This window comes from Pseudopipra pipra, chromosome 3 (genome assembly GCF_036250125.1).
Source record: "Pseudopipra pipra isolate bDixPip1 chromosome 3, bDixPip1.hap1, whole genome shotgun sequence".
Lineage (NCBI taxonomy): Eukaryota > Metazoa > Chordata > Aves > Passeriformes > Pipridae > Pseudopipra > Pseudopipra pipra.
Genome location: NC_087551.1, coordinates 113,903,804 through 113,973,943, shown reverse-complemented (window position 1 = coordinate 113,973,943; position 70,140 = coordinate 113,903,804). Strand labels below are relative to the sequence as shown.

At 48.7% G+C, this 70,140-nt stretch overlaps 2 protein-coding genes and 1 long non-coding RNA gene across 4 annotated transcripts in view; 1 reads left to right on the top strand and 2 right to left on the bottom strand.

Annotated features, from left to right (window-relative positions):
* LOC135412422 (L-threonine 3-dehydrogenase, mitochondrial-like) overlaps positions 1–9,773 on the top strand; it is a 12,379-nt gene extending 2,606 nt beyond the window's left edge. Inside the window, exons 2-9 of one of the 2 annotated variants that reach the window (XM_064651227.1) lie at positions 2,018–2,216; positions 2,522–2,564; positions 3,690–3,760; positions 4,286–4,435; positions 4,756–4,928; positions 5,889–5,979; positions 6,431–6,700; positions 6,913–9,773. In XM_064651227.1, the coding sequence (XP_064507297.1) occupies positions 2,033–2,216; positions 2,522–2,564; positions 3,690–3,760; positions 4,286–4,435; positions 4,756–4,928; positions 5,889–5,979; positions 6,431–6,700; positions 6,913–7,052 (1,122 nt within the window). In that variant the 5' untranslated portion in view covers positions 2,018–2,032 and the 3' untranslated portion in view covers positions 7,053–9,773. Of the gene's footprint in view, positions 1–2,014; positions 2,217–2,521; positions 2,565–3,689; positions 3,761–4,285; positions 4,436–4,755; positions 4,929–5,888; positions 5,980–6,430; positions 6,701–6,912 lie in introns of both variants that reach the window. The other variant, XM_064651225.1, reaches the window with a different exon arrangement.
* A 4,044-nt stretch (positions 9,774–13,817) lies between these two features.
* LOC135412452 (uncharacterized) lies at positions 13,818–18,536 on the bottom strand. Its single transcript, XR_010429656.1, has 3 exons — positions 18,031–18,536; positions 14,886–14,988; positions 13,818–13,871 (listed from the first exon to the last, which is right to left on the bottom strand). It is a non-coding gene; the product is annotated as an uncharacterized LOC135412452 (long non-coding RNA).
* Positions 18,537–46,157: 27,621 nt separating this feature from the next.
* FAM167A (family with sequence similarity 167 member A) lies at positions 46,158–68,114 on the bottom strand. Its single transcript, XM_064650812.1, has 3 exons — positions 67,728–68,114; positions 59,056–59,579; positions 46,158–48,936 (listed from the first exon to the last, which is right to left on the bottom strand). The coding sequence occupies exons 2-3, from the start codon at positions 59,431–59,433 to the stop codon at positions 48,673–48,675; spliced, it is 642 nt and encodes a 213-aa protein (XP_064506882.1). The 5' UTR covers positions 59,434–59,579; positions 67,728–68,114; the 3' UTR covers positions 46,158–48,672.
* Between the last annotated feature and the right edge of the window lie 2,026 nt (positions 68,115–70,140).

Genomic DNA, 70,140 nt, shown 5'->3' with positions numbered 1-70,140 from the left:
GAATGGTTTGGGTTGGAAGGGACCTTAATGCTCATTCCATTCCAACCCCTTGTGCCATGGGCAGGGTCAGCTTCCACTATAAATGATGTTTATATTTTATATATATTTTTTTCTCTTCAGTTTGTAATGGAACAGAAGTTTTCCTCCTTAGGATAGTAAGAAAGAGAAGCCTATAAAAAAATAAATATTTTACATCAGTTAAATGAATATTTTTTGTGTTCAGAACTATTAATTAGTCCTAGAATTCATTTAAAACAGGAAACTTGGATTTAGCGGAATGGGCTTTTCTGTCTGAGTTGCTTTTGCAAGTTAATTACTGTGCTGCAGCTGACTTTACCTCTTTGGGCAAGTATTTTTAAGGCATAATGTTAATTTCTTTATGTATCTCTGCATTTATTGGCAAGTTTAAAATGTAATAATCACACCTCTTTTTCCCCACCTTCCTGTTTGAAATAGAAATAAATGCCATTGGTGGATTTTTTTCCACTTCTAGGGTGTTTCAGTGTCTGGTGTAAAATGAATTTACTGTTCTTTTGAGTCAGCCTAGACCTGTAATTCTCAGCTTGAGCCTTTGTGGCTTCACTCCAGGTGCATTTGGAAAAAACAGTCCAGTCGGTGAGGAACCAATTTGTCCCCAGCATGGCCCTTTTAGTAAAAACTAAAGTTAGTTTGTGCTTTGTTTATAGAGCTCAAAATGTCAAAATGACTTTTCAGGTACTTTTAGTGGGAATTTTCCATGACAGAGACCAGTGAGTCTCTGTCAGTGCTGTAGGATTTTATTTTCCCATTGTGAAGCAGGAAGGGATTATCATGAGATCCAGTTGTCCAGATGGATTTTGATCGTTTCCAAGGACGGAGACTCCCATCACCTCTCTGGACATCTCAGACTAAGTCTCCTTGATCAGTTTAATTGTATTTTTAATATGCCCTTTTTATGTGTCTGTGCTATTAGCCAATAGGTAGTTTAGCAAATTCTTTTGTATTTAAATAGCAAAACTCCCTCAAGTACCAGAAAATTCTCAGCCTGGTGAGCTCAGGAGTGAAAGGAACACCCACATTCATCGCTTGCTCGTTTTTCTCTGCATGGTAAATTTGGAATTAAATTAACTGCTGCAATTTCTGGTTGTGATCTTCCTGCTTCCTGATTCCCTCTTTTAGAATATCAGGAGTTCCCAAATAAAGGAATTGACAGGGTACTCTCATCAGGGTGGTCTGAAATGTACTTTAATCTGGGAATTTGCTTATTATTTGATATTTGGGAATGAGTTAAAAGCTGTTGAGAGGGGATAAGGAAGAATTTAAGTGATTATGCTTTGAGAATTGTATTTGAAAGAAGTAAACTGGGACCTCAGCAACCACCAGTTGTGGCTGCAAGTGTGATTTATTTGGGGTACTTTCCATTTCCTTCCCAAATGTGAAAGATTTGGAGAGGAAAAAAACCAAACTTAAGTGTAGCACAGAGTAACTTATTAATATGTGAAATAATTAGGATATTTTTGTGAGTCCTGGCTAAATAGTGCCACTCCTTTGTTTGCTTTCTGGGTCCCATCCATCAGGAGTGTTACGTTGGAGTAAATCTCTCTTTTTTAAAGGAGATTTCCTGCTGCCTCTGGCTCAGCAGCTCTTACTGATGCAATTTTGAGCAAGTTTGCTAATTCATGGCAGCCTGCAAACCCTTCACTCCAAAGTGGAATCACAGCAGCTTTGCTGAATTCTGTGTTTGTGCTTGAAATCACAGTTTATATGGATTTATTTTTTTTTTAAAAAGGCTTAAACTTGAACCGTGTTCTTACTGTTGATTTTCCTGAACTGTGCATATTTTCATGAGCTCCCTCCAGGGAATACATTACCTCTACTCATGTTACTTCCCAGGCAGCTTCTGGGACACGTGGCTCATCACCCAGCCCTTGGATTGCATCAAATTCCTCCCGAATCTCCCCGCGGGAGTTTTCTCAGGGAGCGTTTAAAAGCCTTTGGAGTCACCCGTGACTCATCTTTTCTCTTGTGCCCGCAGCAGGTTTGAAAGGGGAAGATGCCAATTGTCAGGAACCTGGGCAGGGCTGCCAGCCAGCTGCTCCAGAGCTCGGGCTGTGGGTGTGGGATCTCCATCGTGCCCGTTCGGTGCATCGGGGTCTCCCCGCGCCAAGTGGCCTCGGACGCGAGTTTCCACTCCGTTACCTTTTCCGAGTCGGATCATCCTCGGGTGCTCATCACAGGTAATTCCTGTCATAACTACTCCTGCTCCACTCCCCTCCTGCCTCCCCACTGGGCAGAATTCTGGCAGCAAAAATGCCCCAAGTACTCTGGAATTGGGATGATCTTTCCCACCGGAGTCCCGTTTGAACTGTCCTGCTATTTCGGCTCCGTAACTCTACTAAAACCAGTTAGTTTGGCTTTCCTCAAGAAAAATGATAAAAGCTTTCTGACTCACTGAGAAAACTAGTGCTGATTTCTGATGTCATACGTACAATAATAATGAAATTCTGTCTTTTAATAATCTCCTCTGATTTTTGTCTCCCAGGTGGTCTTGGCCAGCTCGGGGTGGGACTTGCAAAGCTGCTGAGGTATGTCCTGATTCCTTGATATGTCACGATTCCCTGGCTTGCTGTTAGTGAGGAATTCAAGCTTTAGCCATTAGTTTTAGAAGTGATAATTTTCTGGAGAGTTGTTTATAAAAGAATCCCACTGTTGATTGCAGGTTCTTTTTTTGCCTCTCAGCTTTGTAAACGACATTAATGATTGGACCTGATGATTTAAAGGTCTTTTCCAGCCTTAATGATGCTGTGATTCTTAATGATTCTATGATTAAATTTTCCCCATCATTTTATGTTCCACTCCTGTGCTTGTTTGAGGTTGCTGATGTCCTTTCTGTGTGTACATTGGTCACCATTCCCAAAATAACATAATTTTGTCCCGGGGGCTGGCTGCTGAGTTGTTTGCTTCCAGTTAAATGGAAGTATTGAGAGGCTAAATCCTCAGAGTTTTTCTTTTCTCTTTTTGCTTTTCCTGTTCCCCCACCCCACACACACAGTTACCTCGTGTTTTCCATGATATCTTTTCAAGAAGTGCTCCAAGAGCTCTCCCTAATCCATATCCATGTCCTTATCCACACCTGCTCAGCTCCAGGGAATCTGGACTAAGACCAAAAGTGAGCAGACTCACTGCCCTCAACACTGTTGCAGTTTGAATTTTTTCTGCCATTTCTATGGTATATTTAAAAATCATCCAACTAATGGGAGGCTGGAATGTGCTCCAGTGCCATCAGCTGTGACAGCCTTGGGTTAATTATCACAAAGTCACAGTTTCTCTGTTTTATTTACTTTGTTGATACAAAAGTAGCTGCAGTTACAGCAACCCAGTGGCTTTTTGTTATTTGCAGGGGAGTAAATTATCTCTGGGTAAAATTTTCTGTAAGGGAAGGGCAGGAGGGTCTTTTTCTTAACATATTTTCACTTCCTAAAAGACTTCTCTATCCTTGCACAGCCCTTCACTGCTAGTAGTTCACTCATCTTCTAAGATGTTATATTGACATTTAAAGGTTCAGTGGGGTTTCTTGAAGTGCAATAACTGATATAATTGCTGAAATTATTGTTCTTCTCACGTTGCTCCTGCAAAACAAAATAGCAGCAACTGATGGGTTATCTCAAAAGGCTGTGGACTCACTGTTCCGTGTGGGTATTTTTACACAGGAAACGCTTTGGAAAGAACAATGTGGTCTTGTCTGACATTAGAAAGCCTGCAGATAATGTTTTTTATAGTGGTAAGTGACGGGGAAGCACATGGAAAAAAAACATCTTGACTTTACCTCTGATGTTCATCGACTAATTACCAAACTGATAAGTGGATTGCACTAACAAGCTGCTGTTCTAAACTCCTGGATAATGCCTTCCTGCTTGGAAATCTTGCAATTGATTGATTTCTTCTGTTATTCCCTTTTCCTAAATACTTTTCTTTGCATTTTTGCACTGTTGCTTTGCCACTTCATTGAGCAGAATAACAACTCGAGTCAGGCTGTGCTCCTGCTGTAAAAAGAGATGCTTTTATTCTTTTGGAGGGACCAAGCTGGAAATTAAATGTGTGGTGTGTTATTCCATGCTCAGGGAATTTTTATGACGAGATGGATGTGCAGTAGGACTTTAGATGCTTTGATTTTCATTAGAAACTTGCATAAGTTGCTGTTTAGTGATGTATTTAGGTGGTAGAAGCAGCAGTCTGAGTTTCAGGCAGAACTTTTCCCGACATCCATTCCTGGCACTGAGTTTCCCACTGGTTCCACTCCCTCCAGGTCCCTTTATCTTCGCGGATATCTTGGACTACAAGAATTTGCGGGAGATCGTGGTGAACAACAGGATAACTTGGCTGTTCCACTACAGTGCTTTGCTCAGCGCTGTTGGAGAAGCAAATGTCCCTTTGGCCAGAGCTGTGAACATCACTGGTAGGTGACAGGGATTCCATGTCCCTGGAACTGTGTCAGGGGAGGTTTAGGTTGGATGTCAGGATATCTTCCCCCAGAAGGGTGGTTGAGCACTGAACAGACTTCCCAGGGAATGGTCATAACCTTAAACCTGCCAGAGCTCAAGGAGCGTTTGGATAACACTCTCAGGGGCAGGGTGGGATTGCTGGGGTGTTCTGGCATGGCCAGGAGTTGGACTTGATGATCCTTGTGGGTCCCTCCCAACTCAGGATATTCTATAATTCCTATAATGAAGAAGTGGGAGAGCATGTTCTGATAAATCCTGTTGGGTGTTTTTCCAGGTTTACACAATGTTCTGGATATTGCAGCTGAGCATAATCTGAGGCTCTTTATTCCAAGCACGATTGGGGCCTTTGGACCCACCTCTCCTCGAGACCCAGCTCCTGATCTCTGCATTCAGAGACCAAGGACAATCTATGGAGTCTCCAAGGTCCACGCTGAGCTCATGGGAGAAGTGAGAATTCTTTGTTTTATTCATTTCTTAAAAGTTCTGAGAGAACTTCACTGGCACAGGTTGCCCAGAGAAGCTGTGGCTGCCCCACCCCTGGAAGTGTCCAAGGCCAGGTTGGACAGGGCTTGGAGCAACCTGGGATAGGGGGAAGGTGTCCCTGCCTATGGCAAGGGGTTTAAGGTCTTTAAGGTCCCTTCCAAGCCAAACCATTCCCTGATTCTGTGATTCTAACTTCATTCCTTTCGTAAGATTCCTCACTGCAACATTATTTTCCCTATTCTTTCCTTCCTTCAGGTTTTAGTACTCAGCAATAGTCTGAGGCAGCTTTTAAGGTCAAATATCTTTTGAGTTTTGTTGGGAAAAGCCAAAAGAATTGGAAGCTGGGAAACATCTGACTTCCAGTATTATTTCTTTCCCTGGTTCTTTTGACTTTGGCCTCTCTGCCTCATATGGAATTGGATAAAGACAGTGTACAAAGCCTTGTGAAAGCAGGGGCAGTGAGGGCTTTTGCCCCTCCTCTCCAAAAAAAGACTTTAAAGTCAAAACCATTGATATCTGTACATGCACAACTTTTTTGACTTTGTAGCGACTTATAAATAACATTTTTAAAGCTGATATTTTTAGATACAGATTCCTCACATAGGTCTGAAGACTGAATTAGCCTGAAAAGTCTCACAAACTTAGGAGTTTTAAGTTTCTGAACACCAAATATAGACCCTGCATTAGCAGCTAATCCATATCAAGAACCCATATTTACTGATGTGGATGTAAAAAAAGGGCAGGAAGGGAGTTCAGCTGCCTGACAAGGAATGGGAGCTGTTTAGTCCCTTTTTTCTTTCATCCCCACCATGGAATGGTTACAGCGTGAGGGTTCATCCTGAGGCAGATTTTTCCTGTGAAATCAGTGAGTGTGTGGCCTGCTCTTGGTGTGTAAAACTGTTCCTCTCCTCCCTCCCTCCCCAGTACTACCATTACCGGTACGGCCTGGACTTCCGCTGCCTCAGGTATCCAGGGATCATATCTGCTGACTCCCAGCCTGGAGGGGGAACAACTGGTGAGTGAATTGTGCATTATGAGAAGGCTGGAAAGGGACTTTTCAAAAGGCGCTGCAGTGCCAGGAGGAGGGGGAATGGCTTCTCACTGCCAGAGGGCAGAATTAGATGGGATATTGGGAAGGAATTCTTCCCTGTGAGGGTGGTAAAGCCCTGGGACAGGTTGCCCAGAGAAGCTGTGGCTGCCCCTGGATCCCTGGAAGTGTCCAAGGCCAGGTTGGAGCAACCTAGTGTGGTGAGTGGCATCCCTTCCAATGGCAGGGGTTGAAACAAGATGATCTTTAAGCTCCTTTCCAACCCAACCCGTTCAATGATTTATGATAAATAACACACAGTCCTGCTGCCAGATTTTAGACAGGAGGCTTTGGGTGTGGTCTGAGGGTTGTTGCCTGTCATGACACACACAACAGATTGACCCACATGAACACACCCACCCATCATTCTCCTCCACAGATTATGCTGTCAAGATTTTCCATGATGCCATAAAGACTGGCAAGTTTAAGTGTTACCTCAAGCCAGACACCCGTCTACCTATGATGTACATCGATGACTGTCTGAAGGCAACGCTGGAGGTCATGGAGGCCCCCGCAGAATCACTGACCATGAGGACCTACAACATCAATGCCATGAGCTTCAGTCCCGAGGAGCTGGCACAGGAGGTGCAGAAGTATGTTCCTGAGCTCCAGGTGACCTACAACGTGGATCAAGTCAGGCAGGCCATAGGTTAGTATCTTCTCAGGCAGCAGGTAAGAAGAAACATCGAATCAAGGGCAAAATAAAGTTTCTTTAGGCACTTGCAAATTACCCCTGCGCAGTTCACGTCTTATAGTTTGAAATTCAGCTTCAGCAGTTCAAACCAGTGATGAAACACTTGAAAGTTTAAAGGAATTTTTCTTAAACTTCATGTTTCTTGGTTCTTTTCCTGTTCCCTGCAGCTGACAGCTGGCCCATGAACTTCGACGACAGCAACGCCCGGAGGGATTGGGGTTGGAAACACGATTATGATCTCCCTGAGCTGGTGACCACCATGTTTAGTTACCTTGGGTCTGACTCCAGGATTGCCCAAGCTAACTGAAAATACTTTCAGATGTTTCCAGATTTCCACAGAGGACCAGGAAGAAATGGCTAAGTTTAGGTTGTGATTTTCTGAGCCTTAGAGCACGTCAGTGATTAATTTTTGTGAGTAGCGACAGAGCTGGGCAGAAACATCCTGTAGCTGGAATGTACTTTAGATAAATTAACATCAGTGGGTGCTGACTCCAGACACAACACAGATGACAAACACAAAGTTATTGAACTTTCACACTTCAAAAAAACCACCAAAAAGAGCACTTACTCCTGGCTGGTGGCTCTCCAATCATTCCTGCCTCTTCTTTGGCAACCAGCGTGGGACAGTGTTGTCCAACCTGGTGTTTCAGGCATATCCCGCAAAGTCAGCGATAGGTGTTTCGTTTTCCTGGTGGAGGATGTTAGGGTGTAGCAAGATAAGATCCTTTCTACTCTTTGCTTGCAAAAGAGACTTCAGAAGAGCTACTTCATGTTTCCAAATTGCAGGGGCTCGTTGCAATTTTAGTTTGAAATCAAACTTTGTTCGATAGTTCCTATTTATATTTAGTGCTGTCTAAGCATACACTTTTCTATATGTAGGGCTTAAGAGCAGCATTATTCTTATAAAGCTGCTTACAAATGTGAAGTGGAATAGGACTTGAATTCTCATGATGCTTTAAAAAAAAAGCAGGTTTTATAAGCTAAGCTTCATCCTGTTCTTTGCAAGTGCCGCTGCCTCCGGTGTAACCTTGGAGGGAGATCTGAAATCCGGAGAGCTGTTCCATGGATGTGAGTCTGGGTGGTATTTCAGGAAGGCAAAGGGTTTATTAGCAGTACTTTGGGTTCTCCCAGTTGTTTGCAGGACACACTGCCTGGAGCAAGGTTTAAAGGTGGGCTGATGATGGAGCCTCAAGGTAGAGCCGGGTCAGCCTTTGAAATCTGTCATGTTCACCGCATTTTCCACGTGCACCGTGTCTGTAGATGCTGTTTGTGTGTTACTCATACCCTTTTGTTCTTCAGAGAGGGATCCAGAAGCTGAAACCATCTCCTAGCTACAGTTAAGGGCTGTTCTGCCCACTGAGTTTCATGCACAGGAGGTTCTGGGATGAACAAGGGAGTTTTTGTAGGTGCATACAAGGAAGAGGTGTCAGTTCAAAAGCTACTTAGGAGACTTTGGGAAGTGACAAGAAAGCCATTTTAGGTAAAACACCAGTTTCCATGGATGTGAGTCTGAGCTGTCAGCTACTCCAGCTGAAAAGCAGCCTCTGAGAGCTTTGGATTTTATTTTTTTTTTCAAAGAAAAATTATCTTTCATTTTCAAAATGACTGGAAATTCCCTATAGGAAGCTCTCCATCTTTTTTTTTTTTTTTTTTATTTTGCCTTGTATACTCCAGTAGTGTGTGTAGGTAAATACATTCAAGTATTTTTGTGGGTTTTTTTGCCTATGACTTGTTTGCTCTGTTTCCTGTGATGGTGCTTTGGTGGTTGCAAGTCTGTTCCATTCTCTGTAACCCTGTGGTGGTTCCTCAGTTAGTGGATTAATCAGGTTTTTGTCTGTGTGTGAAGGACTCTGCTGCAGGGAATATGTTTCCTCACAAAAGTAACCTTCAAATGAAGATTCTGTGGTGAAACCTAGTTATTTTAAACATTTGTTACACTTGTATTTTTTGCTTTTGTACTTATTATTTCACCTCTGTGGGCAAGGTATGTATTTCCCAGGTATTTAAACTCAAAGGTAGTGGCCTGTTATGGAGACATTTTTATATTGTTTACATTTCTGAAAAAAGACAAGTTTGTGAACTTTGGCTGCTGTTCAAGTGTAATATTTGGCCCAATGGGCCAGTGAAGTCCATTCACACCCTGCAAGGAGAGACTGGCTCAGGTTTGTCCTCTGCCCTGCCCAGACTGGGTTGGATGCAAACTGGATCTCCCAGTGAACTGGAGCCATCAGATGAGGGGCTTTAAAGGAGCTGAAGTGTCTTGTCCACTCCAGCCTCTCGTCATTCCCACCCTGGGGGCTCCTCATTGCCTCTGATCCATGAGATGTGTAAAATAAAGAGCTCTTGGTGGGTCTCACTCCATTTCCTTCCTTCACTCAAAGTCGTGGGGTCTTGTTCTAACTCCAGTATACCTGGGGTTAACAAGAGTGGGGAGTAGGAATGTTCTTTCTCTGAAACACACTGTCCTTGGTGGTGGCATTGCACCAAAGCCTTGGACAAGATGTTACAGCAAAGGTGAAATTCAAACCTATGGCATTTTGAACACAGTTTTTTTTTTTCCCCCCTGTCCAAAGTTTCTGACTTCATTTAGGAGCAGCCATTTAAGCAACTTAAATTCTTTAAAATCTGAAATAAACAGTGTTGCAATAGGGAATGGTCTGGAGGTAACTGGTGATAATCAGGGAATGTCATTAAATGTGTCTGTCCTGTTTGGAATACTGGTTTTCAGCCTGTGACCAATGATCCATGTATTTTTTTTCCATGTCTTTCCCATTAACCTCTGTTGTAACTATGTTACAATCTTTTCTGTATTAAACCAACTCGATGTGATACAAAATGTCTTACCTTTTGCTACCAGTTCGAAGTTTCACTTCTGGGCAGAGACTTCCTTCATGACACTTGAGCACTGTACCTGTTAAATTACCTGTTCAGGAAAAAAAAAAAAAAAGAAAAAAAAAGTTAAGAATATTTTTTCAAATATTGTAAGTTGTGGATGATGCCTACTTTAATAAAATCCTATGCAGATGTATCCTTGGTTTGTTATCCTTGCTCAGAGCAGGTAAGAGCAGTGATAAAGGATCCTGAGCAATGAAGGATCCTGGTCAGTGCTGAAGCCTTTTATGAGCCAGGTTGGGGCAATTCCAAGCACAAGCACAGGCTTGGAGGAGCATGGATTGAGGAAAAACCCTGGGGAGAAGAACTGGGGGGTGCTGGTGGGTGAGAGGCTGGACATGCCCCATCATGGGCACTCCCAGCCCAGAAACCCCCTGTGTCCTGGGCTCATCCCACAGCCTGGGCAGCAGGGGAGGGGGGGGATTCTGCCCCTCTGCCCCTTCAGGTGAGACCCCACCTGCAGAGCTGCCTCCAGCCCTGGGGAACAACAGCACAAGGACGTGGAGCTGCTGGAGCCAGTCCAGAGGAGGCCACGGAGATGCTCTGAGGGCTGGAGCCCCTCTGCTCTGGAGCCAGGCTGGGAGAGCTGGAGGTGTTCATCTGGAGAAGAGAAGGCTCCAGGGAGACCTTGGAGCCTCTTCCAGTGCCTAAAGGGGCTCCAGGAGATCTGGAGAAGGACTTGGGACAAGGGCCTGGAGGGACAGGATGCAGGGAATGGCTTCCCACTGCTAGAGGGCAGGGATAGGTTAGATATTGGGGAGAAATTGTTGGCTCTGAGGGTGGTGAGGCCCTGGCACAGGTTGCCCAGAGCAGCTGTGGCTGCTCCATCCCTGGAAGCATCCAAGGAAAGGTTGGACAGGGCTTGGAGCAACCTGGTCCGGTGAGTGGCATCCCTTCCCATGGCAGGGGCTGGAGATGATCTTTAAGGTCCCTTCCATCCCAAACCATTCTGAGATTCTTTGGTTAACTTTGTTCTGACTATCCCAGTTGCTCAGCAGAGCCACTCGCAGGGAGACACAGCATGGATACCCCTCAGTCTCCAGTGAGCCACAAGGCTGTGCTTGCAGGTGGCAACCATCCAAGAAATGATGGCTTTTAACTATTCCTCTGTCTCTGCTGCATTTCTCAGGGTGAGGAGCCTTTTGGTCCTTCCTCAGTCATGTGTCTGTCTCTCTTTACAGCTTGAAATAGAAAGAAAAGAGCAAGAGTGTTCTGAGGGAGGAGCTTTGAAAGCACACCCCAAGAATTGAAGGTTGTTGGGTCCTTGTTTCTGCAGGTCTTGTCTCCACCTGTTGCACAACCAGCAGGGTTGGTCAGCAGAAGGTGGTGCAGTGAGAATGAGCGGACTCACGCTGACTCATTAATCCATGGAGAAACCTTCCCTTCAGGTTAAACAAGGCCTTTCCCTCCTCCTACACCTCCACTTCCTAATGATGGGAACCTCTTGTGGAGAAAACATTCCTCTTGACCACATTTGATGACTAATGTGACTATCCTGCTGTGGAGGGTGTTGCGGCTTTGCCCTCTTCCCACGTACTTCCCTTTGATTTGTCTCTTGTCGAGTCCTGCTTGACACAGGCCCAGTCTGGCTTCCAGAAATGCCACAGGTGATCATAAGATTCAAAGATTCAACAGCTGGAGACAGGCTGGGAGAGCTGGGGATGTTCGGCCTGGAAAGGAGAAGGCTCCAGGGAGACCTCAGAGCCCCTTCCAGTACCTAAAGGGGCTCCAAGAGAGCTGGAGAGGGACTTCAGATAAGACCATGTTGACAGAACAAGAGTAATGGTCTTAAATTGAAAGAGGCTGGATTTAGATTGGATATTAGGGAAATATTCTTTACTATGAGGGTAATGAGGCCCTGGCACAGGTTGCCCAGAGAAGTTGTGGCTGCCCCATCCCTCGAAGTGTCCAAGACCAGGCTGGATGGTGTTTTGAGCTGATTTCTGCTCTTGGCTGCTTAAGATATAAGAGAAGTACAGAAGAGGTGGAACCTTCTTTCTGCAGTGAAAAGGTTGTGAGGAGTGTGGGTGATGAACTTTGTGACTTTGGAAAACCCCTCCTTTTGCTCCTCAGGATGGAGTCAGGCTCTAACACACTGTTGTTGGCAGCTCCTCATTCCTCCAGGGAAGCGAAGCTGAACCCAGGGAGGTGAAAAGAGGAGAGTCCCAGGGTCAGCCAGAGGGCAAGAATGTGGCTCCAGGGGCTGGGGTGCCCAGTTTGCAGCCCCCCCTCACCACTCTCCATGTTTCAGACTGGGTTGGTGTCTTCCCTGACACCCTCCAGGCAGGATGTTTCTATTTTAGGTGACCATCAGCTGGCATTTGCCCTTCTCCTGGAGGCTCAGGCCAGACAAATGCTCTGTGGGCTATTTTTGGCTTCATACCATAATTGTATGTGATCCTAAATTCCCTGTGGATCTGAGTGCCTGAGGGGCTGTGCAGGGAGAGGAAGGGGCAGCTTCTGGAATAAACCCAGGGATTTAAGGATGACCGAGACTCCACAGAGCAGTAAGAGAGTTGGCACTCACAGCTGCAGGGACAGGATTAAAAAGACATTTATGCTTCAGCAGCACCATTATGGAACTTAAATCCAGAGTGAGAGTTGCTCAGTCAGGGAAAAAAGTTGCTTCCTGCCCCGATTCTGCAGTTGGGATCAGTTTAGGATGTTTTCCTGCCCCTGATGCTGCAATTAGGAGCAGTTTAGGATGTTTTCCTTCAAGCTGGCAGTGGCTATCTGTGCAATTTTGAGGACTCAAGCCCACAGTTTGAGAAAACTGACTTCCAGTTTAGCACTGGAGTGGTTTCCCAGTACAACCACCACTCACCCTGACCCAGGGGTTGGTTGCTTCTATGCATTTGATACCTTTCAGTGGCTTTATTTTCTGTAATCCTTTGTGCAGCCTCCTGAAGTTCCTGAGAAGGTGCATTGCACAGGTTAGTGTTCAGTTTTGAGGGAATTTAAACCTTTGGACAAAAACTATAAAGAGCTGAGTGCCATCTGCACAGTCCTCTGCCTTTTCCCCCATCTCAGATGGGTACCAACAGTAGAAAAGGTCTTAAGTGCAGGATAACATTTCTTCTGACCTCAAGCAGAGCTCTGGTCTTTCAGCCTGGAGAAGAGAAGACTCCAGACCTTAGAGCCCCTTCCAGTGCCTAAAGGGGCTCCAAGAGAGCTGGAGAGGGACTTTGGACAAGGGCCTGGAGGGACAGCACAAGGGGGAATGGCCTTAAGCTGAAGGAGGGTAGATTTGGATTAGATATTGGGAAGGAATTTTTGTCTGTGAGGGTGGTGAGACCCTGGCACAGGTTGCCCAGAGAAGCTGTGGCTGCCCCATCCCTGGAAGTGTTCAAGGCCTGGTTGGAGCAACATGGGATAGTGGGAGGTGTCCCTGCCAATAGCAGGGGGGTGGAATGAGATGAGCTTTGAGGTGCTTTCCAACCCAATCCATTCCATGATTCTATGGTATTTTGCAAAGCCAAGTCCTACAAACAATTCCATATTTCCATTCTGCTTCCCTCACCCTTTGGCCATTCTGTTTGTGCCACCTCGTTTATCCCTTATCCTTCCAGCAGAGGTGTGAGATTCTCCAGACAGTCTGGGGGCTCAGGAAAAGCCTCCTGGGAGCTGCTGCAGGCACTCACTGCTAAATGTATTTCTAGCTCAAAGTGACAACTTTAAAAAAAGTGGAAAAGTGCTGGTAACAATGACATTTCATGTGGAAAATACATAATTTTCCTGTAAATTACTTTTTTGGAGTGAAGTCAGAAACTTCCCCTATAGAAGTAGAACAAGACATTAATTTTAAGTTTAATTTTTCCAGAGCAGCCTTTTATCTTGCAATGTGCTTCACCTCAGAGGATTTCAGGCAGTGAGAAATTCCACTCCTTTCCCAATCCAGAAGGCATTTCCACAGCACAGAAATGCCAATTTCTTTAGCTACCATGTCTTCCCAGGCTGCTTGATCTTATCTGAGCACCAGGAAAAGCAGGAACCCCTTACAGATGTCAATGCTTCAAGGTCTTCTTATTTTTCGTACTTTGTGGTCACTTTGGTCTTTAAATACAGAGTGATCCCCATGTCAGATCCAGGCTGGAAAGACTTTTCTGTCACAGAGTTTTAAAGTCGTGACAGGAGGTGGATATGGACATATGGAAGAAGAATGTGGGCTTGGAGTCGTGGTTGGAGGCAGACAGCTCTGTACATCTCCTCAGCTCTTCAGAAGATGAATATAAAGCTGAATGGAAAATGACCACAGGAGGGGTTATTTCTCAGCACAGATGGAAATAACTTTAGGTTTCTCTGCCAAAATTTCCCAGAGGAGAAAATGTGACCCTTCACGTGGGTGAGCTCCCAGCCTGTGCAGTGGTTGTGGATGTCCTTGGATCCATGGCTTTGTTTTCCACTGTCCTGAGGGGAAAAGCAGCTGAGAGTCCAAATCCCTGTCAGTTTGGGAGTGAGGTTTGGGGCAGGAAGGGATTTAGGGATGGGGAGGAACAGCACAGCTTTACCCAGATTACAGCTGTTGCCTGTTCTCCTTATTCTCTCTGGGAATAGGTCAGGGATTAGCCCAGGGCAAGAACCACATCCAGGAGGCAACTGGGAGGCAGGGATCCTATTCTGGATGGAAAATTAATTCAATATCTCGTTACAGCCAGACTGTGCCAGCCAGGGTGGACCCAGGCTCCAGGTTAACCCTAATCCTGACACCAACAGGCTTGACCATCTCCAGCCTGTCCTTTCCACCAAATTCCTGGGACTTGGACACCCAGGGACACTTGGGAAGAAGCACTAGGAGGCTCTTGGATATCTTCCCATAATCAAGTGATATGTCCCCTGTCCCTCTCCAGCCCAACAAGTGTGTCCTCCACCTTGCTGCTGGTTGCTCAGCACATCCCTGCCTTTGTTCTTTGTCAGGGGAGAAGGCTGGAACCATGTTCCTGGCAGGACAAACCCATGCCCAGGAATTTCCCTCCTGCAAGGAGGTCACAGCATGTTCCTGGATGTGTGGGATGACCTTTAGGCCAGGAGAGGAGGTTCTTGGCAGGGGATGTTCAGCTCCAAGGACACCAGCGAGCCCATAATTTTTTGGCCAGACAGGAGCATTGCTGCTGATGTCACTTTGCCCGTGTGGTGCAACAGGTCCTTCATCTCTCCAGCCTTTCCATAATTCCAGGTTAAAGATCCATCATCAGTTGCGAAAGGAGTGAGCCAGAGGAGAGGAAGCAAAGTCCAGGGTTCACCCACTGACCTTCCTCTGCCCCTTCAACCAGCACTGCCCAAAATCCATCACATTTGGGGCATTTTTGAGGCTCTTCCTCCTGGAGTCTTGTCATTTCATGCATGAAAAAAATCTGTGGTTTCAAGAATAAGAAATACAGATTCAGAAATATCACAAGTATTTACAAATAATGGCCTGGTTTGTCAGCTTCTCCTTAACTATGACAATGTAGCCAAAAATGTTTAATTTGTACACAGGACTGGCTGTGTAAAACATGTGCTAAATAAAATGGGGTGTGAGGGAAACTTCCAGCTCTTTCCTGAGTAAAACACATTTTATCAAAACAGAGAACACTAGTATTTGTGCAGTTAAAGCAGTTAAAAGTTCACAATTTGTGGAATGAAGTTCCCATTTGATTTATCAAGTTATCTTTTATCAAATCTTTTCATATAATCACATGTAAATCAGTTTGTTTTGAACAACTTCCTAATTTTATCACAGCTTTCATTCACTTGGAATTTTTTGTGATTCTGTGGTTCTCAGAGACTCCCAAATGAGGTTCAGGAACAATCTCTGCCTTTCCAATCTATATAATGTTAAGGAAAAATTAATCTTCTGGAAACGAATATGAACTGTATGAGCTCAAAAATCTGCAATTAATTATAACAAGTGTTGCATTTTAATATTTTGTTACTATTTTATTTATAATAATTTTTATTATATTTTTATTATCTGGCTCAATGTAGTGGGCTCACAGTTTTTCACCACATGGCCACAGAAAATTCCTACATTCCTCCAGTAAATACAGGAATTATATTGATAGTGCTCAGATATTGTTTACCAGCATCTTCTAAGTTGTGATAAAGTGCTAAAATGACATTTTTTTGGGATAGTTTTTTACAGGGAGTTCACTACAGAGTGTCTGAGTGTGTTTGGTCACACACAAACACCACTCCAAACATGCTGTTTCATGGGATAAGTGGTTTATTGAGCCCCAGCACCAGGAAAACTTGGTTTGTATGGATTTGTGTCTTGCAGCTGATTGATGGAGGTGTCTAATAATGAAATAAAATATGTTCTTTTTACAAGTAGGTGCCCCTTCCCTCTGCCTGAGTCCAGCCCCATCATGGGGGACACAAGTGTCCCTTCAAGTTGCCTTTGGGGAATGCCAAGGGAAGAAAGGTCAATAAATGAGCAATTTCCTTTTCTTCGTATTCTTCCTTTTCATGTCATCTCTCCTCCTTCCACATCCATGTGGTTTTTTTCCATGGTTCTGTGTGGATTAAGCAGGTCTAAAGTTGTTCCAGGGTCCAAAAGGTGTCCCACCTGGCCCCATTGAAGGCAAATTGTGCTTTAGGAAATGGGAATAACCCCAATTCCTCCTGCAATCTTTTCCCCGCTGGAAGGTGGTGTGAAACCCGACACATTTAACCAACAAATCCAATCTCCAATGGGATAACAGCAGTTTTTAGGGTGCTGATGGCAGGAGGATGAGGAGCCAGTGAGCTGCAGATCCTGCTCACCCAAGCCCAGGACAGCTGATCATATAATCATAGAATCATTAAGGTTGGAAAAGATCTCCAAGACCATCATGTCCAACCTTTGGCTGAATGCCATCATCCCCACCAAGCCATATCATGAAGGACCTTCTGGTTTCCTGCAGACCTTGCAGAAGCTTCCTGGGAGGAGCTGCTGCTGCTCGAGTGTGCTGATGGCAACCAGAGGGGTTCAGCATGTGGAAGTCTACTCTGGTGAAATCTGGAAGGATTTCTTTATGTAAAGGCTTGTTAAGCATTGGAAGGGGCTGCCCAGGGAGGTGGTGGAGTCCCCATCCCTGGAGGTGTCCAAGGAATGACTGGATATGGCACTCAGTGCTGTGGGCTGGGTGACAAGGTGGGGATCGGGCACAGGTTGGACTCGATGATCCTGGAGGTCTTTTCCAACCTAAATCATTCTGAGATTCTGTGAAATCTGAGCTCTTGCCAGGAGCAACAGGACCCCAGGGCTCACTAGGGATGCAGCATGGCCTCATCACCCCACTGCACTGCGTGTCCAGACTGCCCTGTGGACACCAGCTCCATGTGCTCCATGGCTGAGGTTCAGCCCTCGATCCACACCTTGATCCCACCACCTCTTCCATCACTTCTCCATGAATATTGCTGCCTCCTCCATCAAAGGCAGAGGCCTTGCAAAGCCCTAAGCATGGGACAGGCTCTGCCCAGTCGTTTGCTCAACTGTTTTCTCTGCTGTCTGGCTGATGATCTGCCAAGAAAACGGCAACACCTTCATTTCTCCATCCATCGGAACTTCAGCTTTGCCAGGTAGAAAAACTGCCCCATCCATTGCACAAGAGCAGCAGAGTCTCACTGGAGACACTCTGGAGGGGGCAGAGCAGATGTTTCTGTGCCAATGACCCTTGACTGTCCAGGGGTGTTTGCTCAGTTGGCGGCATGTCCTGGGATCAGTGCCAGGAGCAGATTTTCCACCTCCCCACCTGGCAACAGCAGCTGGCCCGATTGCCTGAGATAATGCTGAGCCTCTGGGGGACAGAGAGGGGACATTTCCCACCTGTCTCCAGGCACGTCTACCTTCCAGGAACCCCAGGTCCTCACTGGCAGGAGAATGGGAACATCGGGATCTACATTGCATGGGAATGGTGGCACCTCAGTCCCTGGGGACACATCATGGCCCTGTCCAGACAGTGTGTCTGTGCCAGATTCCTGAGGAGTTTGGAGGGGTTTTGGTTCTCTAGAGAGTCCAACAGATCTCCAGCCACTGTGCTGAAGGGGGTTGTGATGGGGAAGGGCAGTTTTGCTCTGCACAGGAGGAAGAAGGTGTGGCTGGGCTGGAACTCCAAAGAGGGACTCCAATCCACAGCCCCTGAGCTGTTTGCTGGAGGCAAGTAAACAAATTGTAATTTAACTAATAAACCCCCACAAAAATAATAGAATCATGGAATGGTTTGGGTTGGAAGAGACCTTAAAGACCATCTAGTTTCAACCCCCTGCTGTGGGCAGGGACACCTTCCACTAGCCCAGGTTGCTCCAAGCCCCATCCAACCTGGCCTTGGATGCTTCCAGGGATGAGGCAGCCACAGCTTCTCTGGAAAACCTGTGCCAGGGCCTCAGCACCCTCACAGGGAAGAATTCCTTCCTAAAATCTAATCTAACCCTACCCTCTGTCAGTTTAAAAGGTCCTATTTCAGCTTTCAGGCCCTATTTAAGCTCTGAATGCTGGGATAATGATGCAGTGAGAGCAGAGCTGCTCATGCTGGGAGCTCAGAGCCTGGGTGCTCTTCCAACACCTTGCTGTTGTTGCCAAGAAGATTCCACTCGTTCCTCTGGCTGATGCTTCTTCACAATGGCTTTTGTTCCATGGCTGGTGATCACATATTTGCTGAGCTCCAGGCATGTGCTGCTTGCCTGCCAGTTTCCAAATCCCTTCCCATCACAGCCACCTGCCAATGCCACCAGGAGCAGCGTCTCCATCTCTTCCAAGATACATGGAGCCAGTCACAGCTCTACTTGTCCTTTGGCCAGGACAGGGTTCTGATTCCTGCTGAGATGCCTGTTGAAGTGGAAAGTTTAATTTAAGGCTTAGCTTGTCCTCTCCCCAGAAGCCATAAATTAATTAGTGCTGTCTTGGGCTGGGATGTTGGAGAGAAGGGGCCAAATGCTGCTGTTGCTCTGGGCATGGAAGATAGTTGAATGTGCAGGAATTGCCCCAATTTGGGGTGTTCTTGGGGCAGGCAACACTGCTGGAGCAGGAGAAGGCTTTGGAAAGAAGATGCTCCAAGGGCTGGAGTCCCTCTGCTCTGGAGACAGACTGAGAGAGCTGGAGGTGTTCGCCTGGAGAAGAGAAGGCTCCAGGGAGACCTGAGAGCCCCTTCCAGTGCCTAAAGGGACTCCAGGAGAGCTTGGAGAGGTACCTGGGACAAGGGCCTGGTACAGGACAAGGGGGAACGGCATCCCACTGTGAGAGGGCAGGGAGAGATGGGATATTGGGAAAGAATTGTTCACTGTGAGGGTGGGGAGGCCCTGGTACAGGTTGCCCAGAGAAGCTGTGGCTGCCCCATCCCTGGAAGTGTCCAAGGCCAGGTTGGATGGGACTTGGAGCAATGTGGGATAGGGGGGAGGTGTCCCTGTCCATGGCAGGGGGTTGGAATTGTGTGATCTTAGAGGTCCCTTCCAACCCAAACCATTCTGGGATTCTATGAAAGGCTTTTTCCATAGCCAAGGTGTCAGAGGAACATCTGGCCCAGGTTTCTTCTGTGACCCCAAGAAGTGGCTCTAACAATGACTTTGGAAGAGTGGAAAGGTGGAGGATTCTCCATCCTTGTGCACTAAAGCCCCAAGTCAAAAAAGCTACTTTGCATTGGCACATCCTCCCTCCTCTTGTGTATCAGACCTTGTGCATGATGACATCAGTGGGGGCCGATGACTCAAAAGTTCCGAAATACTGGATTTTGTGAAGTTTTTGGATTGTTTTGTATTTTTAAGAGAAAATGTTGGTTATGCACGATCGATATACACATGCTTGTGTGAAACCAGCTCTTCCCTCCCCAGCTGCATCACTATTTTGATAGAATCATAGAATCATAGAATAATAGAATCATAGAATCAGCAGCAGGCCAGGATGGGAGGCTTATGGAGACAGAGGAAAATGCTCCATGAAATAAATCACCATGGGAAATGGGGAGATGGGAACAAAGTCTCTCCCAAGAAGGTCAAATTCAGGCAGGGAATACAACCAGGTGATCTGCCAGGATGTTTATGGGACCAGCACTGTTTGTTCAGTTATTTTCTGAAGGTCTTGAAATCCAACCATTCCAGCCTTGCTCTTCCCCAAGCTTCTGTGCCATAGGCATTTTTTATCCTTCTTCCCAAGGAAGTGAAGCATTATTATGCCTGAGTGTTATTCCCTTTGCCCACCACCCCTTCCCCAGCAATCACTGTATCCCATGACTGATTTCAGCCATGTGGCACCGAGAGCTGGAGAGACAAAAAATGCCAAGTCTGTAGAAAATCTGAGGCAGGAGCAGCTGGAAGGAGTGAGAGAGAGATGTCATGGGGTGAGTTGAACCCCACATTAGACACAAGAGAAGCCCCACCCTGGCACAGGTGGCTCCCAGGTCTCTCCCTGGGACTTGTGGACACTTTCACCCCAAAATGTGGGTTCGTCTTGCCATCTACTGGTGGATCCTCTCAGAGGAGCAGGACTGAGGGACAGAGGACATTCAGGAGAAGGAGAAGGGGAGGACTGAGCCCTGTGCTGCTGCTGGAGCCCCACAGGTGGACCAGTCTGGTCAGGAGGGGACCAAACCCAGTCTTGCAAGGTAATTTCTTGCTTTCCAGAGGGCTTTCCTTGCTCCTGGGCCTACTAATTCCTACTTAAACATGTTCATCCTTGTGATGGATCACCCCTCTCCTAAACTCCTTCAGGGTACCTTCCCTTTGGGCCTCCAGGGATGTTCCCTTCTCTGGTTTGTTGTTTCTGCTGCTCTCCTGGTTTCACCTTCCTCGACACAGAGGTCCCAGGGATGAACTGCAGGTGGCCTGGCATGGATTTTGATGGAGTTAAGGGGCTGTGAAACCCATCCCAGGAGAGATCTATGGACATCAGGGCTTAGAGAAACAAGGGGACCTCTCCCACCTGCAAACACAGATGCATTGGGAAGAGACGGACATGAAGGATCCTCACTGTAGGTCTGGGGGAATGTGTCCCAAATATGCCAGGCCATGCTTGGCACGGTGCTGGTGGTGCTTTAATTTGGTCCAACGTGGTTCACAGGGTTTCCTGGAAGAAGTTTGGAAGCACACTGCACCCCATTATTCCTTCAGAGGCTCCTGTGGGTGAAGCAGCACCACACCTGGATTTTGGGGACGCCTGAGCCACTCAGAGGTTTTGTTCGTGCCCGTGGCCCAGACCTGAGGGTCAAAAAGCAACGCCAGTGCCTTCCCCATGAGCTTTTGGGAGGATGGTTGGACCGGTAAAAGGTGTCAGGAGAGGGAGCCAGAGCCTCAGCTGAGAGTAGTGAGAGCTGCTGGGAAGGGCTGCTCAAAACCGATACAGGGACACCTCAAATGACACAATCACCCCTTTGCAGTCCGTCCCAGACACCTTCGAGGATGCCCAGAGCAAGTCAGGTCTGTCAGGACGCTAATTTTTGGAAGCTGTCCTAGTTTCACAGAATCGTAGAGTCGTTTAGGCTGGAAAAGCCCTCTAAGATCATCGAGTCCAACTGTTTTGGCCGGGATAGAGTTAATTCTCTTCCTGGAAACAGGGAAAGTGCTGCGTGGGTGGTTAAATCGGGATGGAGACATATCCCAGGGCATCAGCACCTCTGGGACAGCAGTTTGAAGCCCGGTGTGAGTTTTGCCTTGGATTTTAATTGCACTGAGAGCTGTGAGTGCCGTGGGTGGGATGTCTCCTGGTCCCCTCTCCTGCTGCATCCAGCCACATATTTCCATCAGTTTAAGGGATGCTCAGAAAGATGTGAGAGCCCCATCCCAACATGTCAAGAATGGGAAGAGAGAAGCATTTCTAGCTGTGTGGATACCTGTACCTCAACCTCATTAATAAAAAATGGTGTTCCAGCAAGCTCAAAATCTCACTCAGGGCAGAGAAAAGCACAAAGCTGAGTGTGGGAAGAGGTGATAAATCAGACTTGTGTCTTCCTTGGGAGGGAAAGCTGGAGCCTGGTGGCTTGAAGCCTGGAGAGAAGCAGGATCTCACCACCTTTATTTGTGGTAGGAGGATGGAGGCTGAATTTAGTGTCTGGCCCCAGAAATTCAGAGGTGAAAGTGCTGCATCCCACACATTCACCAGGATTTGGCCACCCTGACCCCAAGTGCTTCAGGCAAGCACTGCCCTGCCTCTGTCTCCAGCTCCATTTCAGAGCTTCCTGAATTATTGATGACTCTGATGCAGGAGCCTATAATTAGCTCCCCAGACCTTTTCCCTGTGGGCTGGAGCTGGGAACACTCTTTGTCTTTCAGTGGTTTTGCTCCGACTTGAGCAGATTGAGGAGGGAGGAGGGGATGGCCAGGGAGCTTGGGGAACATCAGGGGAGGACCAGGATGGCTTTGAATGCATGGGGTGGTTAAACAGTGGCCACCCTCATTACAGTCCATCACAGAAAGGGATCTGGGGAGAGCCTGGGCTGTCTGAGGGGTCTTAAACCCAGCTTGTGCAGGGTGGAGGTCATGCCAGGAGCCAGGAGAAGGCAAAGGGTCTTCATGTCACATTTTGGGGACTCTCAGCCCCAGTGCTGGGGTATTTACAGGTCAGGGGGAGAAAAACACTGAGCCTTGGCTGCTAAGAGAAAGCCAGACTTCATCTCAAGGGGTGAAGGGCTGTGTTTGTGTGTGTTTGGGTATAGAAAATGATGGGTTAGAGACACGGATGGGCAGCAAAGGGGCAGTTCAGTATCTTAAAGTTCTGCTTTAAGAGCCATTCATAGCCTAAAAATGGCTTTGGTGATTTCTACAAGCTCTGGGTGCATTAACACTCATTCCTTGAAACTGTAAGTCCCAACCAAAACAGGAGCACAAATTCCCTGGGGTCCTGAGCTCAGAGGCAAAACCAGCCCTCAGGTTTAACTCTAGGAATTGCTTTCTGAAGAACAGGCAGCTTGAGCTGCAGCAAACAGTGGTACCTGCAGGCTGCCCTGGCTCCTACAACCCTAATTCAGGGGCTCTGTAGTTAGGCTGGAGATGTTTTGCTTCTATACTTACAACACTTCTCTTGAAGCATTCAAGGCCAGATTGGACAGGGTTGGAGCAACCTGGGCTAGTGGAAGGTGTCCCTACCCATGGTAGGGGGTGGAATGAGATGATCTTTAAGGTCCCTTCCAACACAAACCATTCTGTGATTGTATGAGAGGCTTGGCCAGGGACTGTTTGAGGCCAAAAGTCCTCTCCACGCTGAGGTCTCCCCTTCAGCTGGTGGAAATTCCACTCCACGGTGCCGGGGGGAAAGACTGGCAGGTAAATAAGGGGAGGATATTTTTGGTTGCAAGATGAATTGTGAGATTGAAACTGAGGACAATAATCTCCCCTTTAAGCCCCAAAGACTCTGACCACCACATCTGAGCATGGCACAGACCTTCCTGCCAGCCCTTCCTGCAGAATCCTCCTGCATGGAGCAGAGATGAAGGCCGGGGCCAGCAGCAGCAACAACTCACAGTAAGATTTGTGCCAATGCTGCCACTGCTCGTTTGAGTGTGGGGATGATCAAAGGCCTGGCAGGAGAGCTCCCATTCCCACATCCTTGCTCCAAGATAGAATCATGGACTCACTGAACAGTTTGGGTTGGAAAAGACCTTAAAGACTGTCTAGTTCCAACTCCTGCTATGGCAGCGACACCTCCCACTCCGGCAGGTTGCTCCAAGCCAACTAAACCTGGCAAATATTTCTCTGGGCTACTTTAAAAAATGTCTGGAGAATAAGGAATTTCCCTTCCTGAATGAGACTCCTGGTGAGAAACCCTTTCCTAATCTCTAATCCTGCTGCAAGGCACTTGGCCTTTCAATGGGATTCTTCTTCCAGCAGGTGGAAGGGAGGAATGGCAAAGAAGTGGCTCATCAACAAGGAGTTGTCTTCAATCCCAGAAAATCTTGGGCATGGTGATTGGGGTTCTTCCTTGGAGAAGAGCTGGTCCTGGGTTCAGCCTGGACAACATAATTCCAAGGACCACTCTTGTTTGCTACAGCACATCCTCCACTCCCCTGGGCTTCATGGGGACTCTGCATCAAGGTTTGCCTCAGATACTTCAAGCACCACCACCACCCAGCCTCCAGCAGAAAACTGCATCTATTTATAGAGCATTTGCATAGTTTAGGGCAGGGCTGACCCATGGCTGACTCTTGTATCCCATTCAGGGGCAGGCTGAGCAAGGGGCAGATTTCCCAATGAGGGCTCATCCTGCCCTGGTCCCATCCCCTCAGGGACCCCTCACTTGGTGCTGGGAGGTCTCACTGTTCCCTGCCTTGTTGTAAGTTCTTGCTTCAAGATGTACATTAAATATATATATTTAAGCACATTCCCTAGAAATTGTCCCCCCTTTTTTTTTTTTTTTGAGAAACGTGGCATAATTAGAGAGTTGACTTAATTCCAGCTGTGTGGGAAGGGCTGCAGGCAGGGTTGGAGCTGTGCTCCTCCTCTGCACCAACTCATCAGTGAGCTGTGGGCAGAAGTTTGGCCAGGATGAGTCCCACTGGCAGAAACACGTACATGTGCATGTGGGGGTGGTGGACTAAAAAAATGGGGAAAAGGAGGATTTCCCAGAAGGCACCACCAGGGTTTGGATGGAGATGAAGGACCCTGCTACAATTTGTGGATGCTCCACCCCTGGAAGTGTCCCAGGCCAGGCTGGGCAGGGCTTGGAGCACCATGATCTAGTGAAAGGTGTCCCTGCCCATGGCAGGGAATGGAACTGGATGATCTTTAAGTTCCTTTCTGACCCAAACCATTCTTTGATCCTCTCTACACCTTGAGAATCACCCTGGGGTGAAAACACAAAATGAAGGGATGGAGGAGGTCACTGGGATAAGTGCAGCCATGGGACCAAGCAGGGATGAAGGGCATCATTCATTGTGTGGCAGAGGAAAGCCAGGGCAGATGGGGCAGAGGGTGCAGTACATGATGTAGGTGTGGTACTTGAGAGACGATCAGATAAATGCTGCCAGCGTTGGTTTATGTGCAGTTTCTGCTCCCTCAGGGCAGGGGAATGATCTGAACAACCTCTCAAGGCACTTTCCAGACCTATCAATCTGCATTTCCAAAGTGCCAAGCGAGCCTGTTAACCCACAGACTGACCTTCCCTCTCACCCAGTGATGCAAAGACCCGGAGCTGAGTGGATAAGGGAGCAGAGGGAGGTTTAAGGTCAGGACACGGGTCATGGGAGCCCATAATAAATAAACAAGACTTGTTTAGAAGATGACATATGCTGCACTAATATAGTTCCCAGTCTCCCACTCATCACTGCAAGCTAATTACCCTTCTTGGAGCCATTAGACTTCCCTTCTCATCTCGTGTGCACTGTGCAAGGACCTGGATATGACTGAGTAGCTTGGGCCTGGGCCTAGCCTTTCTGTTTTGGTTTTTTTTACCTTTCCTGCTGTAATTGGTCCTGCAATTCCACACTAACGAGCTGTATCCTGGCCTCTGAGGAGCTCTGGGTCCCTGCCTTGCTTCCTTGAAAGAACATGGGGTGGATATGAGGTGAAGTCCCACATAAATCTTATTTAAGGCTTTGTGCAAATGGATGCAGGTTGAGGTGGGTTTCACTGGGTGTATTTGTGCCAGCAAAGTGGGTCTCTGAAGGCTGGGAGATGGACTCACTCATTGGGCCATGGACATCTCCACTGGGCTGTCACATTTTCTCACATGGTTTTGGTCCATTCTGCATGAAATGAAGATTTTTTACCTCAAATCTGGAAGGGAAAGGGTTAGTGGTAAGATAGTGGAGAGACTGGAAATCAGGAATCCTTCCCCACTCTGTGTGATCTCTGAGAGATGGAGGCCTTTCTACCAAGGAGGACCTCATGGAATCACAGGGTGGTTTGGGTTGGAAGGGACCTTGAAGATCATCTTGTCCAACTCCCCTCCTGTGAGCAGAGACATCTTCAACTACGTCGGGACCTGACTGAGGACACATTTTGTGATGGAGAACATCAACTCTCGATCTTTGCTTTCTGTACCATTTAACTGGGACAAAGTCCAACTTGGGATCACCTTTGCCGTGTGGTGTCAGGGTGGGGAAGGTGTGTCCCTGAGCAGAAAAGGATCTACATCATGCCAGACTTACATCAGAGTGGTGGTATCAGTGGGCCAACCTCCCTCAGAAAGTCAGTCCCATTGGAAGTTACTGACCTTTTTTGACCTTAACACCACCCTATGGCTCCTGAGAGGGAGCTTTCAAGCACATCCTTGAGGACTCCAGGTCCTTAAGGCCAGTTCAGAGGTCCCCCGGATTTGGGTGGTGGGTGCTGTGAAGAGCCCCTGGACCTTCACCCAGGGTTCAGGACAGCTGCTGGGACTGGGAGTAGTTTTTAGGATCCCTCAGCTGCAGGGACATCCTACAAAGGGCATAGAGGACACCCAGGAAAGCTGGGGATGGATAAATTAGGGGCAAACCATTCTCTGAGAGGAGGGGAAGGTGCTGCCAACTAATTTACCAAAGGATGAGCCCCAAGCCAGGGTTGCCCTCAAGGGTTTTGCAGGTCTATGTGATGATGGAGCTCAGCCTTCCCTGCTGCTCCTCATCTCCTTCTGAAATGCCTGAGTGGCTCGTGCTGCAAAGCCCAGAAGTCTTTTTTCCTCCTCCTTCTCCTTCTCCCCTTCATGATTGATCACCCAGGCTAATTCTATCACCCCAAAACTGTCTCCAGGCAAAGTGAGATGAGTGTTAGGTAATAAATCTGCCTTTGCTCCCATCCACAGCATCAATGATGGACCGAAAACCAACTTGCTGTGTAGTAATTAGGATGCAGGAGCTGGGCACAAACAGATTAATTTCCACCTAGCCCCCCATGCTTCCAGTGCCAAAGACCCCTGAAAACCTGTAGAAAATACTTGATCCAAGGATTTTTGGGTGTCTGCATCTGAAAGGGGGGCCTGGGGTTGATTTTGGGTGCTGGAGGCTGAGACAGCCCTGACCCACATCACTGACTTGGCTGCAGGGTCTGACTGGAGGAGAGGAGTCTGCACCTGCCTGAGTGCAGGGAATATCCTTATTATCCAGAGGGATTTATTTAGCCATCAGTAGAGGACATTTTGGGACTGTAAATATAACCCAAGCTCAGTTTAGCTCCAGTGCAAACACCTGCTTAGAGCAGAGCACAGACATATGGAAATCAGGTGTATGGAGGCAGGATGGGGCTGTTTTCCTTTGTGGTGGGAAACCAGGAGCTGACGTGGGAGTCTCTGGAGTTGCTTGCACTGATCTCACCGTTCTTAGGAGAAAGTTGGAACCAAGCACAGCTGAGACCATTCAGATGCCTTGTTTGGAAGAAATAATCCCTACAAAGACAAACCATAATAATAAGAACAAACCAGACAAGGCACAAAGAACTGGAGTCTGGATTGCAGAGAATCATAGAATAGTTTGGATTTGAAGGAATGACCATTTTAAAGGTGATCTTGTCCCCCTGCAATGAGCAGGGACACCATCAACTATCCCAGGTTGCTCCAAGCCCTGTCCAACCTGACCTTAAACATTTCCAGAGATGGGGCAGCCACAGCTCCTCTGAGCAACCTATGCCAGGACCTCACCACTCTCACAGTCAAGAATTTCTTCCTAATATCTAATCTAAATCTTCCCTTTTTCAGTTTAAAGCCATCACCCCTTGTTCTGTCACAACAGGATAAGCCAAATCTAAAATATCCTTTCCCAAGGTGCTCTTTCAAATCCAGCTCAAAGTATTCCTGAACTGTGCCTCAAGGTATTCCTGAATTTGTCTGTTGTTTCCATCTGCTCCTTTACCAACACTGAATTCCACTGACATAAAATAATCTGGTGTCCCATTGATTTCATACCAACTTTTGGCAGGAACAGCTCCTTGCACGAAGGAGATCCACAGCTCTGTGAAATGAATCCATTTTTAAGCACTTTACCAATTGAATTGGGTGGAAAAGAGGGTAAGAGTCACTCTCTGGGAAATACCAACACCTCCTCCAGGCCCTGGGCACAGGCTTTGGCTTGTGTCCCTTGAAATTGCTGCTGCCTCTGAAGCAAAGACTGGGACAACAGATCCTTTCATACCTCAGAGGAGAAGGGAGCAGGACCACAATGCAAAACACTCAGATTTTCCATGGTTTTGGGCCAGATAGGTGGAAAACAGGACTGCCAGCAGAGTAAAGAGGGAAACCCAAACACCTTGGGTGCAGTGTTTCATGGTGCTCCAGCCAAATTTGAAATTCTTCCCCCCAAAGGTTTCGAAATTGCTCTTCCTGAGGCTGAAGATGGATGGCTTCATTCCTTCCTTTCCCAAGTGTAATTTCTCTTATTCTGACCTTATCCTAACAGCTCCAAGTGTTTAATGTCTGGGATATTTTCCAGACAGTTTAAACACCAACTTCAAGGGCTGACTTGATGGTTTCCTGCTGTGGGATACCCTGCAGTTGGATGCAGGAATGGATGCAGGTGATTTCTGGATGTTTTTCTCCACAGAACTACAGGTTTCCATGGAAAAACAGGAATTTGCCCCTCCTCAGAGTCTGGTTTACCCTTTCCACACGTAACACCTGCTTTGCTTTATGAAAATTGCTCCAGTATGCTGAATCTGGACCTTTGAAGAGCTTCTTGCAATGCTCTGCCCTGACCTTTCTGGATGAGCGGTTCCCATCTATTCCAGGGATTTGTGTCACTGATGCTCAAAAACTGTCTGGAAAAGTTTATTTAAAGAAAAACCAACCCCACCAGATGTAGCCCTCAAGGGATGAAATTTGTTCTTGGCCTGGTGAGTGGTAGCCGTGACTTTATTAACACAAAGCACAGCAGCCATTTAAAATCATGGAATAATTCAGGTTGGAAAAGACTCATGGAGCTCATTTTATGTCCTAATCAGTGCAGAACTAATTAAATCAGGTCACTTAGAGCCATGTCCAGTTGTGTCTTAAACAGCTCCAAGGATGAAGGAAGCAAAGAAAGGCCTGGCCATGCTGTGTAAGGTTTTGGGGAAGGATGAGAGCCTGTTTCCAAGGTCTGGCACAATCTCCATGGTCTAACACAGCTCTTCAGAGACAGGCAGGGGGAGTGATGGATAGTGCAGCTCTGCAGCCATGCTATTCCTAAATTTGGTAGGGAAATGGTCTTTGCCATGGTCTGCACAGGCCTGGAGGCTTGTGCTGAGAGAGCTGGGGGTGTTCACCTGGAGGAGAGAAGGATCTGGGGAGACCTTAGAGCCCCTTCCAGTGCCTAAAGGGGCTCCAAGAGAGCTGGAGAGGGACTTGGGACAAGGGCCTGAGGGACAGGAAAAGAGAGAATGGCTTCCCACTGCCAAAGAGCATGGTTAGATGGGAGATTGGGAAGGAATTGTTGGCTGTGAGGGTGGGGAGGCCCTGGCACAGATTATCCAGAGAAACTGTGGCTGCCCCTGGATGCCTGGAAGTGTCCAAGGCCAGGTTGGACAGGGCTTGGAGCAACCTGGGATAGTGGAAGGTGTCCCTGCCCATGGCAGCAGGGTGGGACAAGGTGAGCTTTAAGGTCTCTTCCAACTGAAACCATTCCATGATTCTGTCCTTCTGTGACCTACTGTGATTCCACGATTCTGTGATTCTATGACCTACATGATGGTTCCTCCAGGAACCATCATGGCCATGGCTGGAACTGCAGCTGTTAAGAAAGCCTTGAAGTTTTGCTGAATTTGGAATTGAGTTAAAGGAATCCTGAGTCTGAACAGGGACACTGGAAGGATAAAACCCAGCTTTGTGCTCATACCCATCCTGGTTTTGCAGTAGCCCCCCAAGGTGGTCCTGTGCTGGTTGGAAACTTGACAGCAGAGCAGACTAGAGCCCTTCCAGTCTTTGGGACATCTCGTGTTGGAGTCAGACCCCAAGACGCTCAGATCCTTCATGGACAACATCCTCTAGTGTTTAGCCATCCAGGAACCCTGGGGATGGACAACCTGTCCCAGAACTCTCTCCCAGCACGAGAGATTTCCAAGGGCTATGGCGGAGGAAGGGGTGTGAGTTGCATGTGTTGGATGGGAGCCACCAACCTCCAGCCAAAGGACACGTTCTGCTCCACCAATCTGTTCCCTGTTTTCCCTCGTTAATGGCACTTCCACGCTCGACAGTTGTGATTTGAATAATTTGGACTGATTAGTGTTTACATAGAAACATTGGGAGGAAATGAAACCACACCAGAGCCAACAGCCAGCTCAGGGCTCTGAAATGCTGGGTTTTGGGGGGTTTTCTAAAGAAAGGGGCTTACACGACCTGCGGACTTTTTTCACTTCTTGTCTGCAAGTTTAGTCACCTTGAAATAGGTGACAAATCTGATCTAGGGGTGCAGGTCTCAAAGATAGTTGGTTTTTGAAGGTTTTGAGCAAAACTGGCTGCTGGCTGGAGGACAGGAGATGCCTCACTGTTGGCACTGAAGGAAGGGCAAGGGTGGCGGTGCCTCAGATTGTTCATATCCCCCAGAGCTCAGCCAGACCAGCTGGGCAGTGCCTCTGCCCTCTTGCTCAGCTCCTGCATTGCTCCAAACATGGCCAAGACATGATGTATCCACAGCCAGGAGAGTAAGGATGGGCAGGAAACAGGGGGATGGAGGAGAGAGGGCAGTGAAAAATTACACCTGAGAGATGAAAAGGATTTAAGAAGAAAAAAATTAAGAATTATGGGATTATGTGGGAGTCTTGTGTAAAGGGGTAAAAGCAGCCTTGGAACTGTGGGACACAAATGTGAGTGCTGCAAAGATTCACCCATTGCATGGAGCTTCTTTGCCTTTTTTCCTGATCAAAGACCATTTTTCAAAGGTTGCTTAGGAGGCAGAAACCCTTTTAGTGTATTCCCTACCTCCCTTCATCTCTGCAGGCAGAGAGGCCTTATCAGATCTTTTCCTGGGAATGGATGTCCTGCCCCCTTCTTCAAAGGTGCTGGTGGAAATTATGATCCCTGAAAATTTTATGTGCAAAGCCAGGAAGGTTCCTCCTCCTCAGTCTACTTTTGGCACTGGCCACCTCTGCTTTTTTCTTGTCTCCCTGGGGCTCAGCAGTTGCTTGAGCTGGTTCAGACAGTCCCAGGATTGTCCTGGAACCTCAAATTGGGGGTTGTTCAGCCTGGAGAAGAGAAGGCTCCAGGGAGACCCTTCCAGTACCTCAGAGGTACAAGGGACCTGGAGACAGACTTTGCACAAGGAATGGAGAGACAGGACAAGGAGAATGGCTTCCCAGTGCCAGAGGGCAGGGTTAGATGGGAGATTGGGAAGGAATTGTTGGCTATGAGGGTGGGGAGGCCCTGGCCCAGGTTGCCCAGAGAAGCTGTGGCTGCCCCATCCCTGGAAGTGTCCAAGGCCAGGTTGGATGAAGCTTAGAGCAACAAGGGATAGTGGAAGGTGTCCCTGCCCATGGCAGGGAAGTGGAATGGGATAAGGTATAAGGTCCCTTCTCACACAAACCATTCTATGATTCTATGAAATTCCTTGGAGGAAGAGTTGAAGGGAAAATATCTCAATTCAGGGGAGGATCTGGATAACCTCAGTGGAGTTTTTCTGCTCTCCCAGTTCCCAGTGGAACTCTGAGTGCAGCAATACTGGTGAGACACAGGATTCTCCAGCAGAGAGGAACAGGGATGGGACCACCATGAAGCTTCAGGGATCCTTTTGTGCTTTGGTTTCTGTAGTATTTTCCCCTCTCTTCCTAATCCACCCTGCAGCTTCCCCCACTGGCATTTACTTGAGGGCATTTCCCACACTCCCCCCTCTCCTGTAAGCCCCAATCAACTGGGAAAACCAGGAGATTTAACAGAAACTGAAATAATCAAATCCCGAAGTCCTTCTCCAAAGCTGATCTTTCATCTGAGGAAGGGAGCAGCTCCCAAGCCCCTTCAGTGCCCATCAGGACTGTGAGCCAAGTACTGGTCCTATTCAGGGGCTATCTCTGATCTCCAGCAGCAAGTTGAGGGTAAAACTCTCAGAGGACTAAAGAAACCTTCCTGTGTTTACTTATTTATTTGGCACCGTGTGCGTGGGCATGTTTGTTTGTGTGTACAGGGATTTCTGAAAGAGCACAGGTTTGGATTTCCTTGCTGGCTGTTTGGTTTTTTCCCTGAAAATGTCAGACTTCAACCCTCTAATTTAGGTGGATCTGAGTGTTGGCAGTGCCCACACCCCCCCCAGGTGCTTCCTCAGTGTCTCTGTGGCTGGTTGAGCAGACCCTGGCTCTGCCTACGTGCCCATGTCCTCTCTAAAGGAGGGAAGAGCCAACATTTCTGCCTTTTCCCTTCCTGCCAGCAGATGATACTGCCAAGGAAATGCAAAATCATCTCTTCCTGGCTGCAAGAATTAATAACCAGCTTATTGAGACAAACGACACCAGGCTCTGCCTGTTCACGGCTCAGCAAACTCCAATTCTCCTCTCCCAGGGCTCCCAGCTCTGCATGTGATGCAGACAGAGATGGAATGCTGCTCCCAGGGGGGAATTATCTCCCCCGAGACTGCAGCTTCCTCTGTTTTCCAAGGTCTCTATCCCTGCAGGATTTCTGGGCACTGAGACACGCTGTCTCTGCCTTTCTCCGCCTCCTGCTCTGCTTCCCAGCCGGACTGTGGGCTCCCTCAGGATGTGTTTCCACAGCTCTTTGGGAGGAGGGGCATCAGTCTCAAGAGGAACTGTGAGGATCCAGGTGGCATAAGGAGGAGTGGACACAGGGAATCTCTCCAGGGGTCACAGCAAGGTCCCTTGCACCCGCTCTGCCCCCAGAGAGGCATTTTAGGGAGAAGTTGTGAATGCAGCACCTCTTGAGTGCTCCCTCAGCATCCTCACCCCCAGAGTCAGAGGCACCAGGGAGGACACCTCTGCCTAGTCTTTAACATCCATTTATGGCTTTGCTGCCATTCCTCACTCTCTTCCCAGCATCCTTTTACTTTCTGATGCCCACTGTGCCAAGAGCTGATTTGTGTTATTAGTTTTACACTGATTCCCTGATGGTTTCATCCTTTGCTCCCCAGGATTTGTGGAAAGACAGGTCTGCAGCTGTCATATCCACCTCCTTCAGGGCCACTTGATGCAGCCAGGGGTGCCTTGGGGCAGAAGACAAATCCAGGCACTGGTTAGTTCACAGGGGTGGATGTAATTACTCTCCAGCATGTGTTAGAATCCTAAAGATGTGGAATAATTCAGGATGGAAGGGACTTTATACCTCATCCCATTCCACACCCCTGCCATGGACACCTTCCACTATCCCACGTTGCTCCAAGCCCCATCCAACCTGGCTTTGGACATTTCCAGGGATGGGGCAGCCACAGCTTCTCTGGGTAACCTGTGCCAGGGCCTCCCCATCCTCACAGGGAACAATTCCTTCCCAATATCCCATCTAACCCTGCCCTCTGGCAGTGGGAAGCCATTCCCCCTTAGCCTGTCTCTCCAGGCCCTTGTCCAAAATCCCTCTCCAGCTTTCTTTTGGCACTGGAAGGGGCTCCAAGGTCTCCCTGGAATCTTCTTTTCTCCAGGCTGAACAACCCCAACCCTCTCAGTCTCCTCTGGATAAATAAACAGATGGAAAAGCACTTGAGAAACATTTGTGGGAATGTGACATATCTGAGGTTCACTGCTCTGTCCAATATGGATGAGGAAGTTCCAAAGTTGTTTGGAGGGAAGGGGAGTGGATGACAGTGGGATACACAATCAGTGTCATTCATAAGTATCATAGGAATAAAACAAACATTCCAGAAGCAGCTTGTGCATCAACAATCACAACTGATACCAGGAGAAGGGAAATCAGGATGAGTGGGGAAATTTTCCAAGGTGCAATTAATCAGATGCACCAAATAAATCATAGCTCTGCCTCCGAGGAAGCAGCAGAAGCAGAGAAGGAGAAAACCAGGCTGAGCCACTCTCCCTCCCCACACCCAACATGCAAATCCATCCTGAGCAATTTCTGGAGCAGCAGCAGGTCAGTACTTGATTTGGAGACCCGGGTTTCTGAGTACATCACGATGCTGATGTGCTTCCCAGCCCGGCACAGCTCCCACTGCAGCAAATGAGCTCAGAATACGAATGGAGAGGGGAAGGAGAACATTCTTCCCTTGACAGGGGAACAATGGGGAGACAAAAACCCCTTTGCACGCTGAATTAACCCACTTTTGTCCTGAGTTGCAACCCCCTTCCCTCCCCCCTTTCACTCCCCACAGCAAAATTGCCTTGCTGGGGTAAAAAGAGGCAGGAGAAGGAGGGGAAGGGATTTCCCCTTGATTTGGAAGCTGCTTGCTTTGGAAATGTTCCTGCAGTTTCAAAAATCATAGCAGTTCTGTTGCTCCTTATCTCATCCCCCCAACTCAGACATCTTTTGGGAAGGATGGAGAGTGAGATGAACCTCATCCCAGGGGTGAAACCACGATGGTGGAGTGGGGAATGGCTGTTCCTGGACATGGTGGCTGAGCACTGGCCCAAGCACAGCTTCCAGCCGAGATCTGAGCCTAAACCTTTGGGAACCCTTAACAACCTCCTGACTCTTGGTGGACTACTGCATCTTCCTCAGGAGTTCTGGAAATTAAAGGAGAGGATAAAAGAAGTTCAGGCAGGTTGGGTTGGTCTATCCATAGCAGTTGAATGAAACCTCACTCAGGAAAATCTTACACTGATTTTAGAAGCTGAAAAAGGAGGGTCCAGGGTGAAGATGAACAGTCAAAATGAGAACCTGAAGAGAACAGATTGGTTTCATCCTTTCCCACTGAAATCCTGTGCTCATTTGGCCCTTCCTATGATAAGGATTGGCCCAACTCATGGGCCAGCAAAGGCTTTTGGGATGACAACACCCATCCTTCAGGACCTGAATTGAGAGCCATGGCTTTGTGCAGGGTGATCTTGCTGATCCAAACCAGCTACATCTCTGGTTTATGGGCTTCGGTACCTGAAAACCACAACCTTTGGGTATAAAACAGCTGCCCACAGAAGTGACAGTGCTGGGAGCTTTTGTTGTAGTTTAAAAAAAAAGCTTGAGGTCCTCTAAGCCAGGTTTGCAGGTTTTAAGCCCAGCCTGCCTCCTTAGCAGCTCTGGATTTTTTGGTAGTGGAGTTGGATGAGTATCTCAGGAGTCATTTTGAAAAATTCAGGAAAAAAAAAAAAGGAATGTGGTGCCCAGAAGTGCTTTGGGTAGCTGGGTCTCCATCCCTCAGCACCCCTGCAGTGCAAAGATCACCTCCTGCCTGCTGCAGGCTTGAAGTTTCCATGTGTACAGTGCTCCAAGAGGAGGGATCCCCTGGGATCCAGCCAGTGCAGAATAAGCAGAGAAATATCTGGGAACGTGACTAAACAGTAGAGTAGGCCCAGCACAGTTATTCTGTATTTCTTCTTAATTATGTCCTCTCTTTTAATGAGATCTGCACTGATACAGAGGACAGATGGGCTGGGTGAGCTTAGACCATTTTCTTCTCCCCCTCCTCGTTATTTGTACAAAGAGGTGCTGCAGGGAAAGGCAAATATTTGACTGTTTGGGATGCAGGAAAAAGAGAAATTGAAACGTGAGCCAGCAAACAGATCCTGACTCAGGCAGGGCTTTCTGTGGCACTGACACAATCCTCCATCAGAGGGGCTGGAGTGGGAGGTTCTGGCAGCCAGCTGGAAGGGAAGACTGAATGAAGGACATCTGCATCCTTTTCAAGTGTGTGCCCTTATCTCAGTCCCACAACTGAGGGTGTTTCAGAGGAAAAAAGCTGTTGGAAGGGAGAGGAGCTGGGAAACAACAATGCGAGGAGTGGGCTTGAAAAAGTGGTGTAAAGGAGGAAAGAGGGATTTGAAAATGAAATATCTGAGGATCTGCCTTCTGACAGTGATGTTACGTTGGTACCGAAGAGAGGCATGTCATCTGCTGCCCCCAAGGACAGTCAGTACAGCTTTTCTCCACCCTTCAACCTGCCTGTGATGGGAAGGACCACCAGGACCCTGTCCCTGTGCACCTGCTGAGGTCACAGAAGCACCACATAGGTGTAGGGACGAGGTGGCTGGAGGTCACAGATGTGCTTGGCCCACCTGACAGCCCACATGGGACTTGTCCCCAGGGCTGGTTTACAACCCCACTCTGGAGTATGGACATAAAATCATAGCATCTTAGAATAATTTAGGTTGGAAAAGACCTTTAAAATCATCTGCTCAAACCATTCCTCCAGCACTGCCAAGCCCATGAGTAAGCAATGTCCCCATGTGCCACATGTACAAATCTTCTAAATCCCTCTGGGGATGGTGATTCCACCATTGCCCTGGGCAGCTGTGCCAGGGTTGGACAACCCTTTCCATGAAGAAATTGCTCTTAATATCCAGTCTAAACCTCTTCTGGTGCATGTTCAGCTCCAGAGCATGGCTGTGCCCCTCTGTCCTCTTCAATTATACCATTTATTTATCTATGAGGAAAGGCTGGGAGAGTTGGGGGTGTTCAGCCTGGAGAAGAGAAGGATCTGGGGAGATCTTAGAGTCCCTTGCAGTGCCTAAAGGGGCTCCAAGAGAGCTGGAGAGGGATTTTGGACAAGGGCCTGGAGGGACATGACAAGGGCAAAGGGTTTCCCAATGCCAGAGGGCAGGGTTAGGTGGGATACTGGGAAGGAATTGTTCCCTGTGAGGGTGGTGAGGCCCTGGCAAAGGTTTCCCAGAGAAGCTGTGGCTGCCCCATCCCTGGAAGTGTCCAAGGCCAGGTTGGATGGGGCTTGGAGCAACCTGGGCTAGTGGAAGGTGTCCCTGCCCATGGCAGGGGTTTGGAATGAGATGAGCTTTATTTTCACTTCCAACCCAATCCATTCTGTGATTCCACGTTTAGAACATGTTACCTGTACACACACACACACACTCATGCCAAGCACAATCCTGGGAGCTGATCCTCAGCCAGAGATCTCTTCACATGTCTGAGGCCAATTAATGGGTTTTGGCAGTCAGATTTATAAATTATATTCCCTCTATAACAGTGCATGGAGCTCTGAAACCCCCAGGCTCTTTGACATGCCATTGCCCTCCTGAATTCCTGATGTCAGCTCCGATTCCTTGTACTTCCCTGTGAGCATCCTTGCATGTTCTGATAAAGGCAGTCGTGCTTTCAGGGAAGCTGAATCACATTTGGCTTTCCAGGATGGCTTTTCTGATGCTCTCAAAACCAGGGTTTTACAAAAACTGATCACTCAGAGGAAGGGAGGTTTATCACAGATGTTATCCCATCCTCCCTGGTCCAGGTAAACAATGGCATCCTGGACATGTCAAGGTGAGAAATGTGCTCCTGGACATATGTCCTGGGACTTGGAGATGGGTGAAATTCTAGCAGGGACATTTTCATGCAGGGAGGAGTGTTAATGTCTGCATTTTAGGGGAGCAGGAAGGCTTTTGGGGTCTGGAGGTGTCCCACAGCTCATACAGGCACCCAAAAATCCCGTCCCTGCCATCTACTCCTGCAAATTTCCCCTTCCCATCACCCACATCCCAAATGTGGCACAATCCAGAGCACGTGGACAACCCTGCAGGAGAGCATGGACAGGTCCAAGCTGCAGCAGCTTGTCATGAGACAGGCTTCCCTGGCACAGTGACACCACTTCATTTCTCAAAATATCCTACACCAGTGAATTTTGGCCCTTGGAACTGGCACAGCCATTAGACAGATGGTGGCAGGACACAGTCCAGGTAGGAAGGCAGCTCCTCCATGCTCAAAGCCCTCCCTTTTCCCCCTGCTTCCAGCCAAGGAAGGGGCTGATTAGCACAAAATCCATGGCAACCCGGCCAGCAACATCCAAGCCAGCTCCTCTATCCCTCCCCTGCTCGGAATGCTTTGTTTGCTGTGGCACATTCCTCGCTTTTTGCCCTCCTCTTGGATTTCAGAGGGAGCAGCTTTGCTCTTCTCTCGCCCTCCAGGCAGTGCTGGCTGGGGACAGAAGATGCAGGTTTCCTCCTTACCTGTAAGGGACACCTTTACTCCTTTTCCTACTACTGGGGAACCTTTGTGTAAGAAGCTGGGCAAGGGATATGCCATCAGGATTCAGGCTTGCTCAGGAGGTGGGAAATGCCCTGGACTGCCACCCCCAAGGAGATGATTTCCACCTGCAAACAGCACAGTGGGAATAAAAAAAAAAAACAAACAGGCTGTGACTGCAAAAGTCTTCTCAACAACACCCTGGCAATTACCAATCAGGGTATTCCCCTTAGAAAAGACCCTGCAATAAGGAAAACACCCTACAATAAGAAAAAAAGACCCTACAATAACATTTAGCATGATCTCCTTTGAGGTTAAGGGCACTCCTAAAGCAGTGAAACTGTATTTTCCCTCTGGGACTCACAGTGGGGAGCAGAGTGAGCCCACACTTGGCTCTCTTCATGTGACCATCCCTGCTAAATCCAACCTGGAGTCTATGTCTTGTAGAGGTCTGCAAATGCGTCTTGCTGAGGACAAACCAACAGGAAGAAGGGAATTTTCCTTTCTAAGCAGAAACAGGCCAGAGGGAATCCCCAAAACCCCACTCTGATCCCTCTCACTGAGCCCACTCCAGACATGAAAACCATTTTAAGAGCAGCCCTTGAGTCCCCCCATCTCCCAGGGAAAGCTTCTTCCAGGGAAAAAGCCTCTGCAATGTATGAAACTCTCCAGGTACCTGGACACGATGAATGGAATCTTTGCATCCCAGGGGGTGAGTGTTGGCAGAGCCTCCTGCCATTCCCCTGCTTCCCTCGGCAATCACCCTGGGAGACTGGGGTGAGCCCCCGAGGAATCCTGCGCTGGCAAGAGTTTCCCAAAGCCTGGCCAAGCCTCCCAACATCCCTCTGGATGGTGCCAGTAAGTGATGGCAAACAACCACGGCAGCAGGAGCATCAACCCCTCTGCGTTGCCTCGCCTGGAGGCTTCGTGTTCAAGTGAAAACACAGGAAAAGGGGCGATTCTTGGCAGTGCAGGAATTTTTTGAGTGCTGCAGGAGGATCTCAGCTGCCTGGCACCATCCACTCGTCGTCTCAGCGTGCCAGTGGTCTTGCTAAAGCCTGCAACGCCGCCTCTGCCTAAAGATAAGCTGCGCCTGCAGCCCGGGCTGGCTGGAGCCCAACCCCGGCACAAAGAGGGCTTTGTGCGAGCGGGATGAACAAGGGGATGGGGCAGAGGATATTGGAGGCCCGGATTCAAAACAGGTCCCCGGGGGGAAGCTCAAAGGGGACGTTTCTTGGCGAGGCCGGAGGGAGCTGAACATCGCAATTAACGAGCCGCAGGTGATCAAACCCCCGCGGCCGCCGAGCAGCGAAAGGGGAACAAAGAGGCGCAGGGAGGGAGCCGGGAAGCGGAGTAAACACTCCACGGGGATCCGATGGGAAAGAAAGGCGAGCTAAGCTCGGAGGGGTGGGAGGCTGAGCCACGCTGGCACCTCTCGGGTCTGCCAGGCTTGAACTCATCAAAAGCTGCTGCCAGGCTTGAGCTCATCAAAAGCTGTGTCTCTGGGATGTGAGGCCAAGGGCCAGGCTTGAGCTGATGCTGACCCACCAGTGACAGGAAGGGGAAGGGGAGGCAGTGTGGTATCAGGGGAAAAGCATGGCCTTGTGCTCCTTCCAGGGCTTAAATCCTTGGGCAGGCTGGGCTGGATGTTTGGCCAAGCTGAGGGAACACAGGCTGGTCTGGTGTGTGGGCAGGGGGCATCTGCAAATCCCAGCACTGGCTTAAGAATTGCAGCTGAACTTTGGGCAAGTGCAAGACCTTGGATTCAGGTCCACAGAATCATGGAATCACAGAATGGATAAGGTTGGAAGGAACTGTGGGAGGTCATCTGGTCCAACTTCCCTGCTCAAGCAGGGTCCTGTGGAGCATGTTATTAAGGGTTGTGTCCAGATAGCTTTTGAATATCTCCAGGGAAGGATATATCCAGAACCATAGAATATTAGAATGGTTTGGGTTGGAAGAGATTTTAAAAATCTTGTTACAATGTCCTGCTGTGGTCACTTCCAGGGATGGGGCAGCCACAGCTTCTCTGGGCAACCTGTGCCAGGACCTCTCCACCCTCACAGCCAACAATTCCTTCCTTGTATCTAGTCTAAACCTCTCCTCTTTAAGTTTAAAACTGTTCCCCTTGTCCTATCACTATCTGCCCATGTAAAATGATGTTGTCCCTCTTTTTTATAAGCACCTTTTAGGCACTGGAAGGGGCTCTAACATCTCCCAGGAGCCTTCTCTTCTACAGGCAGGACATCCCCATCTTTCCCAGACTGTGTCCAGAGCAGAGAGGCTCCAGCCCTCAGAGCATCTTCATGTTCTTCTCTGGACCTCTGCTCCAACAAGTCCATGTCCTTATGCTGAGGACTTCAGACCTGGATGCAGCACTCCACGTGGGATCTCACAAGGGCAGAGTCCATAAGGAATTCTTGGTCAGTGCCTGTCCACATCCATCAGTGGGCTTGACCTGCTGCTCATAAAGGTGGAGGAGCAGAGGACAGTTGTGGTCAGGGGTGCCAGGTGGGTCTGAGATGACTGGACCTGCATCTGGAGAGAGGCTTGAGAACCCAAGCTGTGGACTGAGGGCTCTGGACCTCAGGAGAGCTGAATTCAGCTTATTTTGAGGAACTGGGAGGTTGCTGTGAGGGGAGAAGTTGTCCAAGACAGCTGGCTGATTTATTTTTAAAGAAAACTCATTCAGAGCTTGGGAACAAACCCTGCCTTTGCACATGAAAATCAGGAATTTCAGCACAAAGCCTCCTTGGCTAATTAAGACACTTCTTAGTGAGCTGAGCTGCTAAAAGGGAGCATAGAAGAAATGGAAATAAGGAGGGAAAATGAAAGAAGAGTGCAAATGCATGGCTGGGGTGCTTAGGGATGAAAGCTGAAGGGCTGAGGACCAGCTGGAGCAAAGATTGGCCAGGGATGCTGAGGGTAACAAAAAGGGTGTTTTACCAGCACACTTCAGGGAAAATGTGGGTTAATTGTTGGATGGGGGCAGAGCCTGACAATGGGTGATTATGGAAAAGGTTGAATGCCTTTCCTGCCTCAGTTTCTACAGGTCAGACTTGCTCCAAGCTTCTGCATAGAACAGCATTTGGGGAGGAGAACAGCCAGCAGTGGGGAAAGGAAAAGATGAGGGACTATTTAGTGGAACTAAATGTATTTACATCCCTGAGACTGGATGAGAGTCACCCTAGTGCTCTGATAGGGCTCTCTGATGTGTTGTGATGCTGCTGCTGTCTAAAGAAACCTCATGGTGTCTGGGCTCTGCCCACCCATCAGGTGTCTCCAAGAATTATACACGTCCTAAGAAAGGGGAAAAGGAGGTTGTGGAGAGCTATAGAGATCACCCTCACCTTGGGCCCTAGAAAGATCATGGAGCATGTCATCTGGGAATTGATTTCTGGATATATGAAGAGCAGGAAGATAAGGAGCCAGGGACTCCAGACCTGTTTCTGTGGAGACTGATGTACGAGCTGCTCTGCAGAAACAATTTTGAGAGAGTGAGAGAAAAGCACACACTGCTTTTCTTCTTCAGTGGCAATAACTTTGAAAAAGGGATTGCATTTTGGGGTACGAAGAAACTCCTTAGTACTGAAATCCTGGTACTCAATCCTTTCCTTCTCTTCCAGAAGTGGGAAGAAATCACAAACAATGAGGCAAATTTCACCTCACACAGTGGTATGTGGCAAATCTCAAGATTTGCCTGCACTAAGATCAGTCCCTGTCCTTGTTCATCCCAAAGCTGGGATAAGAAAATGGTGAAAAACCAAAGAAGGGCTTTTCCCAGGCAATATGGCTGGGAGTATAGACCCATATAGCCTTACTTGAAGCTTCTCCCTTTGCCCAGGGCAGGGGCTTAGCTTGGCATCATGGCTTATCCCACCCAGGGGATGCATTGAGAGAAATTTTGATGGATGGTTTTCCAGGAACACCACAACATGCCCTCCTTCAGAGAGGTGCTGGAGACAGCTGCTCCTCCCCATAGAGCCCTGGAGCTTCCTCCACCATCCTCCCCTCCTACATGGCAAGGAACTGTCTGATAAATAATTCCCTTTTTTTTTTTTTTGCTGATTACATGTTACTAGGAAACATCCTGGCATCCCTGGGACTACAGCTCAGAGCAGACTGGCAGCTAATGAAGATAATTAAAATTTTGTAGTCACCTTTCTAAACAAGCTGGCCAACCCTCCCCATGGGGATCTGAGGGGGGTTGGGGTCTTCTGTCTGTTGGAAGAGACCCAAGAAATGTAGCATAACTTCTTCAGGACGTTGTTGGTGTTTGTGCTGTGGTTATATTTGTGCTGAGGAGCAAACCAAAAGGCTGAGGGGCATCTCCAGGGCATGGATTTCAGCTGTTCAATGGTCACACAGCCCCTGGCATGGTATAGGCACAGGAAAACGACCCCCAGGAAAAGTTTGGGAGCGTTCACGGGTCAGGGATCATTCCTACTATGCAGTTTGGCCGTGATTGGTGTTTTGTAATTAATAATATGGACTTGATTAGATTGGTCACTTGGCCTTAGGTCAGAGAATGGGTCCTGGTTGCTCTGGCAACAGCTCTGGCTGTTCCTCTCCAAAGGAGTGATCCTATCACTGGGTGAGAGATTTGTGTGTCACGAGCCAAGGAAACTTTGTCTCTACAGCCTTGGCTTAAAAGTGCTCTGGGGAATTGTCCCTTCCCAGGATTTATGAGCCATTCATGGTTGCTGCTTTGTAAGAAAAGCTTATTGTACACTGGCCTGGCTGTGTTTCTTCAAGCAGTTGTTGCAACTCTGTGGGTGAACCGAACAGCACCAGGGTCCCTCCTGTGTCCAGGAGACCACCTGGTGCCGCCCAGCTCACGTGGTTAATCCCTCATACTCCAACGGGAGCAGCAGCAGCCAGATTGCTTATTTGGGGTGGCCCATGTCTTACACCAACTCCTGAGCCATAGCTCCTGGGTTTTTTGAGTCAGTTCTAGCTGGACTGGACCAACACCATGCCGGGAACTGCACAGACTGTGGATCAGGCAGAGCTCACCCTTGGCCAAAGCCACATTCCAAAGCCACTGATGCCTTGGCTGCAGTTGACAGCACAGGAAGGGGGACAGGGCACTCAAACAAGCTGCTGGTTCCACAGGATGAGTTTAAGAGCATTAAGAACTTGATCCCTCTGATCTGGTTAGAAGCTTTGCAGCAGGATTTCAATCCTAATTCACCTGCAGGACAAGATTTTGTCTGAAATCCCAGTCCCAGCAGCTTCCAGGGTGGTGAAGGACACGCTGAGCATGCCAAAGTGTTCACATCTGAGAGTCCAGAAGGCCCTCAGACTGAGCACCCACAACATGGGCATCCCACATCTCATTTTCCACCTTATAATCAGAGGATAATCATTCTAATTATCCTTTCTGGGGTGGTAGGAAGCAGCTGACCTTTGCAGATCTCCACGGAGCACTGTTAGCAGCATTCCTGCTTCCCACTGAGTTGCCTCCTTGGCTACCCAGGCTGAGAGCTAAAGTAGTTGGGGACAACTCCCTCTACCTCCCTGAGTAATCCCTATCCCAAAGAAATCCCCTTGTAGCACATGGCATTTTTTGAGCAGCTCCTTCCTACCCCCACATTGTTCCCAAGAAGGAGAGACAATGATCTAAGAATGCAAAACTCCTGAAACCCCTCCAGAAAGCTGCAATTTATGAGCAGCCTGTTCCAGCTGGCAGAGGGAACTTGTCAGTGGAACAAAAACATTGTGTAATAACCCCCTTCTCCCCTTTCTCCTCCTCTGGGTGGGTGTGGGGGAGCTGAAACAGCCGCCAGGGAAAAGGGAGTGTTGTGGAAGGAGCAGTGGTGAACCACTGAACATCTTCATAGGATTATAGGATAGTTTGAGTTGGAAGGGACGTTGAAAACCATCTTGTTCCAACCCCCTGCCATGGGCAGGGACACCTTCCACTATCCCAGGTGGAAGCCTTGTCCAACCTGACCTTGAACAATTCCAGGGATGAGGCAGCCACAGGTTCCCTGGGTTTGGGCATTGCAGAGCTCTCACAGTGCTGCCCCAGAGCATTTAAAAAGACATTTAAGTGCTGAAGGGAACAGTGACCAGGATGGTTTGTCTGCCCCAAGGATCAGACCACAAGGACTTTGTACTATCCACCTTTTGCAAGGATGGGTCAAGTGTGGGCCTTGGCTTCTCTCAATGATGGGTAAATGCAGGTCTTCCCTTGGTCCTTCTTCATAAAATAGTCTGAAAGGATGAGAGATGAAAGCCTAAAATCAAGAGTTTTCCCCAAACTCGATCAATGCTTACCTTGAATTCCACATCCAACCAATTGCAGCTGGGGGTTCAGCTTCACATGATCATCTGAGGCTCGGAGGTGTCTCCTGCCCAGAGAGGGGACGGAACTCCTGCTGCTGATCAGCTTTCCAGGTCACACAGAGATAAGTGAGGATTTTAGGAGTGGTTTGCACATCTTTTGGTTCTGCTGGTCCTTTGGGGTCTTGCACAGCTCCTCTGGACGCCATCTGGTTTATAAGTGATGCCAGAGGGGTGATTTCCCCCCTGGGATTTTGGGATATCTCTCTCCCTTGAGACTTTCCCTCAGACACAGCACTTGGTTGTAAAACGTGCAGCGAGGGAAGCGAGTCTGGGTCTGGTTTCAGTGTGTATCCTGCCACCTCCTCCTTGCAAGCCTTTATTTTCCTCCCCCTCCTTCTGTCTTCCTTGATGTAAAATAAAACCCACTCAGCAGACAGCGTCAGTCTGTGAAATAAACCCACAAGGTGCTACGAATACTCCAGCTGGGATTTTTTTTCCCCATATATATGTGTGTATATATATAAAAAAGAGGTTAAACTGTGATAGCTGAAGTACTGTGCACCACAGGCCATTTGAAAATGCAGTCTTTAAGTCCTTAAACTTGTCATTCCTTGTTTTTCCCGGTGTAAAATGTGGCGTTTCTGTGGTGGTGTCTCCACTGAATTTAATTAAGGTTCTATGGGAGATTTCAAAACACTCATTGATTATGTGATAGCACTTCCCAGTGCCAAAAGAGTGAGGAATGAGACACTTTCCTGGGAACAATGACCCTTTTCATCATTTCTGCACTGGGGCTGTGACAGAGGACCAAGGTCCTGCCCATTAGTAGGTCAGGGCAGACAGTGCCAGGGAGAGAGGCCAGTTGACCATGAGGTAAAATGTGTAAAATTGCTTTGTGCTCCCTCTTAATTGACCCAAAGTAAGTCAGAAATCAAGCTGGGCCAATTAATTTTCAACTATTTCCTTCGTGCTGAAAAATACAGACCTTTGGGCTGGCTAAAACTTCAGGGATTGGGTCTGGCTGGAAGAGTGGCTGATACTGCAAAAGAGGAGGTGGAAAAGTTTCATTTAGGCTATTTCAGGGAAAATTTTTTGGCTGTTCATTGCAAAGCACTGTTTGAATGAAAATGAAGTGTTAATGTCTCAGTTGTAATCTAAGATTTTTAGAACTATTTTTGCAGAATCACAGAAAGGTTTGGGTTGGAAGGGACTTTAAAGATCATCCAATCCCACTCCCTGCCATGGACAGGGACACCTTCCACTATCCCAGGTTGCTCCAAGCCCCATACAACCTGGCCTTGGACACTTCCAGGGATGCAGAGGCAGCCACAGCTTCTCTGGGCAACCTCTGCCAGGGCATCCTCACCCTCACAGGGAAGAATTTCCTCCTAAGTAAAGAATTTTAAGTGAAGTATTGAAGTTTTGATTAAAAGCAAAATGTATCCAATTAAAACGCTGGACTGACCCTCCCATCTAAAATTTGAATTGAGCTTTTTGGGGTACGAAAAAGAAAATTTGGAATTTTATCTTCTACTTAGCCTGGAGAAATCCATGGTTTTCCAGTCTGGCCATCTAAAATAAAAATGCAGGTAATTATTCCCACGGACTGGTCTCAAACCTGCTCTTTGTTTTCAGCAAGGAATGGGTCTCCCTGATGGGTGGCTGTGGACAACCCTTGAATCGATGTCCAGAAGATTCCTGCTTCAAGCTGATGGAGCAGCAACCAGTGGTGCTCCAGATGGAGGTACCACAGCTTTGATTTTTTGGTCCACATACTGGTAACATTGAAGGGCATTTTCAGGATGTACCCCAGAATTATCAACACTGATTTCCACCAGCCTTTCTCTACAGGCATTATAGATCATTCAGGAAAGGGAATGTGGCTCTGAGCCACTTGTACAAGGAGAGGAACCAGAACTCAAGGGGATGAATCATCTCATTGCAGACAGCTGAGACATGGAGGCTCCTTTCTGGGAATTCTGTGGTGGGAGCAGTGACCTGTACTCATGTTTCTTAAGGCTGGCCCCGCATGTGGATGACTTTTTTTTTTTTAAACAAAGTTCAGCAAAAATCAGACATATTTCTATTTATTTTTCCTCCCTAACCTGATATATTTTTTTAAGTGACTGGACCCACTTTTCACTCAGTGGCTGAATAACACAAAACGTAAAAGAATGAGATTTTTTTTTTTTTTGGCTTTTTTTCATGTACATTTTTGTCCAAATATGCCATAAGTGCTCCCACCTTTACTTCCTCCCACCTCCTCCATTTGCAAAGTGGAGCAAATGCTGATGGAGCCGTGTGTGGATACAAAAACCTGCTTGGAAACCTTCCACACCTGTAATCCTTGAACACACCTGGCTGGAGCTGGAGATACAGAACACAGTGAGAGACCAGAGGCAGAAATCAATACAGACAGAGTTTTATAATTAAAAAATTGTGCATTTCAACAAACAGCTGGCAGTTATAACCATCCCCCATCCCCCTCAATGCAGAAAATACATGTCTGGAACTCAGACATCTGATATTTCTAATGCCATATGTAATGACCTCCTCAGACTGTGCTTGTATTAACTCCTGCATTGGGCCACCAGACAAGAGCCCAGAGGCAGGTCCACCCTGTATCAACTCTATTTGACCCTATTTGACCCTAGAGAGAACCAATCCCCCTCTTCCAAGGCATTATTTTCACTAAAAACCCATCATTACTATATTTTGACTGAAAATGCCTCTGAAAATCAACGTGTGGGACACGAATGGATTTATTTTTATTAAAAAAGTAAACAAAGGAGAATTTTGATGAGGTGGTTTGTTTTCGTTTTTTCCAAGATGTCCATGGGGAAATAAGGCTATTTCTTTACTAGTAAACTAAATGGCACTGTGGCTGGCTGTCTTGTCCAGAGGCCAAGAACCCAAACAAACCTTCACTGCCTGGGCAGCATGAGGTTCAACACCCAGGCATGATGCTGATGGACTGACTGCTGTAGACAAAGCTCCAGTGCCTAAAATTCCTCCTTCCTTAGCAGAAAGAAAAGATACTCAATGAGCTTTGAAGCGGATGGAGAGGCATCATTGAGGGGTTGTGTACTATGGGGGATAAAGGACTGGATTCAGCTCCAGAGCCCCCAACCCCACATGGATATGAGCCCCTTCGTGGTGTTAATTTATCCCTCCCATGGAGACCCGTGGAGGCACATGAATTATTTGTCTTCTCTGCATTGCCCTGAACTCCCTGTGGAACCCCAAGCCTTCAAGCCTCGTTGCATCTTTCCAGGCACGTCGGAGCCTCATTGAATTCTGGTTCACGCCACATTTTGGGACAAAGGCATGAGCCCACCCCTCAGCCTCCTGAGGGAGGCGTCCTGTGGGCTCACATGCACACATACAACAACTTACACACACACAGAGCTTACAGACAGCCAGGTACAGGCACATCAACACAGCTTCCAGCTCAGCTGGGATTACACCTCCCGCTCCTCCCCAGGCCTCGGGCTGCTGCTGGGTGGGCACAGTCAGGTTTGCTCAGCCAAGAGCTCCCTGCCCAGGGAGCAGAGCTGGGCTGGAGTGATGAACAGAATGGTTTGGGTTGGAAGGGACCATAAAGATCATCTGGTTCCAACACCCTGCCGTGGGCAGGGACACCATGAGAGGGTTGAGAGACTGTACCGCTCTGACAGGAGCGGTGCCAGCTCCTAAAGCCACCCACACTTGGTCTAAACACACTGTCTTGGGTGCCAGGTGTCCCAAGATTGCCACAGCAAGACTTCTTGAGTCCCTGCCCTTGCTGGGCAGCACCACAGGTCTCTTCCCTCTGTTCCACATACAGGCAAGGTGTGCAGCTGTGTGCACTGAAAGGCAAGAAAATACAGCTTCCATCTTACACCCTGCTAAGCAGGGAGGGAACCCCATGGGTTTGCTGCAGGCCCAAAGCAATATTTCTCCCCTCAATTTTATAGTCACATTTTGAGTTCATTACCCAAAAAAAAAGTCCCTTTTCTCCTCTTGAAGTTCCTTTCTCTGATGGCTGTGTGTTGCTACAGAGGATCCAGGATTTGCTGGTGCTGCTGTTGGGGGAATTTCAGACTCGGGTGATTTCTCTGATAGGAGACGTCTTGGGTGCATCCCTTTGCATTGCTGCTTGTGGGGACAGCCACATAGTGTCTTGTGGACACTGCTGACAACAGGATCAGAAACCTGTTCTGCTCTGAGTATGACTTCCAGGGCACACAGGAGACTTCTGGACAGCTGGAGTCTATATAAATGTGTCCATGATCAGTCCATAATCTATACCACAGCAAAATTGAGTCCAAAATACCCTGGAGTCAATGGAGCAAGTCAACAGACACACTTTTCACCACTTCTTGGGGCTGCACACTGTTTAACCCACAGACCTTCTCCTGATGGGAGGGCTCCTCTCCACTGGAAATCAGCTTCTCACCTGAAATAGCCCCATGGACCCTGTGCTTGGGCCAGCAGAGGCTGAGGGTTGATGCCCAAGAAGACATCCATGGAGGACATTTGCTGAAGAGACAGATCCAGCCTGGGAGGAGGTACAGGGGAAAAGAAAAGGGTTTTGGCTCTGTGGCTGATCTTTGACCCCTCCTTTGATTTTTGAGTAACACCAGCCACACTGAGCTGTGTCTTAGTTACTGTGTGGGGAAGAGAAGGAGAAGGGACTTTGCCAAGGAGCAGGTTAAGTGCATGTGTTGGGCTCAGATGCTCTCCAGGCTTCTCCCATGCAGGTCCTGTCTCCTCAACGAGCGGCTCAGTGCCCAGGTCTGCTGCTCTATCCTGCCTCCAAGACCAGCTGTGGATTCCCTGTTTGCCCCTGCTCCTTCTGCTCCTCTTTGGCCTTATTTTTTCCCAGAAAGAGCCCTGTCCCCTCTCTTTCTCCCTCATCTTCTGCCCCCCCACACACACTTCAACACAGAGAGAACCGTCGGGAGTTGATGTTCATCTTGGTGACCCCGATGAGCTTGAGGGGCGTGGAGAGGCTGAAGGAGCTGACGAGGGGGAAGTCACAGAAGAGGTCAGCGAGCTCATCCCGCTCCTCCAGCTCGAAGGTGGCGTCGTTGAGCATCCGCTGGTGCAGGTGACACGTCTGCTCGATCTTCAGCTTGTTGATGTCCCCACGGAGCCTCATGAGCTGCCTGGCCAGCTGCTGGTCCTGCAGGCGCATCTCTGCCTGGAACACAAGATGGAGGGCGGGGAGGGAAGAGGGGGTTGGAAAGGGAACAGCAAATCTGCTCATTGTGCTGCTGTCCCTGTCAGAGGCTGCATGGAATCACTGGAAATGGGACTTGTCTAGATGCTGGAGCTGGGAGGGAGGATCTTCCAAGCCAGCAATGCATCCCAGACAAAACTCCAAATTTTTGACAATCAAGGAAGTGTCTGCCTGCTCAGGTTTTCAAAGGCACCAGGAATATAAGATATTAAGCTCTTAGAGTGTCCAAAGGAGGGCAACAAAGATGCTGAAGGGCCTTGAGGGGAAGCCGTGTGAGGAGCAGCTCAGGGCACTTGTGTTCAGCTGGAGAAGAGGAGACTGAGGGGAGACCTCACTGCAGTTACAACTTCCTTGGGAGGGGAAGAGGAGGGGCAGGCACTGAGCTCTGCTCTGTGTGACCAGGGAATGGACTCCAGAGAATGGCCTGAAGTTGGGTCAGGGGAGGGTTAGGTTGGATATTAGGAAAAAGCCCTTCCCCCAAAAAGTGGTTGGGCACTGAACAGGCTCCCCAGGGCAGTGGTCATGGCACCAAGGCTGCCAGAGCTAAAGAAGTGTTTGAATGATACACTGGGACACATGATGTGACTCTTGGGGATGGTCCTGTGTAGGGCTAAGGATTGGACTGGATGATCCTTGTGGGTCCCTTCCAATCAGCACGTTCTGTGACTCTGTGAAACTGGAATTAAAGCCATGCCAAGGCTGTTGGCTTGGTTATCCCTCAGCTCAGGCTTCAGAGCCTCCATCTCAACATCAAACAAAGCCCAAATTAATTTTGCTCATAAGGCAGCAGCCACAGTGAGAGGGAGCAATTAGAGGTGGAAAGGACCAATTAAAAGAATACCAAAGAACTGATCCCCAAATACTCAGCCTGAGTTTCTGGCCTGCATAAATCAGAGCTGGTTCACCACAGTCAGGAACAGGGGCCACCACACCCCCCATGGCTTATCTTATCGTGGAGATCTGAAGTGTCTCTCAGGACAGGACCCCCATGGTTTCCCACAGGAGAGAGAACAACTACCCCTGGGCTAATGATCTGAGTGTTTTGGAGACATTTTTCTCCCCTGGCACCTAACTCTGCAAGGTGGAAGATTCAGAAGTGATGAAAGAGGTTTTTTATTAAAAAAAAAAAACAAACAACAAAACAACTTATAATTAAGCAGAAGATTTGTTGCCACAGGATGCTGTGGGTGGTGAAGGAAGGAGGTGAACACTTGGTGCAAGCATCAGCCTTTGTCTGGGGAGCAGAAGCAGGCAGAGCTGGAACAGAGATAATGAGAAGACAATCCCCACTTCTCACCCCGCTTCCCTCCTCACAGAAAAGCAACAAACCACAAAAGTTGCAAAGAAAAGAAGGTGATGGGAGAGAAACTGAATAGCTCTTAGCAAACCTTGTGGCTTAAATCTGTGTGACTTCTGGGAACAAGGAGGAAACAAAACTGGAAAAACAGCCCTATATTTGCCCCAGTGCAACATTCTGCCTCTTTCCCTGGTGTTGCCTCCACCACAGGATACAAACTGGCACTGGAAGGATCTCCTTGGCAACAAGACCCTTGATTTTGTTTTGTTTGGGTTTTTTTACCTCCCAGTAGCTCCCTGGGTAAATCCTTTCCTCACTGATTTCTCAGTGCACGAGGAGATGCCATGAGCTCTCTTGCAGCTGCACCGTGGAGCTGCCCTGACCCCAAATCCATCCTTTACCTCACTCTTTGGTAGGATTCATCCTCGTCAGGCATTTAGGATGAAGTTCTTCCCTGTGAAGGTGGTGAGGCATTGGCAGAGGTTGCCCTGAGAAGCTGTGGCTGCTCCATCCCTGGAAGTGTTCCAGGCCAGGTTGGATGGGGCTTGGAGCAACCTGGGCTAGTGGAAGGTGTCCCTGCCCATTTTATGATTCTATGATTCTGTGTTTCTATGATTTGGGATGCATTCCCCTTTTCTGGATTCTAACAGCATGGATGTGGCCAGAACATCCCAGTTTGCCTCCAGACCTAAAACTGAGCTGTTTAATTTATGGGTACAGATGTAGCTCTAAGGGTAGGGAATAAATTATTCTGGGTCTGGTGGCTTATGCATGAAGATGGAGAAGTGAAGGGAGGAGGGAAAATTCCCCTCAGGAGACTCCACAGGTGGCCCTGATATTTCTATGTGAGACTTTTCTGTGCCTGGTGCCTGGGCTACTGCAAGAAGGGTGGGAATCAAAGCAGCCACAGGGTTGCTTTAGCTTGTGTCATAATCCCTCCTCCTCCAGGCAGTTGTAGAATGGTTTGGATTGGAAAGGAGCTTAAAGATCATATCATTCCACCCTCCTGCCAGGGCAGAGACACCTTCCACTATCCCAGGTTGCTCCAAGCCCCATCCAACCTGCCCTGGAAGACTTCCAGGGACTGGGCAGCCACAGCTTCTCTGGGCAACCTGTGCCAGGGTCTCACCACCCTCACAGGGATGAATTACTTCCCAGTACGTAATGTAAATCCCTTCAAATCCAAACCATTCTATGATTCTCTATCTGACACTACAGGGACATCCTGGAGGACCTTGCCTGATGCTCCCAACCAGTAACTGGACTCCAGCTCAGCTGATTGAAGTCACCTTTCTACCAGTCTCTGAGTGAGTCCCTCTCTCTCTCTCAGCAAATCTCTCTGAAATTATTGGCAGGGTTGTGGCCATTCACCTTCTTCAAAAAACCCCACTATTTCCTCGCAGACCTCGTAGCCTGTGTCCCCAGCAGAGCAGTGCTACTCAGCAGGTTTTTCTCCTCCCACCTGGCTTACAATGAAAGAAAGAATAATTTTATTGATATTTTTCCCTGTCTCACAACAAATGCTGTGACTTGAGGTTTTATCAGGAAAGCGATCGTGAGTGTTATTGAACTGACCCCGGGTCACTCTTTCTTGTTGGTTTATTAAGTTACGTAAGAAATGTCAACAAATGCTTTCATTGAATGTTTTGAAGAATGTGGAATTAAAAAAGCCACTACTGCCAAAAAAAAAAAAAATGGTTTAAAAGAGAATTGTTGAGGCCATTGCAGAGAGGGGTGTGAGCTGGAGTTGCTGTTTTCCCTTGCAAACCAGCTTTACACTTTCTGTCCAGTTCTTGCTTTCCCTGTCTCCTGAAGAAGTTGCCTTGATTTCATGTAAGCTAGAAGACAAAGCCTTCCTGAAAATAAGGATCAGGAACAAAGCCTGACAGTGTTTGACTAAAGACATGTGGATGTGGCACTTGGGGACATGGTTTAATGGTGGGTTTGGCAGTGCTTGAGGAACGTTGGACTTGATGGTCTTAGAGGGCTTTTCCAACCTGAATGATTCCATGAGTCTATTGAAAGAATAAGCTGTGCTTCTTGGGAGCCTGTCTTGTCTTCCCAAGGGCTTGGAAGCTCCTTACACTGTGACAGGTTCTGTGGAGGCAGGTCCATGGGGTGACAACTGGGTACAGCACAAAAAGTGGGCTACTCTGCAGGATGTGGTTTCTCTCTTCTCACTCATCACTGGGGCTTGGCTTGAGATGCAAATATCCTGTCCTGCATTCATGGAGTTGTCCTATTAAGTCCTGCTTTGTTCAAACCCACCCAGGATATCAGCAGAATTTCATCCAGAACCCAGAAATCCTCATTCTTCTTCCCTTTCCCAGAGACTCTGCACAAACACTAAAATCATCCCATCCATCCCATGCTGAGGACCAAACAATCGCCAGAGATTATGAATGATGCCTCTTTAAAAGGAGCAGTGTCAGGTCAGCAGAGCTCCACAAAGCTTCCTGGAAATGAATAATGGAATTACAGGGGTCACATCACGGGAAACCATGGGGTTTTGGTTTACACAGTTCAGCCACAGGGCCAGTCACCACACGGTGACTCAACACACCAGTTCATCCACGTGGGACAACATGACCCCACACACTCTGCACAGTGTCCTGCAGAAACCCATGGGGAGCATCAGCAGAAGCCAGACATTTTGCTTCCTTCCAGTCTCTCATGCCAAGGGTAGGAACAGGGTTAGGTTTGTCTTGCTCATAAAAAAACAGTTTCTTAACGAAATGTGCCTCTTTCTGCAGACCCAGCTCCAGCTCCTGGTGGGATGGACAGGATGCTGGTTTGAACTTCCCCAGGTGGGAGAGGGAAACAAACTCAGGTCCTTCCTGGCACAGAAACAACTGCCAGGCTGAAATGCAAAGCTGGACCACAGGATGTTATGAACCCAGGAAGGGTTTTCTGTTTGGATTGAGCCTCAGAGTCTCCTAGGGCTGTTTAATATGGGGGAGGGAGAGAAAGCTTTGTATGCATCCTTGCCTGTTTTCCAGCCCAAATAGCTACGAGGAGTTGCCTTCAATTTTGCCTTACTCATATGGTTACAGAAGGGAAGACCAATAATCTTCCCATTTCCAGCGGTTCATTTTCTCCCTGCGTTGCTATGGGGGGATGTTTCAGCAGCAAGCACCTCATGGCATTGACATGTGGAGCTCCTTGGGACCTCTTCCCAAAAGAGAAGAGCCCTCTGGATGCAGCCTCAGCCTGTGGTCCATGAAGCTCAGGGTGATGGTCTGTGGAGAAGCAGCTGCTCCCATGGGTCCAACCCTTTTAATTTCCAAAGGATCAAAAGAAACTGAAATCTGAACTGGTCCTTTCCTGGGAGCAGCCTCTTGGATTCAAGCACAGAGAAGCACAGGCCAGTTATTAGACCCTTGCCAAGCACTTCTGAGAAGTCCAGATTGCCTGTGTTTTGGTTTGAGGCTTCTTCAAAGGTGCTCAGATGCAACCCTGTCATGGCTAATTTCAGATGCTCACACCCTTGTGGTGCAACCCACAGCCCCAAGTGAGGTGTCCCAGCTCCTTCTGCAGTGCCTGGGAGTCACACACCCTCAAAGCCCAGGAGATCTTTGCCAGCTGGCACACGCAGAGCCCGTCATGGGCCCCAAATCTCACTCTTCTTCAGTGTTGTTTACTCTGTGTTGGCTCCCTCAGAATTAATCTTCATAATACCTTTCCTGAGGGAGTTAATTACCTCTGGATTTTGTTAAATTAGGGGGTGTTAAAATGCATTCAGTACTGGGAATTTCCCCATTGCCAGGGGAAAAACCTGGAAGTTCAGCATCTGAGAGGGACATCTCAGTGGGGTTACATGTAGGGTTACACAGGAGAATTTCACGTGATTTCTCAGAGCTGCAGTTACATCTCTGCTGTGCACATAAATCACAGCCACTCCACAGAACTCACTCTCCCTCCCAAACAGGGTGGCTGGGCCCAAGCTGGCCCCTTGGGGATGGTCCTGTTCCAGGATAACTCCCAAACTCTTCCCTGGTTTTAGCAATTTAACAATAGAGGTCGTAGAATCATAGAAGGGTTTGGGTTGGAAGAGACCTTAAAGACCATCTCATTCCAACGTCCTGCCATGGGCAGGGACACTTTTTGCTATCCCAGGTTGCTCCAAGTCCCATCCAACCTGGCCTTGAACACTTCCAGGGATGGGGCAGCCACAGCTACTCTGGGCAACCTGTGCCAGGGCCTCCCCACCCTCATAGCCAAGAATTCCTTCCCAATATCCCATCTGACCTTGCCCTCCTTCAGCTTAAGGCCAGCACTGATTCAATAATAATTAGCCAACTGATTTTCCACCAAAAGCATCAGATATTCATGTCCCTTTTTGAGTCTTTCCAGCATTCTGTCACACACACATCAGATTTCTGTGCCAAACTGGTGAATTTGAGACAGGAAACTCATTTTCCTACTGGGACAAAGTTAGAAGTGTTCTAAGATGTTGCTGTTCACAGGTTTGTTCTTTAGCCATATTTAAGAGGGAAAGGATTTTGAGTGCTTAATTTTATAACTTGCAAAACCTGACAAATTTCAAAGAGGAAAGTACAGTCTGACCCCTCAGGTCCTAGAGTCTGTCACCATTCCCCTGCTAGTAATGGCTTTGCTCTCAATACTGATGAAGAACAGCCACACTTGACAGGCCAAAGGCAAACACAAGGGCAAAAAAAGAGGCAGGAGGAGCTGGGGAGGGAAGTGCTGCAGCCCTGGGGCTGTTCAGCATGCTCTGAGAGCTGCAATTTGCTCCTGCACCTCGACAGAGCCTCTCAGCACAACAACAAGAGCAGTTTGCATGTCTGGATAAATCAGCTTCCCCGAGAAGGATTCTCAGCAGGTCCCAGCTGACGTGGCTGGATGGGGCTCTGTGGGCATATGTCAGTCCTACAAACCTGGGCCAGGACCTGACGTGCATGGCCTGGGACAGGCCATGTGAGGTGAAACACCAGGAAAAGCAGGTGGACAGTAAGACCTTGGTTTTGTCCTTTGCTTCACTTTTGAATGCCTGAACCTGGCTGAAACCAAACCAGAGCAGACTCTGGAAACACAGAGGCAAATTCCTCTTCCAGTGTTAGATGATGCCTTCTGTGTGGATCGGGAGTAACAAGAGATCGGGCACAAGGAAATGGCCTCAAGCTGTGCCAGGGGAGGTTTACATTGGGTATTAGGAAAAATTTCTTCACCAGAAGAGTTGTCCAGCCGTGGCACAGCTGCCCAGGGTAAAGGTGGAGTCCCCATCCCTGGAGGGATTTAAAAGCTGTGTGGATGTGGCACCTGGGGACATGGGTTAGTGGTGGCCTTGGCAGTGCTGGAGGAATGGTTGGATTGGATGATCTCAGAGGGCTTTTCCAACCTTAATGATTCTGTGATTCTGGTGCTTCAGATTTAACAGACAGTACTAATTTTAAAGCTGGGGACTCCTGGTCTATCAATTCAGCAGGCAACTCACCCATGTCATGGCCCTTTCTGTAGAACAATGGCCAAGGGCAAGTTTGGGTATACATATCTATCATTTTAGTATACATATTAAAATCACTTTCCTGCCTCTACTGCTTTTGGCTGGGATGGAGTTAAATCTAAAACTGGGTGGTCCCATACCAATTGCCTGTTGGGAACAGTCTCCAGCATGTGCAGACTCCTGAAGCTCAAACTGCTTGGCAGGATGCTCCCTGACACATGCCAAAACCATGCTGGGGCAACGCTGCTGAAATAACCCAGCCTGAACATGCTGTAGTTGTGCTGAGGGTTGTGGGTGATGGGGCTGCACACCCTCCATCATTGCATTTCCTTCAGTGAGGCCACGGGTTGCTGCACTTCCTTCTAGGGTAGGAAGAATCTCCACATTTACCAGCTTTTGCCCTTTCATTGGATGGATGAATCCTACAGACCTTAAATTGATTTCTCATGAAGGACTGTGTAGAGTGGGGGAGAACTCATCCTGAGGCAGAGGCAAATTTCACCTCAAATATGACCACTGGGTCATTTTTGGATCATCTTCAGAAAGATGCCTGGGATACTCAACATTTGCTTGAAGCAAGGCTGGGTTGTGTGGTGCCCCCAAGACTATGTTCTCATGTGTTAAATCACACCAGGAGGATTAATTGCCCCCTCAGGGTGACCTTACCCAAGGTGTGGGGGTGCTGGTGACCTTCCTGGCAGCCCCAAGCAGAGGGACTGCGTGGTCTTGGCTTCTGACTTAGAGAAATATGTAAACATAGAGATAACTATGTCACAGAATCATAGAATCATGGAATGGTTTGGGTTGGAAGAGACATTAAAGACCATCTCATTCCAACGTCCTGCCGTGGGCAGGGACACCTTTTGCTATCCCAGGTTGCTCCAAGGCCTGTCCAACCTGGCCTTGAACACTTCCAGGGATTGGGCAGCCACAGCTTCTCTGGGCAACCTGTGCCAGGGCCTCCCTATCCTCAGAGTCAAGAATTTCTATCCAATATCCAATTTAACTACTCTCTCTCAGTCTGAAGCCATTCCGCCTTGTCCTCTCACTCCAGGCCTTCAGAAATAGTCTCTCTCCATCTTTCTTGTGGGCTCCCTTCCAGTACTGGAAAGCTGCATTTAGGTTGCCTCAAATTCTTCTCTTCTCCAGGCCGAACAATCCCATCTCTCCCAGGCTTTCCTCATAGCTGAGCTGCTCCATCCCTTTGATCATCTTTGTGCCTCCTCTGAACTCGCTCCAACAGCTCCATGTCCTTCCTGTGCTGTTGTTCCCCAGGGCTGGAGGCAGCTCTGCAGATGGGATGTCACCTGAGGGGGCAGAGGGGCAGAATCCCCCCCCTCCCCTGCTGCCCACACCATGGGATGAGCCCAGGACATGGTTGGGTTCCTGCTATGAAACCTTCCTGATTATTTTACTATCACAACCTGGGAATAAATGAAGAAAAATCCTGTCTGTGTTGGGATGTGTGGAAGCTTGTTCTTTTATTTGAAAATAAGCTGGATTTCACCCTTGAAATGTAATGTGAAATTCATCTTTTCATTCCAGCACCCTGGGATGTGATGGCCTGGTTGTGCTTTCACTGCTGGCTGGCAGCTCTTACCCACAACAGTGCCTCCAACACAGCTATTCCAGTGTGTGGTCAGGCAAATCCCTGCTCTCTCTTTTGGGGAAATTGTTCTAAATGACATGAGTCATGTCCAGATCCAGCAAAGACCAGTATAATTAAATGGTAAGAAAATGGAAAGTGAGGAACAATTAGGGTTTGCTTTGTCCTTTTTTCTTCTTTAATTTAAACTTTCAGTTTTTGACAGATGGTGGTTTAGATACCACACCCCAGTCTAAAGGGTAGAATCAGGCTCTGAGACAATTTATACTTCCAACATGGGCAGAAATTGAAAGAAAAACCCAAATCTTTTACAATCAGGGCTCTGAGAAGGAAAATATGCTCCTTACTCTTTTTAGGCATCATAAGATTTGGGGTTTATATGAAGTGCACTGTGCATTTAAGGTGGTATGCAAGGGATGCAAGCACAGACTCAGATTCAGGGCTCTGGAGCTGAGGTTCTCCAGAGCACCGAGTGGTTGTAGGAGATCATCTCAAAGCTCTTCCTAACAGTCCTGGGGTCCTGAAAGCACATCATTCACCTTCTGAAAGCCACAACCCTGAGAAACAACTCAACCACCAAACTGCAACATCCAGAACCACCTCTGTAAATAACCCCTCTAGACATCAATCCAGCTGGGAGAACGCAACAGAAAGTTGACAAATAAATATAACCTGAAGCAAAAGTTGCAGAGAAATTTTTTAAACTCCTTATTCATTGTTGTCAGGAGTTTTTCTCAAAGACTTTCAGTGCTTTTCAAAAGCAAAGTGAACATTTTCACAAGTGTTGACCACAAGTAATGTCCCAGCCCCTGTTGCAAATATTCCTGCTGAGACTCCCAGGCAAAATTCCAATCAGGCAACAGAAACAAAGCCACGTGTCATGAGTCACTTCCAGTAATTTGAGCCAAATAATAAAGATATTTCATGCTGGGGAGGAGAAGGGAAGGATCACTGAGAAGTGTATTCTTGGTGTCTGGTGGTTCCTACACTTGCAAAGAGGATTGGAACTTTCTCCAGGCCTAAAAGCAGGTGCTCTGATAGGGCCCTGTCCATCTTACTGAGCTCCAGTGGCCTCCAGAAAATGATAACATCATGGAATATCCTGAGTTGGAGGGGACCCACAGGGATCATTGAGTCCAGCTCCTGGCCCTGCACAGGACAACCCCAAAATCACACTGTGTGCCTGAGAGCATTGTCCAGATGCTTCTTGAACTCTAGCAGGCTTGGTGCCTCCATGCTTCCTCCTGGGAATTACTCCTAGGCTGTGCTGACTCCTGAGCTGGGTTGGGAACTGCCTGAGTCAGCACTAGTTGGTCCAGGATAAGTTGGTGCCAAAGACCATGAGAGCAACGTGACATATAAAAGATGAATTCCAGCCCCCACGTCCTGGCTCTGTGAATCCTCCTAGCACAGGTTCCTGGACAAGACAAAGTATTTTTGTCTTGTCTTTCTCTGTGAAACCACTGGTTCATAAGTACCAGAAATAAACAGGGGCCAAGGCTGGGATGGGAGAATGTCCAGAATGTGCTTCTAATGAAGCAGAAGACAATGGATGATGAGCCTGGAAGAGCCGGACACAGAAAATTCAATGACTGATTTTTGTTTTTTCACCTGGGGCTGAAGGCAGGTAGGAACAAAGAGCTTCCTCATTCTTTTAAATTTCTCCCCTCTTGAAAAAGTGTCCTGTCTAACAGGGAACAGGAAATCACTTACCAGTTCCTTCCTGAGCCACGTCAAAGCTTCGTCGATGCTCTCAAAGCCGCCTATTCTCCCTGAGGAAAGAGTCCCCTTGTCCTGGGCAGGGCTCCCATTGAGATGCAGCTGCACCTTCCTCAAGGGGACAGTCTCCCCCGTGGTCTTTTTGGCCTCAGTTCCCTCCTCCTCTCCCTCTCCTGCTGGCTGGGGACTCTTCCATGCCTGCTCCTCCAGCTTCGCCTTCCACTCCAAGTAGGAAGGGCGCCTGGTCTCCAGCCTCAGCTTCTCTGTCAGTGCCTTGAGGGTCCTCAGGTGGTCATCAGGAGGAGGAACACCTCCAGGGCCAGCATCCTTGCTGTCCAGCGCCTCCTCTATTTGAATTTTGGGTACAGACATCCTCTCTGGGAGTCACAAGGCATATGGGTGGGCTGGAAAGGATCAGGGGCAGGGATGGGAAACGCTCAAGGTTTGACCAGGTGTCACAGGGTGCCAAACACAGCTCCTCCTCCTGCTCAAGGACCACATCAACCTTGGATGAACACCTGGAAGAAAAACAGAGGATTGGTTTCCAGTTTGAGAAGGAAAAGGGAGTGAGGAAAGAGAGGCAGCTCTTGCTGTAGCAGAGGGAGTGAGGGTTTTGGGAGAGGCACCCTGCCAAGGTGCTGCTGGGGAGCGTTACCTCACCTCAGCCATCTGACTGCTTTTGGGGCAGGAACAGACAGGCTCTGGCTTTTGGCAAAGCTCTGGTTACCTACATCTCTAATCTTAACTCAGGGGGCCATGAAAGGGTTGCCAAGGGGGCCAGGGCACATTCCCAGACCCCTGTGGGTCTGTATGATACAACCCCACATCCTCTGGAGAAAGCAGTGGACGTTGGGGTGTCTGTGCACAGGGTTTTGCTGATTTTCTGGCTGGCAAACCCACATCTTCCCACTTGGGCAAATCAGGTCCCGGCAAAGCAAGATAATCTGAAAGAGTGGAAGTTTAGATTAGATATTGGGAAGAAATTCTTCCCTGGGAGGGTGGTGAGGCCCTGGCACAGGTTGCCCAGAGAATCTGTGGCTGCCCCATCCCTGAACGTGTTCCAGGCCAGGTTGGGTGGGGCTTGGAGCAACCTGGGATAGCAAAAGGTGTCCCTGCCCATGGCAAGGGCGTGAAATGAGATGGTCTTTAATGTCCCTTCCAATCCAAACTATTCCAGGATTTTATGAACCCAAATGTCTCTCCTGAGAATTTTAGTCAAAAGGAGAACTATTAAAAGGGACTTATTCTTTTTTCTACCTTCAGTTTTACAGATTTATGTTTAGGTCTGGGTTTGTTAAAGATGCCAATCTGCAGCCATAGCATTCATCTCCCTCCTGACCTGCAGGCTCCAATCAGGAGCATTATCCCAGCCAGGAGTGGGAGTAAGTGGGGTGCCTGTGCTCATGGAGACTTGTGGTTTCCATCACTGGCCATGTCCAATGTGCCTACTGGGAGTGGTCTCTTGAAAACACCCCAGTGGAAGACTAGCACAGAGGAGCCAGGAGCTTCCTCTCCACTTTTCCTCCTCATGCATGGACTCAGGGAAGCTGTGTCCAAAGCCAGTCTATCTGGAGGAACCTGGAGGGACACAGGACTTAACAACTCTGCAAGAGTTGAGCTCAGGCAGCTTCCTCCTTCGTTTGCCAGCAGGATCAGATGCGGGACTTTCTCAAGGTTGTATGCTCATCTAAAGCTGAGCTAGGAATAGATCCAGAGCTCTCCTTTACACCTCAAACACAAAACAAAATACTTTTTTGCCTGCCTGGTATGATGCCCGGGAAAACCAGGATATAGGCAGCTTTCTAGAGTTACTCAGCCATTCTTTCCACTGCTATTGCCACAATGACATGTGTAACTCTGAAAGCCAGACCATAATTACACCTCTCCAACCTTTTCAGTTAGAAGATTCAATTTAAAAAAAAAAAAAAAACAAACCAAAACTAAACACCAACAGAGAGCAAGATTTATCCCACAATTGTGTGGAGGCACACGAGCTGAACGAGGAGTTGATAATATACACACAGACAGTCTGGGGGTGGAGAATTAGTCATGTTGTGGTCTCATTCCTGCTCCTATTTATGCTAATGAGAGTTTTACGGTGAGCAGGAGCACACACAGACACTCTGTCAGGTTGAAGCCAACAGCCCTCATGCCTGGAACAGTAAAGATTTTCCTTCTTCCATTGAAAAATAGATTGTAAGGAGGGGAAAACAGTGAGCTGCCTTTGTTGGAGAGGCAGGTCTTGCACCAGCTTCTCTGCAGGGCTAAGAGCATGTCGACGAATTTACCTTGCTTCCCACTCCATCCTACCAAAATCAATAAAGGAAAACACTTAATGACTTTAAAGATCTCACTTCTGAGCTTTTTATTCTGTCCATTGAGGTGGAGATTGCTAAGGGTGGCCAAAACCAGCAGCCCAACAGTCTGATGCTGTTCCACACTACTGGGCTACTGGATTTGTTAATCCCCAGCAAACATAACATTTTTACAATAAAGCTGAGTTTTCTGAATGCCACAGCTGCAAAGCAGAGCCTCCACAAACTCTTTTGTCCTGTGTTTTCAGCATGTGTGGAATCCTCAGGGCGGAAAGGGCCCTTGGTGTTGGAGCCCTGGGTACAGCTCAGTTAACACTCAGATCATTGAACCGTGAAAACAGGACAGCAGCTTGGAGCATCCCCTTTGTCATCACCCTGCTGTCATCTCCCCCTCCCTTTCACCACACCTCCCAGCAGCTTTGGAGGAAATTTGGGGTTTCTACTCTAAAAACAGCATTGATTCAACCCATCCTTCACTTTCTTTCCTGTGTAACACGAAACATCTCGTTCACTCTGTAGGGACCCCCCTAAACAGGCAGCTCTGTTCCCCTGCCTGTCCAAACTCAGAAGTGACAGAAAGGAGCCACCTCTAATTTCCCATCAATATCTTGGACTTGGATCAAAGACCTGCTGTGGAAAAAGAGATCTGAAAGTGGTAATTGTGTGAAAAATGCCTTGCAGTGTGGGGCTGTAACACAAACCCTTTGCTGCCTGAGAGCTACTGAATTCCCAGGAATGAGCCTGCCTTTGGCTCCAATCCACATACTCCCAGTCTCCTGCCCCAGGCTCTGTTTCCCCCTGGGCTGGCCTGTGTGAGGGAATTGAAGTGATTAACCCTTGGTTTGTCTCATTATCACACTTGCCACAGGGTGTTCATGCCATACCTAAAGCACAGGACACATCAGCTCACTGAGACAACAAAAAAATCCCTTTAATTTCTTTCTTGGGATAAATTTCCATTGGAGAAATCAACTGATCTACCCCAAGCTGTAATGCAAAGCGATCAACAGAAACCCACATCCAGGACTGAGAAATAAGAGGCCTGAAAAACTGGAAGTTTTATATGTCTGTACCTTCCTCATCAACCCTCTGTGCCCTGGTCAGATTTGAACACCAGGCATTCAGGAAGCAGCACTGGTTGGTGTGTGCTGGGCACAGGCACAGCCTGTGAAATTCAGGGCTGGAAATGAGGGCACAGGGTGCTTCGGAAGGTCACATGCCAGGGAAGCCAAGAGGTCCAGGAGAAGAAAGGAAAAAAGGAAGGGAAAAACACTCAGGATGAAAACAGGAGGGGGAAAAGCAGAATAAATCAATCAGCCAAAGTGCGGGGAGAAAACTATTTTCTCTTCACTATTCCTGGTGGACTGCAGCTTAATGTAACACCACTTTTTATTGCAGAGGAACAGCAGTGATTACAGGAGTCTGTGTTAAAGTAATGCTGCTCATCTGGTATCCAGGAAGACAGAAAAGCCTGAATATCAGACAAAGCCCCAGCTGAGAGAAGCCCCTTTTCCCACACAGCCCATGGATGACACTTCTGACATGGGGCAAACAGGGCAGAGGTGATGGTTCAGCCTGTTAATGACCCTCAAAAAGCACTTCAGCCCCTTCATGCCTTAGTTTCCCTCTCATTGAATAGTTAGGTTGTGTAGCTGGGCTTCATGAAAAAAGCTCTGAGGATTCCCAGAGATGTACAGAATTCACTCCTGGTGTCTTCAGACCTCATCTGGGTGACCATATTTGCACTCCAATTGGGGCAGGGACATCCTCTATGATCCATGGAGGTTGGGATGTAGTTCCCCTGATCATTTGGAGACATTTGCTCTCAAGGTTTGCACATGTGGGTCATGGAGACACTTCCTGATCCAGCAAAGGAAACCCCTGGAGTAAATCCTACCTGCCAACATCACCAGTGAGCTCTGCAGGTCCCAGTGGATGAAGAGGACCCTGAGCCTGAAACAGTGGGATGAAGGAATACCAAGTTGGAGCAAGAGGTGGGGGACAGTGCCTGGTGTGCATCCCCCAAGCAGGGAGAGCTGTATTTGCTTTCCTTGTTGGCACAGCAACAAGGCAGGGATGGGGTGGGCATGGCTGACTCCCCTGGAGGTCTCTGACCCCCCTGGATGTCTGCAGCAGGTTGGAAGCAGGGCAGAGAGGAGGGGATGCCATAGCAATGGAGAGGGGGTTGCCATAGCAATGGAGTAAGGGAGGACTCTGGCTGCTCAGGGTGGTGGATGGAGGCTTTTGAGCATCCTCAGGGCAGGGGAGACACAGAGGCCTCAGGAATCAGGTGAGGGAAGGACAGAACCATCTCAGTCAACACTGCAGCTCCCTGGAGCTGGTGATTCCCTTTCAGGGAGGCTGCACATCAATCATTCCTTTCTCCATGCCAGAATGACGACACTCGGGAAAGGAGCTGCTGTGCTGTGTGGGAGGTTTGGTCAACAGGGAGTTTCCTCACCTGGAGTCCCCCCCTGCCACAGCCCCCCAGCAGCACAGGTCCATCCTGCTGCTCTGCACAAGGGTCCTACAAAGATGGAGAGCAAGTTGCTCCCCTGGCCATCCCACAGGCTCAGAAGAGAGTTGGTATCCCTGGGATGTATTATCCGGTGTTTGCCCACCCAACCCCTTCCTGTAGCACCCGAAATCTGCTCCTGCAGGAAACCGATCTGGTTCCCAAATGCCTTTTTCAGCTGTCCCAAAATGACCTTCAGATTTCCTCCCCACAACAAATCCAGCAGCATGAAGATCTGTCTGGTTCTGAAGCTGGGACACACTCCAGGGCTGAAATTGGAGCTGTCAGGATCAGGTGCTCCCTGCCTGCTCAGGATGGTCAGGACAGGACGGAAGGGGCTCTGCCCATGCAAGGCTGGAGGAGCCATGGCAAAGACCTCAGTGAGTGCCACTGGCCACAGTGCCCATGGAGACCTCCTGGACACATTTATGTGGGCTGTGAGCTTGTCTCTTCCTCCGTGGGCAAGATGATGGCACTGGTGTGACCAAGCTGGGCAACACAAGCATGGACTGTCTGGTGACTCTGCCTTCAGACCTCCTTGCTGGGCTGCCCACATTGGCTGTGTCCCTTCACACACAGACCTGACTTCCAGTCTAATATAGGACAAAGGCCCAGTGAGGAGACCAAGATTCTGTGCCCAGATTGATCCAGAATGCAATGATCATGGAAAGGTGATCACAGACCAGTGGGCTCAGATAAGGGCACCTATCTGAATGGGATCCTGGATACACCTGGATATTCCTGTTTGCCTACTGCCAGGAACAACCCCCCTGATGACCTTCCAGATAGTTTGGATGCTCCTTCAGCCCTTTGGATATGGATGTGGCATTCACAGATATATGGGGAAAGAGGAAAAAAGAGGGGCTTTCCATTCATGTATGATCTGAAGCAGAATGAGGACTTGCCCCAGAACATCCTTCTGCCCAAATGGCCTCCAGAAAGGCCTCTAGACACTGCAAGGAAGCGAGAAGGGGAGAGCAGGAGAGGCTGCAGAAAACCCATCAGCCTTACAAGAGGAGTGAAACAAGAGCTCAGAGATGGCTGCCCCATCCCTGGAAGTGTCCAAAGCCAGGCTAGATAGGGCTTGGAGCAACCTGGGCTGGTGGAAGGTGTCCCTGCCCATGGCAGGGGGTTGGAACAAGGTGAGCTCTAAAATCCTTTCCAATCCAAACCATTCTGTGATTCTCCAAGATTAGAGGGGACCAGTTTGCACTCCCTGCCCTAAGGCACTTCTCCTTGGCTTATTTCCAGCATCACTAGTAGAGTCAGAACCTGTTTCAATAAACACATCTGTACCTTCCTGCCTGACTACATCCCATCCCTCCTGTGTCCCCTGCACAAAATCCAGCAGGCTTCTTGCGAGGAAGCAGCACTGAGATTGCTGCCTGCTTCAGATGGACCCCTGCAGCTCCATTTTCAGACCAGCTCAACTCCCCTCGATCAGCAGGAGCTCTGTGGAAATCCTGCATGAAGAAATATTTGGCATTCCAGCAAACCAGTCTTCCAGCGAGTGGGAAGTATTTGCAAACTGGGAAGCTGGACGGGGTCAGTGCTCTCAACCCATCATCCCAAACCATGTATGATTCCTCTTAGGAGGAATGGGATTAAGCAGAACATCAAAGGCAAGTTTACAGGCTTTTGGTGAAGTCACCACGTCCACCCTCGTCATCTTCTGGTGAAATCTGTTGAGGCGAAGGGAGCCACGGATTATGGGCAAAGGTTTCTTCTCCACATACTGCCCCAGGCTCCTTGCAGATTTTGAGATTTAATCTTGGAGGTGGCATGCCTAACCTATTCCCAGAGATGCCCCCAAAGGACTTGTGGCTTGGCACAGCCAGTTATTCCCTTATTTTCCCTTCTGCCACCCCAAGCACAGCCGCGCGTTTCAGCGAGGAGAGGAGGGGACCTCTATGCCCCTGAGACCAGGGTAATGAAAAGGGCTGGGATTCCTTGGGAAGGAGCCAGGGCAGGCTGAGAAATGCTCTCTTCCCAGGAGACCAGCACAGGGAGTTATTTTTTCCCTAAATGCAGCATGGAAGGGTGTGTTTTCAGCAAAAAAAACCAAAAACCACCAACCTTTTTTTGGCTTTGCTGAGCTTCATCTGCCTGTCACTGAGTTCACCCCCTACAGGGACAAGCCCCAGGGCCAGTTCCCATCCGAGATCCCCAGGTTCCAAGGTAACGGGATCAGGGGAGCGGGGTCAGCCCCCCGGCGACCCCCTAATCCCCTTTACATGCCCCCTGTCCCATCCAATTACCTGCCTTGGCAGCTTCCCGAGCCATGATCAGACAATCTCTGTCCTTAGACCTGTCTTCTCCCAATGCTGAGTTGGGCATTTAAGATGAACTGGTTGCAAACAGACCCCCCTCCCCTCTCTGCAGAATCTGAGGCTGCTTATTTTTATTTTTGGGGGGGTTTTTTGTTGTGTTTGTTGTTTATTTTTTTCTCCTGCAGTGTCTCTGCTACATTTTGCCAACACCTAATGGCTATGGGCTGTTGCAAGCCCAGAGCCCAGGAGAAGCTGGATTTCTCCCGTTCTCCTTTATTTTTGTGTTGTATATGCTCCCATGAAGGATGGGAGGGATCTGTAATGGGCATTTGAAAGCAGAGGAGACCTGAGATGCAAATAACAGCAACAGCTCCCGTATGCTGAAATGATGGCTGGCACAGAGGAAACCCACAGCAGCCAGAACAGGCTTGCTCCCGCTGGAAAGTGGGGAATTCCTGGGATACAGGGGATGAGCAGACAAAGCCAAAGGAATCAGCTGGACACAGGTCCTGGCTGGAAGCAAGGAACTTGCTTTTCATCCATTTCACTCCCCTCCACTGAGGACCCTGATGCAGGAAAGCTTCTAAGGGTGCAGCAGTATGGAATAACACAGGGAGCATCACAGGAAAACAGGGAGGGGTGTCCGTAGGGAGGGAGAGGTGACAGCCTGCCTGGACCGGGGAGGGTCCAGGCTGTAGGATGGGGATGGTGTGGGTGCCTGGGTGAACACCACACCAGGGAATTTTGGCTGGGCTTGCACAAACGCTCGCGCTGGGAGGGGTGTGGGCTGCTGCTATTATTTTAGCAATTAGCCCCGAGCTGTTAGAAAGGGCTCTGAAGAAGTTCTGGCTGGTTTGTTGTCTTTTTTTTTTCTCTCCCCCTCGCTGTAAACCTGAGCTGCAAGGGCCAGACCTGAGCAGGTGGAAACCTGCTCTGCTCAGCACACAGTGCCTGCTTCAAAAATCCAAGGTAGCTACGCCCTGCGAGGCCACCGCGCTCATCCCACCATGTCTGCACTGCACAACCCTCCGAGCCTTCCCAGGGCTCCTGCAAATCCCAGGGAGGGGGCAGAGGGAGCAACAGGTGATCGTCCCGAAACCTGGCCAGGCTCTTCCCTCTTACACCTCATCCAGTGTAGAAAAATCCTCCTGGAGGGGGCGAGTAGCCCCACACCACTCCCAGCTGAGAGCAAAATCCACAAATCTCCTCGGAAAGAAGGACTGAATCCCAGCCTGTCCCAGTCAATGGGGAGCAGCCGTGCTGCCCATCTCCAGGGAATCTCGGCAGGCAGGAGATGGTGGATGGGGGGACACATTGCAAGCCCCCAGCCCCACCACATCACTGCCAGCGTGACAGACCCCAGCGCTGAACTTCGCGGTGGGGTCTCCATAGCCCCCCCCGGGACCTGCTCCCTGCTGCTACCCCTTTCCATGGGGCTCAAACAGCCAGGGCATCTCCTCCAGCCCCGGGCATCTCTCCCACAGCCCCCGTCCCGAGGGCAGGGGGTGTCCCCGGGCTGGCTGTGTCCCCCCACCACGGCCAAGCCAACACGAGCAACAAACTTACCGGGGCCGGGCTCAGAGGGAGGATCGCACGGACATCTTGGCTCCCTCCTTCCCCCTCGGGGCTCCAACTTGGGGTTTGCAGAGCGGTGTCACCAGTGCCTTCAGGAGTCTGTCTCATCCTCCTCTCTGTCTCGCTTCAGAAATCCGTGTGTGCTGTGGTTGGTGGTTTTTTTTTTTTCAAATTTAAGGGACTTTTTTTTTTTCAGCGGTTGCGTCAGGCCTGTTGCCTGGAGACAGGCGAGCTATTCCAGTTTGAGCTTTTCAGTCCAGATTTCCTCTCTCTCTCTTTCATTCATACCACCGAGCCCTGAACCTACCTCCCACCAAGCAATAACCCTGGAGAGACCTGAAAGGGAGGAGCTGCACAGCCTGGGTCCTAAACATCCTCCGGTACCCAGGCGAGGGAGGAGGAGCAGCGATACCTTGGGCGTGGGTAACAGGGATGAAGTGGTCCAGCGGAAAGCAGGGATCCTCAAGGCTTGCAGGAGATGCCCGGAGAGCTGATGCGCTCCCAAAGGAGTCTGTGGCTCTTCCCGACACCAACCAGGCTGGTGTCCCCACGCTGTTCCCGTTTCACACCATGGATATCAGCCTTTCAAGGAGCTTGGGGTCCTCTGGCACTCAGGATAACGTTTTCCAGATGCCACAGCTTGCCTGGGGTCAGTGCGTGTGTGGAGGGGAGTTTTGCAAGGACACATCAGCATCTCTGGGAAGCCCTGGGGTGGTACCTCGGGGCACCGTGGTTAGTACCAACTTGCTGGCACCACCTATCTCTGGGCAGAAACCAGCTTGGAAAACAGCTTTTTCCTGAATTTTGTACTGGGAAAGTGCCTGTTGCTTCCACAGCTGCCCCAGTGGGACTGGAAACCATTTTAGGTGCTTTCAGGGAGGGACTGATAGAGGCAGTGCCCTGGCTACTGGCTGAGCTGGGGCCAGAAGCAAAGGCAGGTGACAGAGGGGGTTTCCTCCCTTCACCAGAAACTGAAGTTTAACCCCTCAAAGCCTGGGGACAGCTCTCAAAATCAGCCCACACATCCGTCCCCACATTCAGCTACTGCACATCTGGTGGCTCAGAGCCACTGGTGGTGTTTACAAACCCGATGGTGCAAAGCACTAACTGTTGGTCATCAACCCTCATCCATCCAGGCCCCTTTCCATATTTCCACACTCAGTTTTTGTGAGAGAAAACCCTTTCACAGCCTGTTTTTTTGTTGTTGTTTTTCCACCCTTCCCTTCCCGTGCTTTAACCATCCCTCCTCCCCCCACGGGCAACTGGGAGACATTTACAGCTCTTTCCTGAGCTCTGAATGGAAGGGCTGGGGTTTCCCACCTCCCTTCAAATGCCAGCCGTGCTGAGGATACCCCAAACCCCCCCAGTAATTTAGAGGCTGTGCTTTTACAGCACCAAGCACATGAGAGCGGGTGCCCTGGGTGCAGCAATGCAAATTCAAAGTGTGAAGAGCAGCACTTTCACATTTCTGATGAAAATGCAATTTTAAAACACTTCTCTTTATTTTTTTTGCTTTGCAAGCACCCTTTTTTTGTCAGATTTCAGATCTGCATATGCAAACTCAGCCTGGTGATAGCTCTGGCTGTGCTGCAGACAGGCACCTGACTGCTGCTGCTGATGGAGAGGGACCAGGGAGATGGAAGAGCTGTTCCCTTCATGCTGGAACCACCTGACACAGACCTGCAGCTGCACTGAAGCTCTGAGCAGCAAAGAGAATCACAGGATCACAGCATGGGTCAGGTTGGAAGGCACCACAGTGGCTCACCTGGTCCCATCTCCCTGTTCAAGCAGGGCCATCCCAGAGCACATTGCATAGGATTGTGTCCCGATGGTTCTGGAATATCTTCAGTGAGGGAGACTCCACACCCTCCCCAGAAAACCTGTTCCAATGCTCAGTCACTGCACAGGAAAGAAGTTCTTCCTCATGTTCAGGTGGAACTTCCTGGGAACTAGTTTCTCCCTGTGGCCTCTTGTGCCATTGCTGGGCACCCCTGAGCAGTCCATCAAACAGGTGCTGGTTGAACATTTCCTACAATATCTCATCCAAAACAAAACTGGATCTGTGACAAGGAACCAAAAAGCACCAGGGAACAGACAGGGCAGGGGAACCTGGTGAAACACAGCACCTGGTCTGGTTCTGAAGTAGGATGAGCAGTTCCAGGACATGGCTCAGGAATGAGCAAGACTGGGGCCCCTTCCTGACAAACAAGTGGGATTCGGCCACCCAGATTTGATAGCCAAGAGTGTTTAATCACACAGACGTGGCCAGACAGGGTCAGTTGGCCTCAGGGCCAGTGGCCAGACCTAGCATGGGTTAGTTTACCAGCAGAGGTGTCACTCCTGAGGCTTGACGTCTGTCTCCTCGCAGGAACAGAACACACACTGTGACCCCCTCCCTCTTCTG

What these genes read in the sequence shown, in the direction of transcription:
- FAM167A (XM_064650812.1), bottom strand. Translation starts at nt 59,433, where the DNA reads ATGTCTGTACCCAAAATTCAAATAGAGGAGGCGCTGGACAGCAAGGAT. An exon ending in CGTGGCTCAGGAAGGAACTG is followed by an intron (nt 48,937 to 59,055) that starts GTAAGTGATTTC and finishes CTTGTGTTCCAG; the next exon opens with GCAGAGATGCGCCTGCAGGA.